The 72,089-nt window shown below is 32.8% G+C and overlaps 5 protein-coding genes across 6 annotated transcripts; 4 read left to right on the top strand and 1 right to left on the bottom strand.

The window, feature by feature from the left end:
* The first annotated feature begins 33,441 nt into the window (after positions 1–33,441).
* On the top strand, positions 33,442–35,351 carry LOC120144659 (NHP2-like protein 1). The gene is made up of 5 exons (XM_039158687.1): positions 33,442–33,544; positions 33,625–33,745; positions 33,824–33,927; positions 34,852–34,983; positions 35,088–35,351. The coding sequence occupies exons 1-5, from the start codon at positions 33,542–33,544 to the stop codon at positions 35,112–35,114; spliced, it is 387 nt and encodes a 128-aa protein (XP_039014618.1). The 5' UTR covers positions 33,442–33,541; the 3' UTR covers positions 35,115–35,351.
* Positions 35,352–37,228: 1,877 nt separating this feature from the next.
* On the top strand, positions 37,229–37,868 carry LOC120144660 (histone H3.2). Its single transcript, XM_039158688.1, has one exon. It carries the CDS (start codon positions 37,324–37,326, stop codon positions 37,732–37,734), a length of 411 nt encoding a protein of 136 aa, XP_039014619.1. The 5' UTR covers positions 37,229–37,323; the 3' UTR covers positions 37,735–37,868.
* Positions 37,869–49,907: 12,039 nt separating this feature from the next.
* On the top strand, positions 49,908–53,230 carry LOC120144658 (EIN3-binding F-box protein 1-like). Of its 2 annotated transcripts, XR_005518056.1 has the most exons (3): positions 49,908–50,150; positions 50,602–52,608; positions 52,712–53,230. XR_005518056.1 is itself a non-coding variant. In XM_039158686.1 (2 exons), exons 1-2 carry the CDS (start codon positions 50,126–50,128, stop codon positions 52,509–52,511), a joined length of 1,935 nt encoding a protein of 644 aa, XP_039014617.1. In that variant the 5' UTR covers positions 49,908–50,125; the 3' UTR covers positions 52,512–53,230. The 2 variants fall into 2 exon arrangements, 1 of the variants encoding a protein (XP_039014617.1); XM_039158686.1 differs by having other exon boundaries at positions 50,602–53,230.
* Positions 53,231–54,813: 1,583 nt separating this feature from the next.
* LOC120144537 (WD repeat-containing protein 11-like) lies at positions 54,814–64,584 on the top strand. Its single transcript, XM_039158580.1, is given in 21 exon segments — positions 54,814–55,838; positions 57,132–57,597; positions 57,701–57,730; positions 57,733–57,790; positions 57,889–58,070; positions 58,188–58,324; positions 58,613–58,679; positions 59,249–59,417; positions 59,510–59,618; positions 59,974–60,049; positions 60,150–60,332; positions 60,538–60,698; positions 61,170–61,275; positions 61,735–61,939; positions 62,020–62,303; positions 62,433–62,554; positions 63,082–63,226; positions 63,345–63,437; positions 63,595–63,668; positions 63,915–63,968; positions 64,041–64,584. Coding segments are annotated over 21 exon segments (4,035 nt in total). The 5' UTR covers positions 54,814–54,828; the 3' UTR covers positions 64,345–64,584.
* Positions 64,585–65,005: 421 nt separating this feature from the next.
* On the bottom strand, positions 65,006–65,854 carry LOC120144718 (transcription factor MYB82-like). The gene is made up of 2 exons (XM_039158717.1): positions 65,844–65,854; positions 65,006–65,531 (listed from the first exon to the last, which is right to left on the bottom strand). Exons 1-2 carry the CDS (start codon positions 65,852–65,854, stop codon positions 65,006–65,008), a joined length of 537 nt encoding a protein of 178 aa, XP_039014648.1.
* Between the last annotated feature and the right edge of the window lie 6,235 nt (positions 65,855–72,089).

The raw sequence follows: 72,089 nt of genomic DNA, 5'->3' as shown, positions 1-72,089 counted from the left end.
AGTATACCGATAGAATGTCAAAATTTAGAATCACTATTGGAAGAGTTCATTAACTGACGGAATCATCAGTTATTCAGAATCCTCTACATCTGAGTTACTTATGTTTTCATATATGACCAGAGTGATTTTAGCTAATAAGGGAGATCGAAGATTCAGGACCTTTACAATCTATGTCGATTGATCGGATTATCGAACAACTCGAGATGAACAGCTCCCAGAACTAATGCTTGTCGACTAGTCAATTCATTATTCTTTTAGGGTATTTACTCTTTAAAACCAAAAATGTTTGTTCGTAGATCATCTTCAGAATCATTGCTGAATAGATCTACCAATGATCTTTATTTAATTTCCATGTTTCAACAATGTCAGGAGCTGACGTACTTGTTTAGTGGTCCATGACACATAAAGACAGCACATCATTTAAGTTCATTAGCTTTCTCAGACTCATTCAAATCACTTATTAAATCCTCAGTCATTGAGCTTACTTAGTTCACTTAGTAGTCAAGTCTATCCCAGTTACTTCAGAGTTTTCCAGAGTAATTCGGACGTTTTTGAATTTCAATACGTATTGTATTTCTGTTCAATTCAATTTGATATTCATGGTTGATTTTTCTAACGAATATCCACTTCTTAGTATCGAATGCGCTTTAGAGTTGAGCTGAGCTGAGTACTTCCAGAATTAATATCGATCCAAACTTGAGGAGACGAACAAGGATTCAAGTGGTATCTATGCTATTCAGGTACTGACATAACATTAGGGTTGATCGACCCACTTAAGTTGTATTCCATAACTTTTAAGGGTAGTACATCACCCATGTTTATTTGGATTCCTTAATTAATCCAAGACATTTACTTATTCTAGGTCATAAGGGTATTTTGGTTATTTTGGGGCCCAATATTAATTCAGTCATTTTTGAGCTTGAGGATATTCAATCATTCCTGAGTTTGGGGATATTCTTGAATCATTTCCATTCTAGGGATATTTTGATCATTTTACAGATCCAAGGTATTTCAATTCGTTCCTTCAGTCTGATCTTAATATTTAATTCAAACTTATCATCTATTCCAGTCATTTCGAACATTTCTGACAAAAGAGCACCACTGATAAATTATTCTTCAAGTATTTACTCATAACTCAAAGATTTTTTGGTCAAACGCCTTCTTAGATGTTACGAACGAATTATCAAGAATTTTCTATATCAAAGTAGGATCTTAATAATTAAATCAGTAATTTATCGGTTTAGGTACAAATTCTCATTCAGAGTCAACTCGAACTATTTTTACCGTTCAAGGGAATTTTAATAATTTCTTAATAAGGTAATTTTGGTATTAGAACTCTTAACAAGGATAAAAAGAATTTAGAGATCCTAGAGTTAAGTGCTTTTCCAAATAATCTCTGAATTTGAAATTATTCCTTATCAAACTTCTAATTTCTTGTACAAGCCATCAGAGTTTATTTTGTTACCAACTTTTTACCGCATTCGTATCTAGTGTAGGAATTACCTAACTACACAGATGAGATCAAACATTTTCTTATTCATGCATTTACCAATACCAACATATTTCATAAAGCGTGAAAAGGTAGTAATGTATTACCTCGATTTTCATGCCATATCGATCGAACATTTAAATTCCATTCGAACACCCTCGATCTTTAATTCAACTTCCAATAATTCCTCAAATACATAACAACATAAATTTCATCAAAAAAAGAGCTTAATTGCGAAAAACGAATCGAATCAGGTGATTAATCATTAAAAAACAACTTACCAGGTTTGAATTTGGCGAAACGGACTTTGAAATAGGACTCAAGATGTTAAAAAACATAAAATATGACTTTTTGAAAATTTTGACTTTTTTGGTCAAAGTCAACGGTCAACAGTTGGTCAACGGTTAACAGTCAACGAGTCAGATCTGGTCAAACCGAGTAAGGTTAAGTCGGACCAGGTCAGGTCGGGTCAGCCGATTAAGACCGGTCTGGCCGGTCAACATATTCTCTGGCTGGCCAGACAACTCCCACTCTCAGGGGTCGACGAGTGCGGCATCCTAGGAGGTCGGAAAAATTCCACAAAATTTTCTAAAATTATTTTAAGGGATTTTGAGACACTTACCAAGCTCGTTTCACAAATTTGAATAGCAAAGCGTTCGATTTTAAAACGTCAAAAACTTTAGCTTCCTCACCCTCTCATGCTTAGGCGACAGCGAAGACAAAAAGGACATTGGTGAACTCGGAACGATGCAAGGAACACGATGGTGCGGGAGGTGTCGAAAACGGAGCAACGATGAATCGACAATTTTCACGGTGGTGGAGTTTAAAAACTTCCAAACTTTGAGTCAAATTTTACGGCGAACGATGTCGATTCACAACGAGAGGTTTGAGGGGTTTTGTTTACCGGTCGACAACGAAGACGATGGTGGTTTCGAATCGACAAACGGTGGCCGGACGGTGGAGAAATTGGAGCTCAAAGGAGGGTTGACAAAGGAGAAATTTTGGTTTGGTTTCTGATTTGAATACCAGAAACCAAACGTACTTTATTTATTTTTTTGCCTGCCGACACAAAATGGTCAAATTTATAACTAGGTCCCTGAATTTCCTGCACTTCATAAATGGTCTACTAACTTTGCGATTTTATACTTTAATCCTTAATTTCTTCCAAAATACCACTTTAATTTAACACTTTATAATTTCTAAAACTTAGCCCCTAAATTGGAGTGTGACAAAAGAAGTTAAAGATATTCAAACCCATATCAATCTTGAACCATTGGAGAAGAATCATTTGCCTGACGAATAAGATTTAAATAGCAAGGCTAGGTCGTATCTACAATTGAACTATTAGGGATTTTTCTTTTAAATGAGAGTTGTTTTATGATGGGATATTATTTGGATTAGTGCCTCTTCCTTGCATATCACGTTGCATTCATCTTATAAATGCATTGCATTAATTTTATTTATCTATTTTTTCACTATAACATATATACATATTAAAATGATAAATTAATAATAAACCAAAGGTTATGTAATAGAAAAGATATGGGTCGATACTTCTACACATTCTTACAACACCCATTTTCAAGCAAGGAAAATGGAAGCCAGATTGAAGGAAATTGAGAATAACTTCGCTAAATTGCAACAATACCTGAAAAAGAAATTGAACGAGAACCTCAAAACTACTATGGATTACATTACTAAGAACCAGAATGCTCTGATTGATCAGCTCATGGCGAAATTAACATGATTGAACCTCTCAAACATTTCAAGGATAGGAGGTTCTGAAGAAGTAGCGATGCCACCACCGTCGAAGTTGGTGATCACACCTGAGGATTTCCAGGGATACCAGGGAAATTTTTCTTCCTTAATGGGGAAAACGGCTATAACTAATCCTCGTGATAACCCCAAATACTGCAATGTCCTAAACTTTGACAAGGAGGATACGTCAAATTAAACTAAAACAGTTAGAAGACCAAATGAAAGTCATAAAATGAGAGGAAATTTTTTATGGGATCAAGGCCTCAGAGCTGAGTTTGGTCTTAGACTTAATACTTCCCTTAAGTTCAAAGTCGCTGACCTTGAAAATTTTGATGGGAATAGTTGTCCCACTGCTCATATCACAATATTCTTTCGAAAAATGATGAGAAACAATCAACTCCTTATTCACTACTTTCAAGAGAGTTTGACGGGTTCAACAATCATTAGTACAATCAGCTGAACCGAACCCAGATTAGGTCATATAAAAATCTTGCTAAGTCCTTCCTGGAATAATATAAGTATATGAACGAGATGAGGTAGGATTGAGTAGTGTTGCAAGGGATGGAAAAGAAGCCCAACGAGAGCTTCAGATAATATGCACAATGATGGAAGGATGTAGCCATGCAAGTCCATCCTTTATTAGATGAGAAGGAAACCAAAAAGCTCTTCGTACATACTCTCAAAACTCCCTTCTTCAGATACTTACTGGCAATCACTTTTGGAAGCTTCACCATCCACAAAGAATAAAGAAGAGAATGTCAACAATGTGAGTGCCTATGGTTCTGGAAAATGTGTCACTATTTCACAGCCAAAGCCAATAATTGTAGCATTATCAAATCCTCCAAGGCAATTTGAACCCATTATGATGACGTATCTGGAGCTATTCCAACAACTCTACGATACACATGTGGTATCTCCTTATCTAGTGGGTCCCCTAAAACTATCATACCTAAGTAGTATAATGAAAGTGTACATTGTGAGTATCATGGCGGTGTCCTAGGGCATTCCATTGAAAATTGTCTTGTATTTAATAAGATCGTCCAAAGACTGTAAGATAAAAACTGTTTTCACTTTAACGATTTGAAAAATACCAATGTTGCACAAGATCATAATCATGGGGGAAAAGGAGTTAATGCCTTAATTGAGGATGATACTAAATAAATTGATAGTTTTTGGGATCCGTCCATTACCACTAGAATTGTGCTTAACAATTAGACTACTGAAGAGCTACATGCAATTTCCAAGTCTTTTGTAGTAGTACTCAAACACCCCTATTTGCTCATACTTTGGGCAATAGGTGATCTTTTGTCAGGGTGAATAAATTACTTACATTTAGCTTCAATAAAATATGCATTCTGCATTTCCATTCGACAAACATTTTTTATTAATTTTCTTGATTCTTTGTGTGTATATACAAACACACACACACATATATATATATACACACACTATTTTTTCTACTATTTATGTGTGATAGTTTCTTTCACATGTATATATGTATATATATTTCCCCACTTTTCTTTAGGACTCTAGATATCAATGGTATGGAAAAAAAATGACTTTGATCCGAAGATTAATTTCAAGTAACCTAAGACAACTCTCTTATGGCACGCAACAAGAAAATATAGGATATCCCGCACCAAACTTATGAGAATAAGCTCAAACGATGGGCAAAAAATCAAATCAAAGAATCATCATGCATTAATGAAAAAATATCTCTATCCCTTGAGGATACCATTTTCACGAAGACCTTTATGTATGAAATGATGAATGACCATCTTTTATTATCTCTTCTCACAAGGATAAAGATATTATTATGGTCCCCATTAGAGCCTAACATATATCTTTCTTTGAATTTAACCCTAATCAATGATCACTCCCCATACTAGGAGGCAAAGTAAGGAAAAATCTGCTCACATAGATAAAAATGATCAACAACAACGCACAACCAGGTTGACCAAGATAAATATATGTTTGAAGATTCAAATCAAGATTATAAGATATGTTTTAAACACGAGTAACTTGTGCTCGAATCAAATTGAAGTTTAATTCAACAAATAAAGATGAAAAAACGGGGCACATGCAAAGACTCCCACGAGTGAAGCAATTTCAAACCAAAATGATGGCCAAATGAAACTGATTCAAAGATCAAGATTGCCAAAGGAGATGATCTCTAGGGCGAACACCCTTAAATGGGCAACCTAGAGGGATTCAAAAAGAGAAAGAGAAAACATGATGAAACAGATTCAAAAGACAAATGAACGCATTGATCCTTGGTTCAATCACCCTAAACACTTATTTGAGCCTATATATCCCTTTATTTCATAGCCGTAAGTCATAGCATGCATTACGTGCCTAAAAAGTCCATTCTAATCATACATGAATTTCTAAGTGAAAAAGAATATCTTCATATTTTATCCCGCACATCAAGGTTTATCTTTTATTTCCAAAAGTTTTTCTAAACCTTCAATGCATGATTTGGAAAAATAGAAGAAAAAATAAAAGAAGGTTAAATATGAAAAAAAAAACCCACAAAGGGAATCTTGAAACCAAATGAGGTCTCAAGTTAAACCTTAAAAGGGCAGTTTGAACAACAATTCAAGATTCATACACCGGAAGATTCTGAGTCCAGATAATGTCATCAAATTGAATTTAAATGCAATTATAGATCTAATTAAGTCATCTGAAATCCCAGAAGACTTGATGATTTCAAAAGAAATTTGCACACATTTACACACCTTCAAGGTCCCTGCCACAGAAGCTACACACAAGTCATTTAGTGACATCCATATCATTGACATCTAGGGCACCAATTGGCTCTTTATTGCTTTTTCCAAAGCATTTTCCATGTACTTTCTAAAGATCTCTTTCATCTCATATAAATAAGAAAAACCCTTTTCTTTGAAAGCCCAATTTTTTTCTTCACATCCTACACTGAAATTAAGTATAAGTAATTTATGCACCTTGAAGAATATTATTGTGTATTAATGTGCAAAATATTTTGGAAAATACATGTATTCTGAATTTTCCATGAGTTCGACATGAAATCCATATGAGCTCGAGGAATTAAGATACCAGCTTGTTTACCCCTCTGGTTAAATCCTTAGCACAAGATTGGGTATTAATGTGAAAAACTGACCCCCCTGACATTAAGAAGTACTCCCTTATTAAATGTTCGCGACCCATGATGGATTCCAAGTTGTGTTATTCATGAGAATCTACAAAGAAGGACGAAGAGTGAGACTCCTTCTAGGAAATGAAAAAAAAATCAAATCAAAACAAAATGGTATACTTTTTCATAAATCTTAGGCGTACCTAAGATAATTACATTCATCATGAATACATAATTTTTTCATCTTTAGAGTGAAGTTTTAACGTCATGGCAAAAGATACTTGATTCAAAAACTCATTTAAAATCGACTGCAATTTGGCTCAACTTAGCGGTGAAGAGCTATCTTCCAAAAAAGTTTCTAGAAACCAATATCAACTCCACAGCGGAGGATATTGGATTCAGAAGAGAAACCAAATTGAATACATTCTAGTTTAACTCGACAGCGAGGAACTAGTCTCAGATCAAGACTTGAGAACTTTAGTTTCTACTTCACGGCGAAGGATACTCAACTCGAGAGCATAGTGACCGCATCTTAGTGAGGAACTATCTTTTGATCAAGATTTTTTAAGTCAATTTCAACTCCACGATGAAAGATATTGGGTTTAAAAACTCATTCAGAAGCGACTGCAATCTAGCTAAACTCAACAGTGAGGAGTTATTTTCTAGTTATGATCTTTAAACCAGATTTCAACTCCACAACGAAGGATATTCGGTCCGAAGAATGTTTCACCTGGCTTAAACCCACGAAGGTAAGTCATCCGAAGAATGTTTCACCCGACTTAAACTCGCGAAGGGGATTCATCCTAATAACACTTTATCTAGCTTAAACCCACAAATAGGGTTATACAAAGAATATTTCACTTGTCTCAAACACATAAAAGGGGTTATCCGAAGAATATTTCACCTGGCCTAAACTCGTGAAAGGGAGTCAGCAAAGAATATTTCACCCAAATTAACCCGCGGAGGGGAGTCACCCAAAGTCTTATCCGGTTCTTGAAGAAAAGCTAAATGTTTCAACATCAAAGGGACAATCTTTCATGATATACCTATTTTGAAAACCATATGAAAATTTGTCCTTTTATATTTCTCCTATTGTCGTTGTAATCACCATTTTTTGCCATGCAACCACACCATACCCTGTACACCAACCCTACTACAGTAGCCTCTTACCCTGCATCCCTTACCCTGCCACCTACTGTTGCAGCAGTAAAGCAACACCATGTCCTTCCATATACCAAACCGACCATTCACTACCCCTAACAACAACCATAAAACCCCTCACAACCAAGTATAAAAAAGGAAAAAGAGCTCAACATTACTCGGCCATTGGTGTTTCCCAACGACCGGAGCTTCCATTCCAACATTCGAACGGTGCAAAGCTGCAAATTGACGAGGAGACCAACATACTTCGGAATGACAATGATCTGATAGTATGATAGTGAGATCGGAGGTAAGGAAGTTGAGAAGTCTTGACCTCGATTCACTAATGTTAGGGCAATTTTCGAAGAAACTTAAGCCATAACCGCGTTCTAAAGGCCGAGACGAGTTTCATGGTCAATTTTGGAGTTCAAAGGCCACCGATGACGATGGACGGTGACTGGCAACGAGGCCTTTCATCGATTTCTGAAAATATAGAGAAAAGGGAAAGAGTTTTTTTACAAAAGAGAGAAGTCAAAATAAAAAATATATATAGGGCTTTATATTCCAAACGAAATGACACCATTTTGAGGATATTCTCTCACCAGGTACTTCGCAGTTTGTAAGCCTTCCATTTTGTCCATTAAATGAAACTTTATCCTCTTTATTTCGACTCATATTTACTTTACATATTATTTTCATAATTGTTTCTTGATAATATATTTATGTATATATTTATGACTTGGACATTTTGCTTCTATTCATTTATGCTTTGGTAGTGTATATTTTTGTTAGTTCATTTTAGTCTCTCATTCTTGTCTTAGAAGATGAATGCTTAGTTTATACTTTAGACCTTATGATTCAGATTTTGTTCAATTTAGTTACTGCCTGTGATTTAGTATTTAAGGTTTAATAGTTTTATTGCATATTCCAATCTTAATATTTTGTTTCTTTTATGGTTAAATCTCTGTATAATGTGGTTCTTATTTCCTCTCATTTTAACTATGTAAAAATATTAAGGTGTATGTATTTTTATTTCTATTGTTATTTATATATGTGCATTTTATACATATGTATATTTTTAAAAACTCTCATGAAATGCTATTGTTGTTTGCTATTTTTATAAATATTTTTACTCATATATTTTGAGAACATATATCGTAGAATGGGCGTGAAAAGTAAACTTGAAATAAATCGAATATATTTTTAGTAAAAATTGTATATTCGTATATTCTTTTGATGATTTTTTTTTCAAACTTACTTTAAATAAAATAAATGTATTTTTTTTAATTTTTCCTACTTTCTTTAATTAAACAGATAGTGCAAATTTCTTAGGGTGTTCAAATAAGTTGGTAAATTATTATTCCTTTTTAGTTTATATAATGGCAATAGATATGATGTATTTTCTTTAATAACATGTTTGATTATTTTATTTGACATTTTATCGCACGAATATTTGACTTATGTATTCTTGTTACCATGAATAAAGAGAGGGCACTCTTTTATAGAGAAAAATCGATGAGATAGCATTCCTAGTAGTTAGAGTGAAAATCTCTTGATTTCCTTTCAAGATTAAGGAGTGTATTATTCGAAATAAGTTAATTAATATTCAATAAAAGGATCACACTTTAAATATTGATTCAATTTTTTTAATTTCCACCACGACAACATACAAGAGATTAGGTACCAATTTTTGGGTGTTGTGGGGTGCTAACCTTTCCCCACGCGTAATCGACTTCCGAATCTTTCAAAATGAATCTTTGATAACGTATACCAATTTTTGTCTTAAAAACTTTTTTTAAAATTGATTTAAAAGGCGTTTTTAGGTATTCGGCCTACCTAGCCCAAGGGTCGATGGCGACTCCCAAATCAATTTAATAAAAATAAACAAAAAATTCAATTTTTCCAAATAAGTCATATATTCGAGGTTTTTATCGAAAATTTATTCGTTCGTCAAAAAAGACGTTATGATAGTTTGGCGACTCCGCTGGGGAAAAATTTAGTGAGTCAGACTGTAAATCGCTTATACATTGTATTAGTGGTTGAAATTATGAGTTCGAGTCTATAGTTAGCTTATGATTCTTTCGTTGAATTTTATTATTATTACACATTCTTTATGTAAATAGTTGTACTAATGTTTAAATTCATGTTTTCAACTTCACTAAAATTTCTCTCGAGAGTTTTTCTTTTATTTTTACTATTTTATTTGGTCGAAAGTTTGTGTGTTTCTTCTCACACACCTCACGTGCATTTGCATGACATAAGCTCTATACCCTAGCTTCGTCCCAAGTAAATAGGGTGAACGCTTTGCTCTCGTAGGAATTTATTCTTCGTATAAGCTTTAGCAAATAACCTCTGAGATACACATACATTATACCTTTGTAGGGATTTATTCCTCGTATGGGTATAGGGAAGTGAATCCCCTCGAATTGAACTTGATCCGTTTAGGCCTATGATGGGTGAGGATTGAGGGTTTACCAGCCCAAGGGGGCACCAATAACAAGTATAATTCGAGTATCTTTCCCTCTTAGAGATGAAACCATACATATAGTGAACCATAGAATGGTCACCATAAGCAGAGCCATACAGAACCTCTATCAGTTAGTAGGCATCGAAAGAAGTGTACACGAAAGGGAACAACTCTAAACCTTTACATTTTGCTTTAAATTCACAGAATTTATTTCTTTTAAAAAACTTTGAACTAGATACCATGTGGATCGGATTAATTTCTTGAAATAAATCAATTTTGGTAGAAAGCATATCCGGGTAGGAATGTTATTTAATAAAAGCATGTTTGAGTAGATATCATGATTGGGTAGGTGTTATATTTATCTTTAAGTAGCATTTTTTAACTATATTGATTATCTTGCTTGTACTAATCCATTTATTCTCATTTTTTGTATCATTTATTGCCTTTTTGTATTGCATTGTCATGACATAATGGAAATGTGTTGATCCACAATTGACTATCGAATATAAATGTTTCATAAAAGGGAGAAAAAAGTTTTAATCAAATAATTGCATACACGGGCGTGCACTGATGGCTAAAGGAAGTCTAGATAGAACAAAGATAAAGCATCAACCTACTTTAGACTAAGCGAGAGCATTCTGTAAAGATGGACTATGTTGTAATAGTGAATACTTTTGTCTCTGATGAAACTTGTTTTATGATATTCATCTTTAGGACAGGACCAACACTTTTTGCATTCGAATTTGCATTTTTGCATTCTACATGGCATTTATTTAGGCATTTTTACATGCATTACTCATGGATATATGGATTTATTTCGTGAAGGACTCTGAGGAGGCATTTCTAACTGCGCAACTTCATTCACACAGTACTAGGAATGGAAGCAAAATTTGAGAAACTAAAGAAAGAACTAGAAGAGAACTTGCAAAGGATGCAAACATATTGGGAAGATAAAATGGAGCAAGCGCAAAAGGCCACTGTTGATCGCATATTGCAAAACCAAGACAACTTGGTTGATCAAATTGTAGCGAAATTGACTAGGCTCAACCAAGAAAGAGGAAAAGAGAAGATTTCCTTGAACATTGAAACCTCTGAGTGTGTGATGGCACGGGCTAATCCACAACTACTCATTTTTACCCGAGAGGCTTCCAAGCCACCAAGTAGGCTTCTGCGCTACTAAGACTCAAGCAATTGTGTTAGATCTTTAGGATAAACCTACTGATCACAACAAGTCTGATCCTAATGAGATGGAAAAAGCCAAGAATGAGTTCCATGATAACTTAAAATATTGGTGCAGAGAGACATTCAAAGGAATGAGAGGACAAAGCTCTAATAATGAAACGGATACAAATGAACTAGTCTTGGTTCCTGACTTGGTGCTCCCGCCCAAATTCAAAATGCCCGATTTTGAAAAGTACAATGGAACCAGTTGCCCTACTTCCCATCTCATGATGTTTATTCGAAGGATGACTAGATACACCAACAATGATCAGATATTGATACAATGCTTTCAAGACAGTTTGACTGGACCCGTTTCTAAGTGATATAATCAACTGAGTTGTATTCAAATCCACTCATGGAAGGATTTGGCTCATGTTTTTTTGGGTCAATGCAAGCACATGACTAATATGTCCCCTAATCGAACAAAGCTGGAAAATATGAAAATGAAGCGTAATGAGGGCTTTCGACAATATGCACAATGATGGAGGGATATTACATCTCTAGTGCATCCACCAATGATTGAAAGGGAGCTCATCACTTTATTCATCGATACATTAAAATCTCCATATATTAACCACATATTAGGGGATTCCATTAAGAGTTTCTCTAATTTCATCATATGTGGAGAAATGATTGAAAGATCTGTCAAGAATGGAAACATAAGAGGCACTAGCAATACTAATATTGAGAAAAGAGCTGAGATTAACATAGTGGGATCTTATCTAGCTAATCAGGGGACCAAACCTCATAAGGTATTCCGTGAAAAGACTCATCAATCCAATTCCAATGACATATGAGGAATTGCTCCCAATGCTAGTTGAGAAGAACCTTGTGACTCTAGTTCAATCCAAACTAAAAAAAGGCCCAATATCCTGAAGGTCATGATGTTAACTCCATATGTAGCTACCATATTGAGAGCTTAAGGCACACCACTGAGAATTATGGGTCATTGAAGTATAAGGTCTAAAATATGATTGATTTAGGGGCATGGACATTCGGTGTGTAATGGGACATTCGGTGTGTAATGGGGCATTCTGATCAGGAGTGGGTTACGACATCTATCAGGAATTTTTGTTGCACTTACATCAAAAGCTACTCATCTTGTTTGAACTTGTTTTTATTTTTTTTTTTCTTCTTATGTTTAAATGTTTGTAAGTCATTTGACATTCGAACATTTTAAATAAAATGTTACCTTCTGAGGTTATGAGCAATGAGCAAGTTTTAATCTTGAAATTATTTGAATATCAACTCAATTAAAAGCTCTTTAATAATTGAGGTTATAAATCTTTGACAAATGACAAGATTGAACCTCTGCAAAACAATGACCCTTGATCCTAATATAAAAGCTACACCTGAATATCATACACTTCTCTTGCTAGGACCAAGATAACCATCTACTAATATGAAGAGACAATCAAAGGGCTTGGCATTCAGATAGTGTTAGGAGAGAACAAAATAGGGAATCTCATATGTATGATCTTGCAAAGTTGATTAGATTATACTTTTGTGGATGACGTTCGATGATGATCATGATCTTCACAGATGGAATAGTATAGTATATGAATTTAGTTTAGGTTAGTTGCTAGGAAATTGAACTCTAAAGATGGAATTATCTTACTTTTAACGACACCCAAACTATAATAGATTATTCTCAACGAGCTTAAGAAATCTTGAATCTTGATACCCATAAAATTAATGAAATATTCTTATATGGTTAATGTAATAAATCTAGAGTTATTCTGCTAAAGCAATTGGTTAGAGAGATAACTCAAAAGCTATGGCTTTATGAATAGATTATATTCAAATTGTGACATTGATTGGATACCTGATAGTTCGATGTTTGCTCCACTGTGGCTGTCAAGTCAAAGAATTTGTGACAAGATGAATCCCTCAACTATTAAAAAATAATGACAAACTAAATCAAAGCAATAAAATTCAAGAAAACGAAAAAAGTTCAAGGTTCGAATTAATAAGGAGTGTTTGTGGATGATGGACTAAGGGAGTTGAGAAACATCTATTATAGTCAACTTCACACAAGCATACAGGAATTATGTTTTATACCAATATTTTTGCACTGCCTTTACTAAAGGAGTCTATGAATCTTGAACAAATGGAAGATTTCAGAGAACCGAAAGACAAATATTCTAAAAAGTCTAGCAATTGACTATGCTAGTTGTGTCATTTTGTCCGCATCCGATTAAAATGCCAAGCCAAGAAAGAGGGGCATGTTATAATGTTCGCAAGGACCAAGAAAAAAGGATGAATCGATGAAACAAACCTCAAAATTTAGGTAGTTAACCTCATAACCAACCTGTCGATCCTGACATTTATCAAAGATTTATAACTATGAAATATTAAAAGAGCAGTTGATTCTTTTGATATTCAATGAACTCATGTTTTGTGATCTAATTCAATTGTGAGCCCAAAAGATGGGGCATTATTTTAGTTTCTTCAGCAATAAAAATTCACATATTTTTAAAATTTCTTCATCGAATTTTTTTCAAATGAATAAAAACATTTTCAAACAAGATAATCTCTTTGGAAGTATATCTTGGAATTCAACATCTCAAGTTTTCGGTGAAACTAAGGCCAGAACCATGTTCTGAAGGCCGAGACGAGCGTCATGGTCTGTTTTGGAGTTCAAATTACACCGACGGCGGCTGACGGTGAGGCCTTTCATTGGTTTTTGGAAAATATAGAGAAAAGGGAAAGAGGTTTTTTTACAAAAGATAGTAATGAAAATTAAAAAAAAATATAGGGCTTTATGATCTAAGCAAAACATCACTGTTTTGAGGCCCTATACCTGCGTGTTCTGGTAGCTAGGGGATATTCACGCACCAGGTCCTTCACAGTTTGTATGCCTTCCATTTTGGTCATTAAATGAAACTTTGTCCTCTTTATTTCGAGCCTCATATGTACTTTACATGTTATTTTCATCACTGTTTCTTTGATAATATATTTATGTATATATTTATGACTTGGTCATTTTACTTCAATTCATTTATACTTTGGTAGTGTATATTTTTATTAGTTCATTTTAGTCCCTCATTCTTGTCTTAGAAGATGAATTATTAGTTTATACTTTAGACCTTAAGATTCGGATTTTGTTCGATTTAGTCACTGTCTATGATTTAATATTTGAGGTTTAATGGTTTTATTGCATATTCTATCCTTAATATTTTGTTTCTTTTATGGTTTATTCTCTGTATAATGTGGTTCTTGTTTCCTCTCATTTTTACTATATATATATAATATGGTGTATGTATTTTTTTTATCTCTATTGTTATTTATTTATGTTCATTTTATGCATATGTATATTTTTAAAAATTCTCATGAAATGCTATTGTTGTTTGCTATTTTTATAATGGTTTTCTCATATATTTTCGAGAACATCTATCGTACAATGGGCGTGAAAAACGTTACTTTATAGAAGTAGTATGTTTCGATACAACATTCGAATGAAAAGCGAATAAATAAATCAAGTCTATTCTGAGTAAAAATTGTATATTCGTATATTCTTTTGATGATTGTGTTTTTTTCAAACTTACTTTAAATAAAATAAATGTATTTTTTTATTTTCCTACTTTCTTTAATTAAACCCGATAGTGCAAATTTCTTAGGGTGTTCGAATAAGTTGGTAAGTTATTATTCCTTTTTTAGTTTATATAATGGCAATATATATGATTTATTTTCTTTAATAACATGTTTCATTATTTTATTCGAAATTTTATCACACGAATATCCAACTTATGTATTCTTGTTACCATGAATAAATAGTGGGCACTCTTTTATAGAGAAGCAATCGATGAGATAGCATTCCTAGTAGTTGAAGTGCAAATCCCATGATTTCTTTTCAAGATTAAGGAGTGTTCCCTAATAATTAATTCGAAATAAGTTAATTAATATTCAATAAAAGGATCACATTTTAAATATTGATTTGAATTTTTTAATTTCCACCACGACAACATACAAGCGATTAGGTACCAATTTTTGGGGGTTGTGGGGGTGCTAACCTTTCCCCACGCGTAATCAACTCTTGAATATTTCAAAATGAATCGTTGATAATGCATACCAATTTTTGTCTTAAAAATGATTTTTCTTAAAATTGTTTTAAAAGGCGTTTTTAGGTATTCGGCCTAACTAGCCCAAGGGTCGATGGCGACTCCTAAATCAATTTAATTAAAATAAACATAAAAATTTAATTTTTTCAAATAAGTCATAAATTTGAGGTTTTCATCAAAAATTTATTCGTTCGTTCAAAAATACGTTACGACAATCGTTACACGAAAATGGACAATGAGTGGCAGCTGTAGTCACCTATTTTCGTCCGGCCTACTTTTTTATTCCAAGGCCTAAACATTTTATTGAATTTGGTTTTGAAGTTCAGGAAATCAATCAACTTGCAATAAATTTTCAAGAAAAATCTTAATCTTTCCAGGGCATGATGTGTTCTTGAGTTATTATCTTCTTTTAACTATATTTCCAACATATTTTGAAACGCCTCAATCGGACATTGAAAACTCAAGATATGCTTATTTTAGCGAAGATAACGCGTGCAGAAAATTGGATATGGGCCCAACACAGGAATTTTAATTCATTACTAATTTTCAATATATTTTTATTAAATATTTGTAATTAAATTCAGCAAACTAAAAACATATAAATGCTTCTAATTATCATCTAGATTTTAGATTTTAAAGAAGAACCCTATTCTTCCATAATAAAACTTTCATCGTTACTTCAAAGGTGCACCAGCCAAAATCGATCTCGGGTTTGTATCATGACAGGGTACAATTCTTCCACGAGACCACTGGAGGTTTTTGTCATCACATAAATAAATTACTATATATTTTTTTATTAATATAAATAAAATAATAAAAATAAAAAATAAATTCTAGGAAATACAGTTGCATTGGGTTTTATGAATAGATAGAAGGAAATGCATTTGTAATTTAAAAGTGAGTGTTAAATATATGTACGTATTTAATACGGTTATAGTTATTACCTTTTGTAGTGGTCGTCTTTCGGGTGGGCCCGAAATCGGGCTTCGACTTGAATGAAATGGTTAGAGTCGCCACTGATTATTTATTTTAAGAAAAAAATGGGTTGATCGAATACTTCGATTTCTTACCTGATCTACGTCTTGCCAGAAATATGTAGGATTAGGGAGTCGATTACAGCCAAGGAATGATTACCACCCTTGAACTGCCCTTTCGGTACCATTTTATTTTGTCGGTTGTCTTAATCGCGAAAATTTAAATTAAAATTTAAATTTAAATACTCGATTTGAATTGCTTACCTTTTATCGATTAAAAAATTCCCCTAAAAAGTCAAAAATGTTATATAAGAAATATTAAATAAATCAAAGGAAAAAAATTAAATTAAATTAAAATTTTAAAAGTAATGAAATAAACGAAATAAAAAAGGAACCTGTGAAAAGACAAAACTGTTAGTGAAAATGGAATAAAAATTAAATAAAAATATTAAATCAAATCATAAATGAAAATAAATTAGGGGTTAGATTGACAATAATCAAAGTTAAACATCAAAATTAAATTACAAAGAAATGAACTATATAATGTAGTGCATCAAAGATAGGGAGACCAGAAGAATAATTTAACCATAATATCTTAATGGCTATGGATGAATTTACCCATAATAGTTGAAGGACCATATGAAGAATTTACCTAAGGTTCAAAAACATGTGGGTCTATTTTATTTTCACGCCAGAAGCCTATGAGTTGGCTTTTCCATTCATTTGCATTCTCGCCTAAAAACAGATTGTTTCTCCCTTCTCCTTTCCATACAGTCAAGCGTTTTAACACCGATGATCTTCGTCGGTCGGTCGTCAGTCTCCATCAACGATGGTTGTTAGAGCCCAAATTACACGGAAAAGCTCGTCTCGGTCTCTTGAGTCTGAATATGGGGTTAATTTTTTTCGAAGGTACTCGGATTGCCACGAAAAAGATCAAAAACCGTTCAACTTTCTTTTCTTCGATCTGACGATGTCCACCGTTGGATCGCTCCCATTTCGAGATATGTTGCTCATCGGCATCTCCTCTTTCTCAATAAGAATCGGATTTGCAAACAAACCCTCCGATCACCGAAAAAGGGCTTCGGCTGAGAGGTTAGCACCCCTCTCTTTTGTTTCACTTTCTTATTTATTTCTCTTCTCACTTAATCTCTTTTTTATATATTATTCTCTAAAAAACGATGAATGCAAATGGAGTAAAAAAACTTTTTTTATTTCACTGTTTCGATCAATTCCAGGATTATTTTTTCCTCGATCCCCCTGTTAAACATTACTTATATAAGGTACAAGTATAGACGTTGGAAGGTTGCAGCTTCCTGGTATTCAAGGATTCTAGCCAGATTTTCGAAGGTGGTTGAAATGGTTGAGATACGTGGGGGAGAGGTTGGATGGGTTTGACTCGGTTTTTTTACCAGATCTATATTTTAGGGGTGAATGGGTCTTGGTTTCCAAGTTTAGGTTCGGATCCAGCTCTAACAATTAGGCCCAGACAAAAAGGGTGTCTACAGCTGCCCCTTTTTGCACATTTTTGTGTTACAAGAATAGGGCAAAGATGAAAAAGACCACAAGTTTTTGTTTGATTCTCTTTGGTGTGAGACTTGATAGTGTTTGTTGTTGGGGGACGATACAGCTCATACGTGATGAAGAGTTCTGATCGTCTAAGGGTGGCACGGTTGCTGTGACACTAAGTCGATCCATTGGGCACGATATCCTTCTTCATGAAGTTGGAATCGTGGGTGACTCATTTGTGAAGTTGAGTGGAACTGTAAAATCCTGAGCATGATATCCTTCGTCGTGAAGTTGAAATCGTAGACCTATTGAGCGTGATAACCCTCGTTGTGCAGTTGAAACCAAGCTCAAATTATTGGAAAGTAGCTCCTGGATCATCTTTTAGCCCAATATACTTTGTCGTGAATCTGAAATTTGACCTGAAGACTTTGGTATGAAACTAGTTTTTCATTATTGTGTTACAGATGACTCTTTCTTCGTGAAGTTGGGTCAATCCTTTGGGTACGATATCCTTCATTGTGAAGTTAAAATCGTAGGTAAATTAGAAAGTGGCTTTTTGTTGATAATCTTAGTCAACATTGGTTTTTTCCTCGATTTAAAGACCTTAGTTTGAAAATTTGAATGGAAAGTAATTTCTCGACACTACCATGTGGTTGATAGGCCCTCGAGCTGAATGAGATCGAACTTGAAAGTTTTCATTGACAGATAACCCTTCTCGCCTTGAGCTATGCTGTAAATTTATTATGCCCTTGAGCTGAATGGAATCGAACTCAAAGGTTTTTATTGATAGATAACCCTTCTCCCCTTGAGTTATGTTGTAAATTTGATATGTCCTTGAGCTGAATGTTATCAAACTCGAAGATTTTGGTTGACAGATAACCCTTCTTGCCTTGAGTTATGCTGTAAATTTGATATGTCCTTAAGCTAAATGTAATCGAACTCGAAGGTTTTGTTGACAGATAGCCCTTCTCACCTTGAGCTATACTGTAATAGGATGGGAGATAACCCCCTATTGATACAGATAACTAATTTAGTGTGAAACTAAGTTAATCCACTTGGGCACAATATCCTTCATCATGAATTTGAAATCGTGGATAGCTCCTTTGCTATGAAGTTGAGCTTTGAATTGGATGTTCTTCGTTGTGAAGTTGAAATCCAAAATTGTATTGCTTTCGAGTTCAATATCCTTCGCTGTGAAGTTAAATTAACTCTGAATAAAAACTTGAAAGTTGTTTGTCGATAGACAACTTTTCTCGGCTTAAGTTGTGTTGTAAAATTTCTTTAAAAGAAGGATGGCCCCCCTTCGCGGGTCTAAGCCGATCATAGTTCTTCAGATGATTCCCCTTCACGGAAAAGCCAAGTGGTAAATTTTGTCAACTGGATATCATCCGTCGTGGAGTTAAAGTCTGGCTTAAAGACGTTAACTGAAAGCTAGCCACTCGTCGTTGAGTTAAGCTGATCTGGATCCATTCTGAATAGGTTCTCGAAAACGTCTGAATTTGATTCCAAGATCTGTCGATCTTTCAATAGGTCAAATTGGTTAAGGTGTAGCTCCTTACTGTTGAGTTAAGCAACCATCATCAATTTTTGAAAGTGCTTTTGAATCGAGTATCTTTCGTCTTGAAGTTGAAACATGACTCTAAAGCTGTAAAAATTATGTATGCAAAAAAATGATCAATGTGATGCTCTTAAGTATGTCTAATATGTATGCACAATGAATTAGTTCTTGTTTTATCTCTTAGATGGAGCCTCATTCTTTGTCTACCTATTCCTGCATGTGGAGGAACGGCCTTCAAAAGATCTGAAAATTCACATCAGGATATTGAATCCCCAAAGATGTCCCAACATTCGATGTTGAATCTTCAAAGATGCCCCCATTGTTCCTCATTTCTTGCTTCAGCATTGATTCTAAGCGTTCCAAGATCCAATCTAGAGAGATTGACTTGTTTGAAAATAGTTTTTCTTTCTATTTTATTTTCAAAGTTCTGAAAATATCAATTAAAAGAGTTTCGAAAAACGTTTAATCAAAAGTTTTGAAAATATTACCCCTTTCTCAATTTTACAATTGAGATGAATCATAAAACTAGAGTTCATTGGATATAAAAGAATTAATTACATTGTTAATCCTTCAGTAAATTATAGCTATTTGACAAGTGTCAAGATTAAAGCTATCTTTGGGAAATGGTTAAGTAAGGAAAGGATAAAAAGTCTCAGGTTATTGTGTTTGGTCAAAGGTTTGGCATTTTTGTTTATTTGATGCTATATGGTTTGATTGGGTAGCTTGTATGCTCCTCTACTGGAAGTGTTATCCGACTCCTAGCTTTCATAGTCATACTCGGATTGTGTGATGCCTTATCAAGGAATTTGTGTGATCGCCTCAGCTGCATAATTTTTATATTTGAGCCACCTCTTCAGGTTTTTCAACTCGATAACTCCTTTGGTTTCAAGACGTCACTCAGAATTTACGTCTTGAACCCCCCTTTGTTATTTTTTCTATCATGCATTAAAGATTTTAGAAAACCTATTGCAAATAAAGATTAATGCTGATGAGTGGGATGAAATCTGAAGATAGTCTCTTCTGTTCAAAAATCCATGTATTATTAGAAAGGACTTTTAAGGCACGTAATGTAGGCTATGGTTCATGGTTATGAAATAAAGGGATAAAAGGCCCAAACAAGTGTTTAAGGGTGATTGAACCAAGGATTAATTCATTCTGATATCTTCAATCATGTCTTGCTCAATTTGAATCTGCTCGTATGTGTGTCTCTCATGATACTCTATGATCTTTGAGTAAAATGGTTCTAGAATAATAGTGCTCGATCAATCTCATAATTTGAAGCTTGATGCGCCATTTGACTCGAGGGAATCTTTACATGGGCTTCTTGTCCCTTTTTCTTTGTTTATTTTTTCATTGCATCATTTCTTTTTTATTTTTGTTATTTGCTTTTATTTCTGCTTTGATTTGATCTTTCCACTTGGCATTTGGTTCACCTCTCAGTATCTCCTCTGATTTGATGTCTTCACTCATGCGAGCAAATTTCCTCAACCTTGCCCCCAGTGTGGAAGGTGATCCTTGGTTAGGGTTGAATAAGAGGAAAAAATATTATAGGCTCAAAAGGGGACAACAAGGGATATATATATATATATATATGGATAAGTAAAACAAAGTCGTTCATCATCGCATACACAAAAGTCCTCACAAAAGAGGTATCCCAGGGGGTAGATTTTCAGGATTAATTTTATTCACATGAAAACAATGTAATTAATGCATGATATAATTATTTCGAATAAATTCTTCTTTCTGCTTTTTGCTCCCAACATGTCTCAATGTTCAGGCTCCCTGCGAAATGCCCCAAGTTGTGTCTTAGAAGAATGCTCATGTTCAAATGAACAACTCAATGCCTTATGTTTTAATGGTATAAAAATGTCAATTTTGAGTCTAAAAAGACAAAGGTGTGACTTTATTGACTCAAAGAAAGGTATGGGTATGACTCTTTGTGTATCTAAAAGATAAAGGCAATATTCAAAAGTTTCAAAGGGTGGTAATGTTAAAATATGGTCTTTGGGTAATGACCATGAGTTATTTTGGGTAAAGAATCAAGGTATTTTATTTTTGGAGTTTGATACAGGATAAGGAAGATCTAATCTTGCCATATGTCAAAAATCTATAATTCTTGAAGAATTAAAAGAATCCTTAATTCATTTAATATTCAAAGAACTAAAGATTAAAATTTGTTCAATTATTCCACTTTAGAAGGTAACATAAATTCAATCGTTTAAAAGATTAAGTAAACATGAAAGATCAAAGATGTGTTCAAACAAAATAATGCTCTAAGTGCAAATGGTAAATGCAATGCCCCATTCTTCGATTGTCCATGCCCCTGAATCCATCAGGTTTTGAATCGTGCACTTCAGTGCCTTACAGTTCTCAGAGGAATATCTGGAGCTTCCTATGTGGTAATTGCATACAGCTTCAACATCATAAACCTCAGGGAATGAGAACTCTTCTCTTAGATCATCCTAGAAGGCTCAATCCTACAACTTGCTTAACAAACTTCCACCGTACTGATTTCAGTTTTTTCTTTAATTGTTCAAATCTTGCTTCCATGTGATGTCACGTGATTAGGATCACTTCATCGAATCCTCTATGACTTAATTTCATGTTTATGAAAATGCTTAAACATGAAATGTAGATGCAAAATGCAAAAATGTATGAAATGTTCAAAGTATTGATCCGAAAACATGTCTGTTATTATAAATAATTTTTATTGGGAAAAAAGTGTTATTTCTTAAGAGACAAAAACATCCCAACAACTTCTGACAGGTTAACTAGTCTTCAGTCTATCACCGGTTGAATACCCTGTCGAATCGCTCCGGCTTCTCTGACTAAACCGTACTAGTGATGAGCTACTTTTTTGTACTTGTTCCCAGAAGTATCGAATGGTTGCATCTCTGGTTTTCACTCTCTGTTGAGTTTATTCCCTAACAGAAACACCATTGGAGCCCTCAATCGATAGGAACTATCCGAAGTTTATCTGCTTGTTTCTTGAATTCGTCAGCAATGGCCTCCAATTTCAGCTATCGCTTTGTCATCTCGTTCTTGTTGTCTTCGAAGGGACTCCCCAGGTTAGTAATCTTTTTCTCGTATTGCTCTGTAACTTTTGCCAATCCGATTTGGAAAAGTTGACTTTTGACATGCTTTGTGTAAACCTAGTCCATTCTGAGTCTTTTCTGACCATAGTCAGACTTCTGAGCTTTTCATCTCTTGTATTATAACCCCTTTGTCCAATAATGAAAATAAAAGGTCCTACCCCACATGCTTATTATGTTAGAGTATACCCAAAGACCAATCATATGATGATTGTAATAATAATTTTATTTACCGATTTTATTGAATAAAGGCACTACCACTATTATTTTCAGTTATATATATGTGTTTAACATAAACTGAAAGATAATAAAGTTCATATAATGACATAATTGTTATTATTAAAAGATCCCTAGTCAAGTATTATTATGGGCATGGACAATAATAATACGCTTAAGACTAATATGTTATTGATTGATGACAATGAGTTGTAATAATTTTATTTACCGATTTATTGAATAAAGCACTACCACTATTATTTCAGTTATATATATGTGTTTAACATAAACTGAAAGATAATAAGTTCATATAATGACATAATTGTTATTATTAAAAGATCCCAGTCAAGTATTATGGGCACAATAATAATACGCTTAAGACTATATTATTGATTGATGACAAGAGTTGTCATTGACATATAGATGTCAGAATTTATACTTGATTATATTGTTAGAGAACAATGTATTGGATTGACCCACCATGAGCATATATCTTGGATTATTATGTGACAGTCATAACATTGCTCATGGTTATGCAGCTAAACAAGCTTCATAACTAGTTGCTTTATAAAGGTTGTTATTGAATATATCTCAATATATGTAGTGGGTATGTATGATTAGGATAGGATTTGTCCTTCCTACATAATAGGAAATATATCACATGCCACTTGATTGAGTAAGACTAGAAACGCATGGCCACGCTCGAATAAGTTGATATGAGATATCATAAATTATTCGTTAATTAAAGCCTACTCAGATATCAAGAACAATATGGGCTATACAGTGTGACTATTCTAGATATAAGGGACATAAGGATGTAAACATAAAAGAGTTTACCACAAGATGACGTCGAATCATTTTCTTGTAACTTAGGTGACAATGACATATTGCTAGATGTCACTCATTGTATGTAATATTAGAATTGTTCTAATAATTACTTCTAACATTACAAGAACCTACAGGGTCACACCCTATTATTGAAACGAGCAAAGATGTACAATTTGTTGTACGTTACTAAAATATATCTACAGTTAATTAAATATATATTTTAATAATCCTGAATATTTAATTTCAATTAATTAAATATAGATTTAATTAATTTGAAATAATAAAATCCCTAATATGATAGGGTAACTTGGATATAAAAGGATTTTAATTCCAATTAATTAAATATAGATTTAATTAATTTGAAATAATAAAAACTCTAATATGATTAGGGTAACTTGGCTATAAAAGGGTGTGTTAGGTCTAGGAGCCATTGAAGAACACACACACAAAACCTTCAACCGTTTTTCTCTCAAAATGGTTTTGGGGGAGAAAATTATTGCTCTCAATCGGGTGAACTGAGTAGAGGTTGAGACGTGATTTCGTTGAGGGTTACGATTCGAACCGATCTACACCACCAGTATTCACTGTTGTCCTTGTTTTTTCAAGGAACCCGCTGTAAGTATTTGCATCCCTTCCTCCCGTTTTTAGTTTTTCGTACTTGGATCGCTGGTGAGACCGTCGAGTTTTGTTTCCGCTGCGCCATGGGGTGCGCCGACGGTCCTAACAGTGGCATCAGAGCCACTTGTACGATTTGAATTTGGGTTAAATTTTTTGTTGATGTGATATGTATGAGAATGCATGTTCTAGTTTTATCGATTTTGGTAAATATGCTGATATTTTTGTTCGAAACGATAACCACAACGATTATATGTTAATTTGTTAATATGTTTTTCAATCAATTTGTTGTTGGATGATCTGTGGGAGTGTGACAGCAGATCGCGTTTGGAAGTGGAACAATGGTTGTTCCGATGCAGAAAATCTTCGGGATTGAAAATCCCAAAAGAACGATTCTATTAATAATTGTTATCAAATCGTGAAGTTTTTCCATGGAAACAGAAGTATTGTTTTTCAAAAAAAAATCCCATCGGTCGTACCGCGCCGACGGTCCCAACATATTATTCCTACCCGGACATGATCTCTATCCCACGTGTTAATTTTGAACCAGTCCTAACCGCATAAATTTCTAGTTCACATGCTTTGAATAGAAAATAAAGCAGGAAATAATCTCAAAACAACCTAAGGTTTGAAATGAGGTTTTGGGGTGGGCTCTAATTCCCTGTAGTCTCCCAGTTTAGGTTCTAAATAAAGGTACCCGAGTTATCCAAACTGGTGCCCCCTTGGGCTTGCCAGACCCTTAGTCCTAAGCCCATTACAAGCTTATGTGAACTAAGTTAAATTCGACAGGATACATTACCTTATGCCCATACGGAGAATAAATTCACACGAAGACATAAGTTATGAATCTCGAAGGTTACTAGCTAGGCCCATACGAAAAATAAATTCTCACTAAAGCGTCACTTTCACCCCCATTTAAAAGGGTTCGGAGCTCGGGTATAGAGCCAGAGATGAAACCTTTTTCAAAAATATGAAATCATTGAAAAAAAACGTCAGTACAACTATTTACTTGAAAAATAATCAAAGGTAAATAATTAGAATCAAATAAATAAATTAAAATTAAAATTTATTATTTTCGCTTAAAAGGACAACCGAAAATTAATTCTGGCCTGACTCACTTACATGTCCTCAGTAGAGTCGCCAAGCTATTGCAGTCGTCTTTCGGTTGGGCCCGAAATCGGGCTTCGACTTGAATGAAATGGTTAGAGTCGCCACCGATCATTTATTTTAAGAAAAAATAGGTTGATCAGATACCTCGATTCCTTACCTGATCTACGTCTTGCCATAAATATGTCGAATTCGGGAGTCGGTTACAGTCAAGGAAAGATTACCACCCTTGAACTGCCCTTTTGGTACCATTTTAATTTGTCGGTTGTCTTAATCGCGAAAATTTAAATACTCGATTTGAATTGCTTATCTTTGATCGATTAAAAAATTCCCTAAAAAGTCAAAATGTTAGATAATAAATCAAAGGGAAAAATAAAATTAAATTAAATTAAAATTTTAAAAGTAATAAAATAAACGAAATAAAAAAAGGAACCTGCGAAAAGACAAAAAAGTTAGTGAAAATGGAATAATAATTAAATAAAAATATTAAATCAAATCATAAATGAAAATAAATTAGGAGTTAGATTGACAATAATCAAAGTTAAACATCAAAATTAAATTACAAAGAAATGTACTATATTATGTGGTGCATCAAAGATAGGGGAACCAGAAGAATAATTTAACCACAATATCTGAATGGCTATGGAGGAATTTACCCATAATAGTTGAAGGACCATATGGAGAATTTACCCAAGGTTCAAAACCATGTGGGTCTATTTTGTTTTCACGCCAGAAGCCTATGAGTTGGCTTTTCCATTCATTTGCATTCTCGCCTAAAAACAGATTGCTTCCGCCTTCTCCTTTCCACACAGTTAAGCGTTTTAACGCTGATGATCTTCGTCAGTCGGTCGTCAGTCTCCGTCAACGGTGGTTGTTAGAGCCCAAATTACACGGTAAAGCTCATCTCGGTCTCCTGAGTCTGAATCCGGGGTCAATTTTTTTTTGAAGGTACTCAGATTGCAACGAAAGGGTCAAAAATCGTTCAACTTTCTTTCCTTCGATCTAACGCTGTCCACCGTTGGATCTCTCCCATTTCGAGATATGTTGCTCATCGATCTCTCCTCTTTCTTAATAAGAGTCGGATTTGCGAACGGACCTTCCGGTCGCCGGAAAAGGCTCCGGCCGAGAGGTTAGCACCCCTCTCTCTTTTGTTTCACTTTCTTATTTATTTTTCTTCTCACTTAATCTCTTTTTTATATATTATTCTCTAAAAAACGATGGATGCAAATGGAGTAAAAAAAAGCTTTTTTTATTTCACTGTTTCGATCAATTCCAGGATTATTTTTTCCTTGATCCCCCTGTTGAACATTGCTTATATAAGGTACAAGTATAGACGTTGGAAGGTTGCAGCTGCCAGATATTCAAGGATTCTAGTCGGATTTTTGAGGGTGACTGAAATGGTTGAGATACGTGGGGGAGAGGTTGGACGGGTTTGACTCGGTTTTTTTACCATATCCGAATTTTAGAGGTGAATGGGTCTTGGTTTCCAAGTTTAGGTTTGGATCCAGCTCTAACAATTAGGCCTAGACAAAAAAGGGTGTCTACACCTTTTATTTTAAATTCATGTGAAATAAATTTTTCAATAATATTGAAAATTTTGATAGTTCAAAATCACAGTAAATTATTATTTATAATAAACTCTTGATGGTTTTTGAAATTATGTAGAAAAATTTCTTTCATTTATTTATCATGAAATTTTATACCAAAGTTCAATGAACCAAAAAAGTTAAGTAAAGTTGAAACTCATAAACATTGTTGATTGTCAACTAGATTTTTAGATTTTCTAGAAGAACAGTATTCTTATATAATACAACAAACTTTCATCATTACTTCAAATATGCACCAGCCAAGAGTCGAACCTAGGTTTGTATCATGGTAGGATACTATTCTACCACTAAATCAATGGTGCTTGTTGTCATCATAGAAATAAATTACTATAGGTTTTTTTATTAATATAAATGAAATTAAGTGAAAAAAAAAAATTAGAATATGCACTTGCATTGAATTTTTCGAATAAATAAAAGAAAATAACTTAATATTTATACGTCTAAAACTAAAAGTGAATGTTAAATATAAGTACATATTCAATACGATTATAGTTATAGTTTTTTATTTTAAATTCATGTGAAATATGCTCTTCAATAACATTGAAAATTTTGATGGTCTAAAGTCAAATTAAATTATTATTCATAATAAACTTTTCTTGGTTTTTGAAATTAGGTAGAAAAATTGCAATGATTTGCTTTTTCATGAAACTTTATATCAAAGTCCAATGAACTAAAAAAAATAAGTAAACTTGAAACTCAAAAACGTTGTTGACCTAGATTTTAGATTTTCAAGGAGAACCTTATTCTTTATTGATAAAACTTTCATCACTGCTTTAAAGGTTCACTGGTCGAAAATCGATTCCAGGTTTGTGTCGTAACAGAGTACAATTCTATCACTAACCGCTAGTGCTTGTTGTCATCACAAAAGTAAATTACTATAGGTTTCTTTACTAATACAAATAAAAGTAAAACCAAAAGAAAATCCACTTTCATTGGATTTTTTGAATAGATAGAAGGAAATAACGTAATATTCCTATGACTTAAATTGAAAAGTTAATGTTAAATATTAATACATATTTAATACGATTATATTTATATTTTTTATTCATGTGAAATATCTCTTTCAATAATATTAAAAATTTTGATGGTCCAAAGCCATAATAAATTATAATTTATACTTTTGAAATTAGGCAAAAAAAATTACATTGATTTGTTTTTCATGAAACTTTACATCGAAGTTCAATGAACTAAAAAAATTTAAGTAAACTTAAAACTCAGAAATTTTGTTGATTGTTATCTATATATTAGATTTTCAAGAAGAATATGATTCTTCAATAAAATAACTTTCATTATTTCTTCAAAGGTGCACTAGCCAGAAATCAATCCCAGTTCTCTACTGCGGCAGAATACTACTCTACAACTAGACCATTGGTGTTAGTTGTCATCATAGAAATAAATTATTATAGGTTTTTTAATTAATATAAATAAAATTAAAAAAAAATAGGAAATAAATTAGCATTGGATTTTTGGAATACATAGAAGAAAATAACTTAATATTCATATAATATAAATTTAAAAGGGAGTGTTAAATATAAGTAAATATTTAATAGGATTATAATTATAATTTTTTATTTTAAATTCATGTTAAATATCTTTTTCAATAATATAAAAAAATTGATAGTCCAAAGTCACAATATATTATTAATTAAGTAAAGTTGAATCTTGGAAAAGTTTTTTCTTGTCATTTAGATTTTATATTTTTCAGGAAAACCCCTATTTTACTATAATACAATTTTCATCGTTGCTTTAAAGGTGCACCCACCAGGAATTAAACATAAGTATGAACTGTGATAGGGAACTATTCTATACAAGATCAGTGTTTCTTGTTGTCGTCATAGAAATAAATTACTACAGGGCTTTTTAGTAATATAAATAAAATTAAAATAAAAAATCTAGAAAATACACTTGCATTGAATTTTTCAAATAGATAGAAGGAAATAACTTAATATTCATATGACTTAAATTTAAAGGTGAGTGGTAAATATAAGTACATATATAATACTTGTAGACACTAGTTTTAGTCCGGGATTTTAATCATACCATTTTTTAATTTCTAACTTTCTTAATCTTGTTTGATTGTTAGTCAACTTCCTTTAACTAATTTTATTATAAGTACATATCTTTTTAGTTACACAATATCATATTAATTATTAATATTATTAATGTATTATGTAAAGTTAGTTACGTATTTAAATATTATATTAGGAAAATTTGGTTATGATAATTATATTAATTACTAAATATGTTAAGTTTGATAATGTTAAATAACAAACAATTACTAATACTTATGTTTATTTTACATTTTACAGATCCATAAACAAAAGGCCCAGACCACATTACAACTCAGTTTACAACAGACCCATGTCTGTTAAGCCAAACACAAGTAGACCAACTGATGAGATCGAACCGAAGCCCAAGACATCAACCCATTAGAGTCAAGGCCTGATTGACGCAACATTTTGGTTAGGGTTACCTGTCATAACCTAATTTTGTCCGGCCAATCAAATTGGACTGAGAACATTCGAATGGTGATTTGAAAGTTGCTTGTGCGTGAGAGTCGAATCGACTTGAACAACACAATGTGACTGGAAACAGTTCAAGGGCTTCTTGCATTTGGATTTAACGGCCATACTTGTTCATTTATATCAAAACCCTTTTAAATCACAAATCAATTGCTCATAAAATGTCTTTCAATATAACCAAATCCACTTTTAAATTAAAGCCAAATTCCCATATACATTCCCTTCAAATCTTTTTTTTACCCAATTATTAACCATCAACCCAAACAATAACCCATTACACTTTAAACTCATCTCATTGAAACCCAAACCTCAAACCCGACTAAAACTCAACAAACCCAAAATTTTGGGATTACACGAGGAACCCTAGGGTCCTTTGCTGCTACCGTCGCCGATTGCAATTTCCAGAAGCTCCATCTCGTTCCACTCCACGCCAGCTAGCATAGGCCACCTCCCTCAACTGAATGGTCCAGCAAGATGTTTTGCCTCATCATCAGCATGCACAAAAAGAAGAAAAAAACCAAAAGGAAAATGTAATTTCTTTCTTTCTTTAGGGTATGACTGAAAAAAAAGGGTGAATATAAACCCACAAAGCAATGTAAAGATCTTCTTCACCACCCATTTTAGAAGCAATAAAAGAAAGAGAACGAAAACAAAGCATTTTCTCATTCTTTTATTGGTATTTCGAGAGAAACCAAGCAAGATATACAAAGGAAAAAGGTTTCTACCTTATATATTTTTTATTATTTTCAAAAGAATTAAAAAAAATAGAAAATGTAGTTAGGAGATAGGAGATAGGTTCGATGTGGCCATCCGGAGCATCCTTCCAATGATCCATACGGTGAGGAGAAGCGTATGGAGGAGGGGAACGGTTGCCGAAAGAGATCAGAGCATTGAAAGTCGAAGCGTTCTCGGCCATTTTTGTGGAGATTGAGGCTGTTTCTCGTGAAACCGAGCTTGGATCTGCATTCCTAGCGTCAAAATGAGTCGATCAATGTGAGTTGGACCCTAACGGCCACCGTTGCGACGGTGTCCGATGCGACAAGGCGGCGGAGCTTTCCGACTGTTTCTGGCGAATTTAGATGAAAAATATGAAAAATGGAGGAGCTTTATGGTTGAACTGGACGACGTCGTTTTGCCCATACTTGTGCGTTTAGGACTCAGAGGGTCCAATTCTTTCCGTGGTCATTGTATTTGTTACCAGTTTGCATTTTGGTCATCAGGATGTGTTATTTTCATCTCATTTTAAATTAAATGTCCTTATTTTGATATTTTTCATTTTTATGTTTTCATATTAAAATTTGGGGTTATTTTCTTTAAGGTCCTCAAACCTTTTTTCGTATTTTTACAGTTCAATCACTAGACCTCGTCCTTTAATTTCTTTCCATTGTAGTCTTCTAATTCTCATTATTTTTTATTTTGGTTATTTTTAGCAATTTTATTTCTTTAATATTATATATTAAATTTTAAATTTCATCTTATTTTTTATCATTTCATTTATTTATTGTTCATTTTAATTTATTTTTTTCGTATTTTACAGTTCAATCACTAGACCTCGTCCTTTAATTTCTTTCCATTGTAGTCTTCTAATTCTCATATTTTTTATTTTGGTTATTTTAGCAATTTTATTTCTTTAATATTATATATTAAATTTTAAATTTCATCTTATTTTTTATCATTTCATTTATTTATTGTTCATTTTAATTTATTTTATTCTTAATTGTTATTTCATTTAAATCTAACTTCTCAATTTTTATTTTTTCATGTTATTCAAATTAGGATTTTTAATTTTGTATTCCTTTAATTTAATGTTTTGAAATTTTTATTTATTCTATTCTTTTTTAATTTAATTATTCTTTTTATTTATTTCTTTTTATTGATATATTTTAATTAGTACTTTAATACTATACCTTTTTTATTTTTATTTTTAGGTATATTCTTATGCTGTTTTTGATTTAATTTTAATCTCAGCATGTTAACATCGTTAGATTTAGTTTTCATCAATTTAGTCCTTAATCAAAACATAGATTTTAGCCTTTTCTTTAATTTAGGCCCTCCCCTAGATTTAGATATCTCATACTTTAGTCCTTTAATTTAGGGGAGTAATTTGAATTGGCTCTCGTATTAAAATACTTGAGGGATCATTTCGATTACTCGATTCAATAATTGATAAATAATTAAGTTAATAATTAGAGCCTTAATTTTTGACTTTCACTATCTAGTCCTTGAACTCTTTAATTAGATATTCATTTTACAAAAACAAATTAATTATGTTATTAATCAGAGCCTCCATTTTAGGATATATTTCACTTTAGTCCTTCAATCTAGGGATTAATCTAAATTGGCTTATGCATTTAACATGCCCCAATGACCATTTCGTTTAATCGATTTAATAATTTGTCAAAATAAACTATAGTTGATATTAGAGACTATATTTTCAAGTTTAGTCCTTTAGGTTCTTTAATTTTATAATTTGATACTCTATGTTAAGGAAAGTCGTAATTAACCCGCCTAGTTAAATTAGGTACATAAGATAATTGTATGATTGCATTATAATTTTTTAAATTACTAGGCAATGTTCATTTATCAAGGAGTTAATTGTGTATCCTCCACATTATGCTGAGGGGGTGATCATTGATAATTCTCGAAGTAATTCAACATCCTTTTCAAAACCAATACTATGATTTCTCAAACTTTAAGGCAATGTTAGGTTACCTTTAGCAATGACAAAACTTTAGCATTAACATGCTCGAAGGTGGTCATTATTGGTCTTAGTAAACTAAGATCTTTTTTCAAACTTTGCATCTATAGTGAATCTTAGAATAAATAAAGTTTCGAACTCAAAATTTACAAATTTTAATATAAGGTAATCAATTAGGTATCAATTTTTGGGTGTTGTGGAGGTGTTAATCATTCCCCACGCGTAACTGACTCCCGAACCTGATTTATGGTTTTCGTAGACACAAATTTGGTAACTTTGATAAAATAAAATATTTTATTAAAATTACTCGATTTTTAGTGTTCCAATCACACCTTAAAAATGATTAGTGACAACTCTAAACATTTCATTTCAAAACATTTTTCAAAAACCCCCATCATTACAACTAGTTGTTGGATCTATTCATATCAACGGTCTAGATTAAACAATATCATACCACAAGATTAGGGTTTCTAAACCTTAAATGTTATCCAAGGCCTGTGTCGCCACCAACAGCAATGGAATCGTCGCCCCTGTCAAGCTTCCAAAAACGTCCTCAGCTGCCTCCACACTCGCACCAACAAAGCAACTGGTCTCACTTTCCCATTCCAAGGCTCCAGAAGGCTCAAAACGATGCTCTTCAACACAATGCAAGAGAAAAACAAAATGGAATAAGTTGTAGATTTTTTTATTTATTTACTATGGTGATTCGATTGTAAATAAAAAAGGGGTTTCTATTAAAACCAAATAGAAAATGTAAATCGGGATCTTCTCCCATTCGATTCCCCCCCCCCTTTTTTTAAAAAAAATCACAAGCGATACAAAAATCGTAGGTAACAAATATCTCTCTTCACCATTCGAAAAATGAATAAACAATTTTAACCAGAGTATTCCCTCATCATTTGAAAAAAAGAAGCAATTTGAAAATAAAAAACATAGATGATTATGTGCACCGGATAGGTCGCACCGGTCGTGCCGAAAATGCGGCCTGGCTACTACTTTCTTCAGTGACAGGAACCTATCTCTTGCAAATTCATTGACTGAATTAAGGACGGAATCAAACCGGGAAGTCCCAACTTGGTTAAGCCAACATGCTGAAGATATTGCATCTTCAAGCTTGCAATAATACTTGTGCTGTTCCTGCCATTGATGGTTATTATGCTGCTGCAAGTGCCAATGCTCCAAATTTCGTTAGCAGTGGTGACTTCTATGCCAAATCCAGTAATGAGAATTATTTGGTTGCAGGTGACAAAATTTTAGAATTTGAGAGTAATGAGAATGTAAGATCTAAATCCACACTTTAAACATAATACATGGACTATTGAGAGAATATGATCATTAAATTTGCTCGAATACTGTATGAGCCTGGTATTCTTGAGTTAAAGATGAGTCCAATTTAAATGGCCCATGGGGCATAGACAATAGGATCCGATCCGAGTTGAACATCCTATAAATCATCCGAGTAATCCTTGTGTTTCCTCTCTTAAACCCTAATTTTTATTTCCATAGCAAAAACCCTAGCCTCTCCTCTGTTTTTAATCTTCCTCTTTGCCAGCCGTCTCTCTTAACCAAAATGGTACTTCTCTTTCCATCTCTTCGTCTAATGTTTATTCTTTTTACTTTTACATTACAATTTACTCTGTTTTGGTTTTGCAGACGAGCGAACCAGTGAATCCCAAAGCATACCCATTAGCCGATGCTCAATTAACCACCACCATTATGGATCTTGTTCAACAAGCTGCCAACTACAAGCAGCTCAAAAAGGGAGCTAATGAAGGTTTGGGACATACCCATTTTTTAATTTTCAATATTTGAGATTTCTGATATGAGTTTTCTTCATTTTGTTGGGATTCAGCTACAAAGACCTTGAACAGAGGTATCTCGGAGTTTGTTGTCATGGCTGCCGATACTGAGCCCCTTGAGATTCTGTTGCATCTTCCTTTGCTCGCTGAAGATAAGGTAATTTGGTTTATGGAATTTCTTCATGATATTTTCGTTTGTTTTATTTGTATTTTCTTGTGCATGAACTGAAGTTTGTTTGTTTGTAATATGTTATGTCACTTGATAAAGTAAAGAAGGTAGCTAAAGGTTTGTGCTCTAAACATACATTGCAAATAAAAATATATGTCAACAACGATTATCCTTAAAAATTTCAAATTCTCGTATAATTTTAAGTATCTTCTTTGTATTATACTTTCATAATTTGTTTTATGAGTTCGTCCCCCTTTGAAATTTTATCAATTTGCCCCTCAGAATAAAATCCTGCATTCATCCATGTAAACAGAGTATTATGAGCATTTTGAAACCTTTTTCTGTCTTTTATATTAATTTATACACCACCTTTTCTTGTCCAGGTTTATGGTTGATATGCTGGTCCTTGTTTAACGTTTTGTTCTTCATAACATTGTGTTCTTTTGTTAAAATAAGCTGTTTGGGTCTTGCAAATATTTAGCCATGCAACAGTTTTTTTTTTTTTGACAAATGGTCGTGCTATTGTTGCACGTATATTTCATTGATTCATTTTTTTAAAATTCCTTGTTTAGTATGTCTTGGGATGTCGTATCGTAACTCTATCTAGATATCCAATCAACATGACAATGATCTTTAAAGAACTGTTAGAACAACATAGGATTGTATGTAAGATTATGGTACTTTCTGTTGTATACGACATGTTTTTCCACACTTCAGCTTTGAATTCTTGATGGTTCATGGCTCAATGTAAAGTTTATCATGGAAAAAAATGTCAACTACCACTCCTTAGCATCTTTCCAAGGAGCGAAAATGTCAGGGATTGGCAGCTAAAATTTTCTATTGCCCATGGTCGTTGAAAGATTACAATTTGCGACAGCACACTAACAATCTCTAAATTTAAACTTTTTGTAGAATGTGCCATATGTATTTGTTCCTTCAAAGCAAGCACTTGGGCGAGCATGTGGAGTGACAAGACCTGTAATCGCATGCTCTGTCACGACAAATGAAGGAAGCCAATTGAAATCGCAAATACAACAGCTCAAGGTATACTTTACTTTCTGAAAGAATATGTTACATTGTGCGGCTCATTTTTTTTCATATGTTTTTTTTTTGCGTATTTGCTTATGCTGTTCGTCTGTGAAATGCAGGATGCCATTGAGAAGCTCCTAATCTAAAGATATTATGCAATTCGTATTCGGTGTGATGGGCCTCTTGGAATGTGGTGGTTGCTCCTTTAGAGGCTTTGACTGATGAAGTGGTGCCACTATTGAGCAGGGCATTTAGTGTTTGAACTTGAAAAAATGTCATTGTTGTGTCTCATTATGTTTTCTTATGAACTGAGAGAAAGGGTAATCTTGAATTTGATGTTTAGCTCAATTTAGTATGAATCATGTTATGAATTAATGTTTGCCTGAACTTGTTAAATATGTTCCATTTCTGCTGATCTTGATTTACAATTATGTGACCGGTTTCTCGGGGTTCAGACATATCCATGCTTACATTTTTATCAGTTAAGAAAGAAAGGCACATTATGAGTGACTCAGACAAAAATAAAGAATTAACAGAGAAATAAATAATAAAACAAAAAAAATGCCGAACTTACTCTCTTCATCTCCATCCTTTGTGTAGTGAATAGAATGTCTCCTATTCAGGAGTCAAGATTTAAAGTGGAGAAAGTTTAGAGATTAGGTGTAGGATAGAAGCGTAATTTTACGTTAGAAGTGTAAATTTATAATATCTTGAACGATATATACTTATAAAATATAAAAAAATAATAAAAATATTTTTTTAATAAAAAATACAAAAAAAATCTAAAGCATATAAAAATTTAATTTTGTGAAGTGACGATTTTCCTCATTTGTCTTTATCAAAGATGAATTAAAATAATCAGTCTCAATATTCTTGTGTCGTCTTCTTCTCTTCCTTTGTTTCTTGTTTAATAATCTTAATATTGGTTGTCGACCGCCGGTGATTATAATTTTTCTTTTTTTTCATATTATGTATTTTTTAGTTTTTTTTAATTTTTAAATAAGAATATTTGTCCTTATGACACATTTTTTTATGTTCTTGTGGCACGTTTTTTATCTGCTCTTGTGACACGTTCCTTATGGTTTTCGATAAGTTTTTCGCATACTTCTGCGGTCACATTGGTGCTTCCACAAATATCCTCACAACATTTGTTTTCTGATTGGCTTGTCGGTGGTCAAGTATGTCAGATCCCCTCTTTTGTAAATGGTCGTTTCTCGATTTAATCAGAATTGTATAGTGAAGTAGTCTGCTAAATTATCTGGTTCACTCACCACTCTTTTATCACATTGTAAACATCTCGTTCGACATAGACGTTTTATGAAGGTTACTGGATTTTTTTATGTTTGGAAGATTTCAATCTCTTCGTAGTTTTTGGTTTAATATTTTTTATTTTATATATGAGTTTTTGGTGACTATTGTCTCCAACTTTCTCTTTAGATGTATTATAATTTTGATTCTTTCATTTTTATTAATGAAATTCAATTGTCATTGTTAAAAAAAGTTGTAAAGATGAAAAATGGAAGTTGAAGGCAAGCCTAAAATGACTTAAAAATTGAATGGTTTACCAAAAGAAAATGTCTTTCTTATGTTGATGTGTGAAATACTCTCTATGTACCATCAAATTCTGTTTACTATTTGACTTTTTTAATCAATATTTCATCTTTAACACATAAAATTTATAATTGATAAAATATAAAAAAATATTTTAAAAACTTTAAATCAAATAATTTTTAAATATATATTTTATAAATTATAATTATTTAAAATATCTATGATCAAATTTTAAAAATTTTAATTTTTAAAAAGTCAATAAGTGAACATAATTAGTAAAATTCATGCACTAGAGGCTATAATAGGATGAATGAGTGTTAATTGACAAATAATCAAGAATATTTAAAACATATATCACTTGTAATCATTTTATCTCAATAAAAAAAATTTAAAAAATAATTATATGAAAGATGGTGGGTGAATCCCATTGGTTGAATGGATAATCCACGGATTGGCATCTATGATGCAGTTAGTAGACGGCCGATGTCGTATCTTGCGGTCCTCAACAATAAAATTGAAAAGCCGCTTAAAAGAACGAATCTTATTGGTCATTTCCCATCGCCCACGGATCCTGTATTTGATAAAAACTCAGCCGTCCATAATATACGGTTCAGATTTACTCATTTAAAACATTTAGTTAAAAGAACAAAATTTAAAAGTTCACTTCTTCCCGCTGCTTCCCAATTACCCCCTATATATATATCCCAAAATCTATTCACTTCCGCCACCAAAACTTTCTCTTCAAATTTATCTTACTTTCTTGCAAACCAAACACGATTTATTCATCTTCAAATCGTCCTAGCAATGGCTCGTACCAAGCAAACAGCTAGAAAATCAACCGGCGGAAAAGCCCCAAGGAAGCAGCTTGCCACAAAAGCCGCTCGGAAGTCGGCTCCGGCAACCGGCGGAGTTAAGAAGCCTCATCGTTTCAGGCCAGGAACCGTGGCTTTGAGAGAAATCCGTAAGTATCAGAAGAGTACGGAATTGTTGATCAGGAAGCTTCCTTTCCAGAGGCTGGTGAGGGAAATCGCTCAAGATTTCAAGACCGATTTGAGGTTCCAAAGCAGCGCCGTTGCTGCTCTTCAAGAAGCGGCTGAAGCTTATCTCGTTGGATTGTTTGAAGACACTAATCTGTGCGCTATCCATGCTAAAAGGGTTACAATCATGCCCAAGGATATCCAGCTTGCTAGGAGGATCAGAGGAGAAAGAGCTTAGATTACCTGTATCTAGTGTATTAATTATGGAATTAAGGGAAATCTAGGGTTTCTTTCCGTGTCGTGTAATTTGCTTTCTGTGCAAAATTTGGATGTAAGGTGGAATTATAATGAAGGTCCTATGTTTTTGTTGGTTCAAATGGGACTTAGCTTTATTACTTTAATCTTCATATTCATTCCTCGAAACCTTTTGGGTTTAAATACTTCCACTTATCTCTTCTAAACTACACCCGCTTTCGCAAACTCAAGGCGCTAACTTCTCCCAACACGGTTCCCTTATCTCTTCTAAACTTTTTGGCTTACCTTATCTCCGGGGATGCTGATGCTTGAATTGTCCGGTTTGAATCGTAAACTTATCTCTCGAAAAGATGGAAACTAATCGTTTAGTCTTTTTAGTTAATATAATGGTAAGTCATTTTGCCGTCCCAAAACTTTATAATTAATTTTTGAACCCAAAATAATTTGGGCCTCCTTTGTAATCTCGGCTTACTTTTAGAGCTATAAATTAGTTGAGTTGAATTTAAATAGTTTTTTTTTTAGTTTAATTCGACTCGAAAATTTGTGAATTTAAAGTTTTTAAACTTCACTTGAAATAAAAAATTAAAATTCAACTTGAACATAAATTTTAATTATATGAAAATCTTATATTGTATTTAAAAAATGACATATAAATGATAATATTATTAATAATTTAATTTAAAAATATATTATTTTTTCAAATAACTCACAAGCTTGTCAAATTGATTATCAACTAACTTACTTCAATTTGAATGTTAACAAACTTTGATCGAATTAATTTCAAATAATTCGTGATTTATCTTTTCTCATTTAGAACCCTTAGCCTTATCCTACGAGCAGTGTTTTGAAAACCGGACTAAATCGGTCGGTTCAACTGGGAACCGCTGTTTGGTCAGGTTCATTTTACACCGTTTAAACCATTACTAGTGAACCGGAAGGATCTGTTCGAACTGGATCAGACCGTGAACCAATTGAAAACCGGTTTTGTTTTGTTTTTTCTAAAAAAATTAAATCAAACGACGTTGTTTGTTAAACGAGCCGAGTCGAATTCAAGTATTGCTGAGCTCGACACAAACTCGAAAACTTTAAAAGTAAGCTCAACTCAACTCAAGAACTCACGAGCTAAAAATTATCAAATTTAACTCGAACTTGAAATATAATATTAAAACTTGAACTCAAAAAAGCTCGAGCTCAAAAAAATTTTAAAAGCTCGATTGAAGCCTGAAATTAGAGCTCGATTGAAGCAAAAGAATAGTTCGCTCTGTGCTCACCAAAAGGCTCCATGATTTTGAATGTCAAATTACATCTATTATTTATAGAAGTCAGTTGGGATGCTCTTATATGTTTCATAGCCATGTGGGATTGTTTTGTTTTCATATTTTTACTCTTTAGACTTTTGTGATGCTCTTCTATGTTTCTTAGTCATGTGAGATTTTTTTAAAAAAAAAATTAAACTAAACGACATCGTTTGTTATGATTTTTTGAGCCTCAAATTTATTTTTTGATTATAGTTATATAATTATATTTATTATTTAATATGTTTTACCTTAAATATTATGTTGTAGTTTATTTGAATCATTTTGTTTCACTTGATTTTATGGTTTTTAACTTATATATGTTATAACTTACTTTGAATATGACTTGTGATATAAAAAAACAGTTTTTTATTAAATGTTTTTATATTTTTATTTAATTTTTTAAATAATTAATTAATTATGACATCGTCCGGTTCTTTAGACCGGTCTGACCGATTCAATCGGTTGAACCAGTGAACCGATAGCATGGCCGGTTCACTGACCGATCTGATTCTGAAAATCATGCCTACGAGAGATAGTGTTTGGAATTGGCATAAGGGAAACTATATGGATACGGTCTAAAAGAGATTGTAATTAAAATATGATGTAAATAATAAAAAATTGATTTGAAATTAATTAAAATTTATGTAAAGTAAAATATTATTGTATTAAAATTTATATAAACATAAACAAGAAATAAAAATCAAAGATTGAATAAGTATTGCTTATGAGAGAAGTAGTATTCAAACTTGTAAAAATATTATATTCTTTTCATCTTTGGTTCACATTTATTTCGCTTGGCCCATAAGTCAAAAAAAGCAAAGAAAAATAATTATTTTTGTCCCCTCTAATTAATAAGGAAGTTCCCAATCAGTAAAACAAACATCGTGCGGTGCTTCTTTGACATAATTTAGCTTTCATTTCATCGTCACGTCAACCCACAATTATGAAATATATCATTATTTTTTATTTATCAAAATGAAAATTAGTTTCATGCGTGAAATGAAGAACTGAAAATGGATGTTGAGAATAACTACTCATTATATTTTTTTCAATTTATCATCTCAATGTTTGATGATAGATTTAATTGTTTGAGTTAAAGGATTTAATTATAAGTAAAATAATAGATAATTAGTAGTGAGAAAATTTATGTATATATTATTTTTAAAATAATAGATTTATGTACATATTATTAAATATGTCAATAATGTGATAAATATATCAAAATAATGATATAATTAAGGTTTAATATAAAAATAAGTACCAAAATTATATATATATTTTATTTAGATGTCTAAATTATTTTTTAGTAAATTCAACTTCTAATATTACAAACGTTACTATTTTAAGTATCTCAACCGTAATAAAAATTTAATATTTTCGTTAAATAACATGCATCATATTTATATAATTTTAAAAAATAAAATTATATAAATTTTTAATAAAGCACAAAAATTTCTCAAATCTTAAAAAACCCAAAATTTTAAAAACTCTAATTTCAATTCCTATATCCATGTCGGTTGTCGTTGTTTATCGTTGTTGCAATTGATCGAACCTCCACCATAATCTCCCCTTAACAACAAGTTGAATTGATGACCAAGAATCTAGAAATCTAACGTCCCCAACGAAGAAAACAATGAACCTAGACACTAAGCAATGAACTCAAACCCTCAAAATTGTGACACTCAGGTAGAGATGTCAAACGAGTATAATTTCGTGGATTTCACACCGCACTCATTTCAATTGGGGCGAAGATGGGTATAAGTTTAGTGGGTAGTGGGCGAGTGTGGATGTAAAAAGTCATATCCGTCGTGGGTAGCGGGTAGGTGTTGGGTTTGAGATCTTACCCACCTCGTATCTGCCCACCCAACATTTGTGAACTACCCATCATATAAATTTTGGACCATTATAAATTTAGGTATACTTTTAGAGATTATTATGTAAATCTTAAGATTTTATAGGATATGCCTTGCAGTTTAACCAAATATTTTGATATAAATATTTTTAGAATTGAGATCATCGCTTATATAATCCGTGAGATTTATGTTAGGCGGGTATGAATGGGTGCAAATGAGTACGAGATGGGTGGTGGGTAATCAGTTAGATTATGAGTATGAGGATGGATTTGAGAATATACATACATGGGCGGGTGTGGATTTAAAACTTTTATCGAGATGGGTAGATGGTGGATACAGAAATAAAGTAGGTATGGAGATGTGAGTAAGGGTATCCATATCCACCCCGTCCGTTAGTCATCTCTACACCTAGACGATCTGACGACACATATGACAGAAAAATGATGACGATGATAATGGAGACGTCAAGAGTAGTAGAGGCGTCGATGAACGACGATAAATAATGATATATTTAATAATATTTCAACAATATTAGTAAAATTGTCAGTTTATTAAAAGGATATCAGATAATAATTCTATACATGTATAGTCGTGCTGATAAATTTTTTTTTCTTTGAAATAGATTTTCATAAAGGCTAAAAAGAGAATATAACAAATAAAATGTCAAAAATAAGATAAAGGTGCATGAACACAATAGGTAAACATCACAGAAGCAATGACGTCTTATCCAACCGCACCGCACCTCAGCTTGCACAGTACTTGCAAAGGACAAAGGGCAACAGAAATCACAAAACCAACTTTTTGGTCAATGTGAAAAGATGCTAAACTTAAACCATACATCCACCTCCATCACTTTCTTTTACGTAATTATTTACTTTCATTTCTTTTATTCTCCTAAATGCTGTACATATTAATTAAATCGTCCAGACAAATTTTGAATTTTGATCTCACAATATCTTTTCAAATAGTATAACGCAAAAAATATTATTTGATTAAATAATTATTTTAATTTCTATTTCTATTTTGATTTTAATATTTTATTTTTTATAACTTAGTGTTTATTTAATAATTATTTTAACTCGTATTTTCTTCAATATTTAGCTCTAATTTTCATTTTAAGATTTTCAGCGTTAATAATTTGTTGACTAACGATTTCCGATTATAAATAAATATTTTTGTTCTAAAATAAAATATTATAGACCAAAATACTCTAAAATATAGGAACCAAGATAAAATCAAACAATAAAAATATTTTTTAGTATTACACCTCTTAAAATTTAGGAGAAAGATAGGTACAATTACTTGAATTATACCACTTTTTAATTTTATTATAAAAATTATAGTATATTATTTATGTATATAATTATGATTAATATTATTTTCATGGTTTTTATTAACGTATGAAGTTGAAACAATTACTATAAATATTATTTTTTAATAAAAACATGTTTAGAAAATTTTAAGTAATTATTTTAAAATCTAAATTTATATAATTATTACACTTTCATAAACTATTATATGATTATCAAACCGAAAAATTTGAAGCCACGATGAAGATAGAGAAATGAGGAAAAATAAAACACATTCTGAGTACAAAGATTTTGTTATCTTTGACGAAATCAAGCCCTCCATCAATGCTTGCATTATATACGTAAATATATGCATGAATGTTGGACGAGTTTTAGTGTATATACAATGAATATTTCAAAAAATTAATTAAAAAATTATTGTTTATTTTAAAAAAACACATTCATTTGACCATATTCTCTTCATCTCACCCTTTTTTCTTTAAATTAATTAATTTGCAAGACCAATATTTTATTCAATAAACATTTGCCTGTTCTTAATTTTTTTAAGAGTATATGTTTTAATTTATTAAATTAATTATTTAAAATTTATGATCTCAATAATACAAATTGAATTTTAAGTACGATGCAACATGATAAATAAAATTTGATTTTGTAACAAAGAATTTAAATCTTTGAACTTTATCACGCATCCATAAAATGTTATAATTTTGAATGTTCATGCTTAAAAAGGTACAATATATTTGGACAAAGTTAACTCATACACTCATAGTAATGTTTGAACTTAAGATATGTTTAAATATAATAATTATATGCGATGAGACACGGATATGAATGCTCAAAGATTTCATCAGTGAACTCATCAAGTGATAAAAAATAATGTTGATCTTCATAAATATCTTAAGGTCAAGTAGTAGTGTTTACAAGGCGTGTGTACGTTGTTAATAGAATATGAAAAATCTAAACATATATTATCTTATAATTATCACATACTGTTAGAGAATATTTTATTAGTCAAATTATTATTTATTATTTTTTGATAAATCTAGATGAATACAATGTAGTCTCTTTTCAAAAACTTAATCCTTTAATAATAAATGTATATATTTCTTACATACGATATAGTTGTATCTGAGACCTGAACATATTAACCGTAATTTCACACTTCCAGACCCTTCGGTTCAATGATTCTAACCTATCTCTTTAAACAACACCCAATTTGTCAAAATACCATCTTAGTCTCTGGCTATATATTGGACCCACATCAAATAAATTCACCAAAAGGACCCCCTAATCAGAAGAAGAAGAAAGCTACTCAAATTCAGTGCACATAATTTTTCAAAAGAAAAATCTCATAAAACTTAAATTATATTTTATAATTATTAGTATTTATTCTTTTATCAATTAATTTCATATGATCTTACTTAAAAAATTTAGTATATCATCTCACTAAATTAATTAATAATTAGGATATAAAATTTAAATTATTATTGGTATATATATATATATTTTTAATTTTAATTAAAATATACTAACACAAATATTTTTAATAATTTAATTTTTATAAATAATTTGAAATAAAACTAAATTTCAATTCAAATTTAATTCATAAAAATGAAAATTCAAACAAGAAATTGTAAGTGGTAGACTGGTCGGATATTATTTTCTTGCTTGATGAGCTTCAACATATTTGACCGTCGCCAAAATAAGCCGGAAAGGGTCAGCACAATTTGGCTTTGTGTTATGCAATTTTAAGGCAACTTTGTCAAAGTTCAATTTACACGTTGAACGCTCATACCCCTGATATTTTCGGTACTTGAAATCGGATATCAATAAATAACAACAATTTCTTTACCACTGAAATCACTTGATTCATGCACAACCAATTTAACTGAATACTTTATGTTATAAAATTAGTATTTGAGCACCTCATGAATAAGGTAAATGTAGTACATTGTCTTGATGTACTTTATATTACTAAATATTTATTTTCTAAACTTGGAGAGTTTTGATGTTGAAACCCAATATAAATGTAATTGAGAATTTGTTGAGAGAAAAATCAAATGGGAGGGTTTGTTTGTGATGAACGAAAATGAAGTGTGGATTTAGAAATTAAAATATCATTTCTTATTTCGAATCAGTGGTTAACCTGCTCCTTATCATCTTATCAATTTAATTCATTGAACTGTATCATTTTAAGTCAATTATTGGTATCATATTTTTTCCCTAATGTAATAACTTTGTTAAGGATCCAATATTTGAAAGTAGCGAATAGCGGTTACTAACAAATGGTTAGCGTCAGTGGTGATATACTTCTTACTCAAAAGTTAATTTAAAGACCATTCTGACTCGAAATTAAGTGACTTCGCATAAATTAAATGGTTATTTTATATTCACTCTAAATTAATAAAAAAATATCATCATGACCTCAACAAATCACAAGATCAATCATTACGGTCAAAAAATAATAATTAAGGATGATAATTTAATCCTGATTTACGATGAAAATACTCAACCTATAATAACATTACAATAATCTCTCATATATTTAAAGATAATTAAAATAATATCCTCTATTATATTATTTTTTCAATTAACTCCTTATTTTATTTAATAAACAAAAATTTTTATATATACCTGTATTTAGGTTAAGTCGGATACATATATTAATCTAAAAGTAGATTCGGATTTTAAATTGGGTGAGACCCTCTTAAACACCCAATAAGATTATATACGAGTAAATAATTTTAATTTTTTAATTAAATTCGAATGGAGTAATAATGTGAACTAATCCAACTCATTGACATCCCTACTAATAATAGGCTTATAGAAAAAAAAACATTGATTAAGGTATAATTTAATATTTTTATATAATATTTTTTATAAATATATAATACAATTTATGTTTATTATATATATTTTAAAAAGAAAAAGTTTAGGGAATATGAAGAAAATAAGGTTGAAGTTGCCTGGAAGGAAATGATGGAAAGAATTATTCTACTTTGACAATATTCTGCAGTTCATATATTAAATGCATTAAAATAATTAATTTAAGAGGCACCGTACTCCTTTTTAATTAATTAAATTAATGCAAAAAAAAAAGGAAAAATAAAATCCGTAATCTTTCTACTGACTTCATTCTCTTGTACCAAATGATACTCCAACTTTCAAATATAATTATTTCGATAACTCTTAATTATTTGATATTTAACATTTATATTTCTAAAATTTAAAGTATTTAAATTCTATGTTTCAAAAATTAGCAACAATTTTTTTATCACTAAGATCATTTGATTTATGTTTAATCTTTATGTTTTTATTTGATATTATTAGTATGTTAAATTAATAATATGATTTTTTAGTTCTTATAATAAAGATGATCTAAATAAACTTTCTTATAGAAAAAATTAACGTCATTAATTTAATGACTGTTTCCAATTTAAATAAATTAATAAAATTAAAAATATTCAAATCATGTCAAATTAAAATTTTTGCATAAAAGATTAAGTTTAAATTTCAACCTAATAGATGAAGTATTCTTCTAATCAATCTGAACCGTCAAACAATTTTTAAATCAAATTGAACCCCGAAATATCTAGTATAGTTGAATTAAAAAAAAAACTCGGGGGGTTTGATTGACATAATATTAGTTTAATGGGTAAAGCATGATTAGCATTTTGCAAAGATCAAGTTGGGTAATTATGAAATATAATTAGAAGGAAAGCAGGTGGATTTCAGAACTCCAAAGTTGGCTTAGCTGGAAACCTGGGAGAATGTATGAGTTGAGAGAGGCTAAATACAATTAATCACACATAATAAACACAACTTGCTCTTTCCCCATCACACTCTCATCTCCCTATATTTTCTTATTAACCAATTGTTTTTATTTTAATCATTCATCTTTGTTCTATGATTCATATAAGTTTGTAATTAATAACATCTTTAAAATATAGGGTAAAGTACACAAATGGCCCCTATTATAGGATATTAATTTGTTGATTCCCTCGATTATTAAAAGTTATAAAATGATCCCTTGACTATAAGATGTTGCTTGGTTGAGTCCCTCGACTATTAAAAGTTACAAAATGGCCACCCAACTATTCATTATATTCCAAACTCGTCTTTTTCATTAAAAAATTAATAACAGTTTGAGTTGGATGTTAATGCCTTGTCTGAATATGATAGTCTTTTGAGATTCCGATATCAGACTTTATCATATCTTAGAGAGTATATCAACATCCAGCTCAGACTGTCGTCAATTTTTTTTTTTACGAAAAATGGTGAATTTTAGAACATAATGAATTAGTTCGGTGTCCATTTTGCAACTTTTAATAGTCAAGAGACTAAAAAAATCTTATAGTTGGGGGATCATTTTATAATTTTTGATATTCGAGGGACTCAATAAAGTAATATCCTATAGTTGAGGGATCATTTGTATACTTTACCCTAAAATAAAAATAAATAAAAATAAATACATTAATTAATCCAACTAATAATTTAAAAAAAGGTACTATCGGTTTTGTTATTATTTTTTTAACAAAATCGGTAAAAAATTACCGGAAACATTATTATTTCTAAAAGATTTGTTATTATTGGACATTTTACCGGTTTTATTAATAAATCAGGTAAAACGCTACCGGTTTTGCTATTTTTCTACTGGTTTTGTTATTTTTAGGCACTTTACTGAAATTGTTAAAAAATATTAATATTTTAGGTAGAAATAATAATATTTTAGATAATTTTTTACCGATTTTTTAAAAAAATAATAACAAAATCGATAATATATTTTCTTAACTGATATTAAGGGTGCTGAACTGTAGAACTTCCCGATTTAGCTTGACATTATCATATTCATAAACCGCGAGAATATTGCATGCAATGTGCACTCTTTTCTATTCTATGCTACTTCAAATCAATACTACCGACTCCTTTTCAAAGACAAATTTGTTTAATGAATAGTATTCGAGTAATTCAACATCTTTTTAAATAATTAAATTTAATAAAAAATCAAATTTACTTTATATTAAATAATCTCGAATTGAAACTAAAATATATAAATTATAACGGTAACATTTACTAATCTAGTTTTGTCAAATGAGTTATTAAAGGATAACAAATTCCTGTTGAGAGACTTGTTTATCAAAATCAAATATGCGATGCGGTGTAGATCGATCTAAATTAATCAAAACGAAGTCTTAGAATCGAGAGAGAGAAAAAATAGATCTTTAGGTTATTCAATATTAGATTTTTTGTTTAGATCTATTTTGATTTTATCATGTATAAATTTTATAGAGAATTATTTTATTTTAGATAGTGATGAATTCTAATTATTTATAATTAATTTGGTTATAATTATACAATTATATTAAGAGTTAATTGCATTACGTCTCCTCAAAGTAGGATCATCCTTTCTAAAATGCTCCCTAAAATTTCATCCTTAAACTATGACTACCATTCTAAATTAGTCTTCAAACTTTTTGAACATTTCAACTTCATCCTCAAACTATGATTTTTATTTTAAATTAATCCCCAAACTTTTTGAAAATTCCAATTTCATCCCAAATCATACGCATATACTAATCACATCCCTTGTTAATAAATCGTTATACCAAGTTATATTATTACATGTTTGAAAAAATATGTTAAACTATGGTTGAAACCAAGTACATATTTGGATGAATTTGATGATGTAATTGGAATATTCAAAATTTTGGGGACTAATTTAGGAAAAGGGTTATAGTTTAGGGATGAAAATTAGAATGTTAAAAAGTTTAATGACTAATTTATAATGAGACTCATAGTTTGAGGATGAAATTGAAATATTCAAAAGTTTAAAGACTAATTTAAAAAGAGGGTTATAGTTTCGGGACATATGATGCGATTAACCTCTTATATTAGTTATAAGGGTAAAGTATATAAATGGTCACTAAACTTTTCAAATGCTTGCATCTAGGTCCCCTAACTTTTAAAACTTATAATACAATCACCAAACATTTAGTTCGTTTACAATATGATCCCGACGTAACGACCGTTTCATTGCCGTTAGGGTAAATTATATAAATGGTCACTGAACTTTTCAGGCGCTTGCATTTAGGCCCCCCAACTTTTAAAACTTACAACACAATCATCAATTACATTCTAAACCCCAAATTTCAAAATGTTTTAATTACATTCTAAACCTCAAATTCCAAAAATACATCAATTACATGCCCAACCCCAACCCCAACCCCAAATTCATAATACATTCTCAAAATCTGCCATAACAAATTGAACTTGAAATAACAACCCTAAACTAGTAAAACATAACCCTAAATGCTAAATTTCCCACCAATTAACCCAACATAATCAACAACATTTAGTTCATTTTGGGTCCATAACAATAAGTGATTATGTTGGGTTTAGGATTTAAAAGTTAGATTTAACCAATTATAAGTGAACAATACTCAATTCGATTCGAAAAAATATTTTTTGACTTGAATTGATTCAAAAAATTTGATACAAATTGACTTTGAGTTGTAATTTCATAAACTCAACTTAAAAAAATCAAGTTAAAATCAATTTGTAAAATACAACTCGAATATTTCAAAAATTTTAGTAATTAGTGGATTAATTTTTAAGTCTGAGTCAAGTCACTTGACTCTGTATGATATATGTATATCATATATGGAAAAATATGAAGAAAAATATGTATTGTATATCAGTATATGGTTAAAAAACTATTTAAATTAGAATCAAATAATATTATAGTATTATAAATATTTATAATTAAATTTAAACAGAAACTCGAAAATTCAATTCGACTTGATTTAAATTTTATAAACTCAAATCGAATTTTTTGAGTCAACTATTTTATAAACTGAACTAAATTAGAATCAAATAATATCATACTATGATAAATATTTATAATTAAATTTGAACAAAAACTCGAAAATTCAATTCAATTCGACTTAATTTAAATTTTATAAACTCAAATCAAAAAAAAAATTGAGCCAACTATTTTATAAACTGAATTAAGTATTTAGGTCCAATATAACCCTAAACCCTAAAGCTAACATAATCACTTATGTTCACTTATAGTTGGTTAAATTTTGGATTTTGGGTTTAGAATGTAATTGATGACTGTGTTGCAAGTTTTAAAAGTTGGAGGACTTAAATGCAAGCAACTGAAAATTTCAATGACCATTTATATAATTTACCCTAACGACAGTAAAACAGATGTTACGTCGGGGACCATATTGCAAACGAACTAAATATTTGGTGACTGTATTGTAAGTTTTACAAGTTGACAGACCTAAAGGCAAGTATCTAAAAAGTTCAGTGACCATTTTTATACTTTACCCTAGTTATATTCCTATTGTATATTATAATAATTGTATTGATATATTTTGTATAATTATCTTAAAAACTACATATTAAATATTAAATTTCAAATCCAAAGAATTTTCCCACAAGAGGCAAATGGGGTTAGCCGGTTGTTTGGTTGGACTAAAGAAAGTGGGAGAAAAGAAAAGAATAATCTGGTTATGTGGAAAGATACATTGCATGTACAGACGTTGTCAGTTAATGTATCTGAAACAAAATCATTAAAATTAAACTAATATTTTTTTAAAAATGGAAAATTCCACATCTTCCTTGTTTTCTCCAGTCTAATATATACAGGCTCTTATGTTCTGTTTCAGCTCAACAAAAACAAGTTCCTTCAATTTCTCCCCCCTTTTTCTCTTCTTTCCAATCTCTTTATTTTTGCCCTACGTTGTGGGGTTTAGGATTTTCCCCCCTTCTAAACAAAGTTCTCTGATGCACTCAATCTTTCAAAGGGTATACTTGATCTGCGTTTTCCTAACGTTTTGCATTGTTGGGTGTTGCGTTTTGGTATTTGAAGTTTCTTTGAGAAGTTTCTTCCTTGAGATTCAACCATGCCTGCTCTTGTTAATTTTGGCGGTAAGCTTTCTTCTCTTCTTTGTTTTTGATTTGCAGATCTGTTTAATTTTATTTGAATATATATGGAGATAATTTGTGTACAACGTGGGTTTCTGTTGTTGTCCTTTATGTGTTCGATATTATGTCGCACCCAAGAGTAATGATTTTGAGTTATGGGTTCTTATTGTTTTGGCCAGTCTTAGTTTTATAACAAGAAAATGGAGACAAAAGAATTTAGGAGTCTTTAGTTATGTGTCTTATGTGAATATATATAATCCGAGGAATGGATTGGATTGATGAAGATTTGCATCAATTTAGATAATAATTGGTGGATTTTGTGGAAAAAAAAGAAAGGAATGTGGTTTTATCTGTTTCTTAAAGCTAGGATTGTTCTTGGGAGTAACCAAAACGATCTTTACATTTATGATCTTTAGGTAGTTTTACCTTATTTTTTTCTCTATTGGAATTTCAGGTGATGATGATTTCTATTATGGGAGTTCTTTCTATACAAATTTCACGGATTTGGGTAGATTGTGTTCAATCAGTTCCCAAGTGGATGTCTATTACCCTCCTCGTAAAAGAGCTCGAGTTATTGCCCCGTTTATCTTTCAAGAAACTGTGTTTGAGCAGAAGAAGCAACCTTCCATTGATGTCCTTCCTGATGAATGCCTTTTTGAGATCTTCAAACGTCTTCCTGGGGGCCGGGAAAGGAGCTCATGTGCTTGTGTCTCAAAGCACTGGCTTATGCTTCTGATCAGTATTCGCAAGGGCGAATATGAGTCATCAAAGGCTGTCAAGGAGAATTCTGATTCAGTTTCTGATGATGCTGAGATGATCTCATCTGATGAAGACGAGGGGTATCTTACGAGGTGTTTGGAAGGGAAGAAAGTGACCGACATGAGGCTGGCTGCGGTTGCCGTTGGAACGAGTGGTCATGGTGGGTTGGGAAAGCTTTCTATTAGGGGAAGCAGCTCTTCACGTGGAGTAACCAACTTTGGGCTATCTGCCATAGCTCGTGGTTGCCCCTCTCTCAAGACGCTTTCATTGTGGAACTTGCCTCGTGTTGGGGATGAAGGTCTGTCCGAGATAGCTAAAGAATGCCATTTGTTGGAGAAGCTTGACCTTTGTCAGTGCCCTTCAGTTTCAAACAAGGGTTTGATTTCAATTGCAGAGAACTGTCCTAATTTGACCTCTTTGAGCATTGAATCTTGCCCCAAGATCGGTAACGAGGGCCTCCTAGCTATCGGAAATATTTGCTCTAAGCTGCAGTCAATCTCTATCAAGGACTGCCCTCTTGTTGGAGATCATGGAGTTTCAAGCCTGTTGTTATCAACATCTGCTGTCCTTTCAAAGGTTAAGTTTCAAGGTTTGAACATCACAGACTTCTCTCTTGCTGTGATTGGGCAATATGGAAAGTTGGTGACAAATCTAATGCTTAGCGGCCTACAAAACGTGAGTGAGAAGGGATTTTGGGTCATGGGGAATGCTCAAGGCTTGCAAAAATTGGTCTCTTTAACGATTACATCATGCCGGGGAGTAACAGATCTGAGTCTTGAAGCCATGGGAAAGGGGTGCACAAACCTGAAGCAGATGTACCTCCGCAAGTGTTGCTTTATTTCAGATGATGGACTGGTGGCTTTTGCCAAGTCCACAGGCTCTCTTGAGTGCCTACAATTGGAGGAGTGCAACAGGGTCACACAATCCGGGATTCTTGGTGTCCTCTCAGACTGTTTATTAAAATCTTTGACCATAGTAAAATGCATGGGAATTAAGGATATATCCTTGGAAGCTCCTTTATCCTCTTGTGATTCCCTTAAATCCTTGTCCGTAAGGAACTGCCCCGGGTTTGGAACAGCCAGCCTTGCTATATTGGGCAAATTGTGCCCTCAGCTTCAGCATTTAGATCTGAGTGGGCTTTGTGGGATCACAGATGTTGGTCTTCTGCCTCTTCTAGAGAGTTGTGAGGCCGGACTTGTGAAGGTGAATCTGAGTGGCTGCATAAAATTGACCGATGAAGTTGTTTTGGCCTTGACCAGGCTACATGGTGGAACCCTTGAGTTGCTCAATCTCGATGGTTGCAGGAGGATTACTGATGTGAGTTTAGTGGCAATTGCAGATAACTGTGTTTTCCTCAGCGATCTGGATGTGTCAAGGTCTGCAATCACTGATTCTGGTGTTGCTGCCTTATCTTATGCGGAGCAACTCAATTTGCAGGTCCTTTCATTTTTGGGTTGTTCCGGAGTATCAAACAAAAGCTTGCCTTTTCTGAAAAAATTGGGCAAGACCCTGTTGGGGTTAAATCTTCAGCTCTGCAATTCAATCAGCGTTCGAACTATTGAGCTGCTAGTAGAGACCTTGTGGAGATGTGACATCCTTTTCTAATCGAGGATACAAGTCTGTTAAGATCTCGAAACAAATACACTTGCAACGTTGAAGACGATAGAACCATCGAACTCATATGGTCAGCTCACATGGCTGGGTAGCAAACATTCAGCACAGCTTTTGGGTTCGACGAGGTAGTCATGCTAGGGATTTTGGCAGTTTACAGATGGCTTAACCCATCCTTTTTGTTTTTTTTGCAGGCTTTCTTGACAGGAGCTAGCCTGTTCTATAGCCATGGTTCCTGGTTTTAGGTTTCCACTAATGATGACCATATCCTTTTTCTTTTTCGTTCGGAACTTCGCTTGACGCCTCCCTTCCCTTCCCTTCCCTACCTGATGTTTTAGTTAAGCTTCGTCATGCATTGCTTGACTAAAGCTTTTCTTTTGTTTTCCAGTCATGAAAGTCTGTTGCTCTAGATGAATCCCATCTTTAGTTTTAAGCGTGTTTTTGTTTGTTTTTTCAAAGGGTATGTAGTTACTTTTATCTGTGTTCTGTAATGGTTGCTTTGGACGGTTATATGTTTGGGTGGTCGCAGATTGATGGGCTTTGGCTATGGTATGGAGGAGGTTTCACTCATCCCCCATTACTACGACCTTATTTTTTGGGGTTGTTTTTTTTGGTTTTTCCAAGTCATCGGTCTTGTAAGCCTCCCCTTGTATATGAACTGTACGACTGCAAACTTTTATCTAAGAAGCTTTAAACTTTACTCTCTTTGTATATTTCTCTTTCTATGCAAGGATTGGTCTAATGATTGTTGAACCCACTAATGAACGTATTTGGTTAAGTTCAAGAGATTAAAGTTGTCTTTCATTGAACGTATTCATATTCTCTTCATTAAAAGTATACATCTGTTAAGGTTTTAGTGAGAATAATCAATTACAATACATTGTTTAATCACATTATGTATATTAGAAATGACTTTCTTATTCAAATTTTTGCTAAAAACAATCACTTTTAAGATTTTCTCTCAGAGGTCTTCAACCACATTTGGGCATTGGAGCCTTGCTCAACTGATTCTCAACCTCAACAGTAATAACCTAGTGAAATTATGACGTGTTCGCCTTTCCCATTTTTCAATTATATGTTGATTAAAATTCGTAATTTTGAGTACATATGTACACAAGGATATTAAGTGATGAAATATGTTACCCGTATTAAAATGTCAAGAAAGTAAATTGTAGATATCGTGAGTTGTATTTATATTTTAATGACAGACATAATTATAAATATTTACTTATATTGTGTAAATTTTTTTTAGTTTTACGCCTTTTCAGTTTCATTGGATTGAGGGAAATCAAAAGTTGAGATTAACCCGTTGTTTTTTTCCTCCAGTGAATATCTTTTCATTTAACTACTAATCTCATTCTTTAATTTCTCTCATCTAATGGTTCTAGAAAGTGTATAAATGAACAATTTTATGCAGTGTATCGGATCATGCTTCTTTGAAGAAATGATTCAATATTTAATTATGTAAAGAGGTAGTGGTTCCCAAAAAATAAATTAAGTAGGATTCACATCAAGGTCTAGCTTTGTCAAAAACTTTTTAAGAATATCATGAGAAAATTTCTCAAAAGAGTTTTCTTTTCTTGGTAGATGATGAAATCAATACATGTAGGAATATATTTTAAACACAAATGTGGTTCTTATGAGTCTTATAATCCGAGTGTTAAAAAAATTGACTATGATAACTGTAACATCCGATATTAGGTCTCGAATGTCGACTGTCACAATTATCGTCAGAAAGACGTGAAAATAATTTTAAAAGCTTAAATTTAAACAGTAATGAAAGTCGTATGCAAAATCGTAAGAAACCATAAACATGCAAATAAATCAAGGAAAATAAAACAATAGATTTACAAACCATTACTAAAATCTGGTAAATAAAACAGTAGCAAAAGTTTAATACTTAAACATAACTGGAAACTGATTCTAGGTATGGAAGATCTTATATCTCAAATTATCTATAAAAAAGAAAGAATTTGAATTTAAGTCGAATCTATTTAATTAAAATATAACTGAATCGAATTTAAATAACTTGTGCATAACCATATTGTAGCAACACATGAGTGCTCCTCCTGAATTATGAAGAAATATGTGTATGAGATTTAATACAAATATTATTAAAGGAAGAAAAAAATAGTGAAAGCAGTTGAGCCAAATATATAGGAATGATTTGGGAAAAGAAAGCAACTTGTTTCTAAGAGGAGTATTTTCAGGCAAGCTTAACGGATCTTCCTTTTGTCTCAATGAAATTCATAACAATTAACAAACAAACCATTACAAAATTAGATTTTCAAAATTTTAGTTTCCCAAAAACATGTCCACCTCCATCCTTCATCCTTTGTCCAACGAGCCCTGGAACTGCATGCTCCCGGGCCCGCCCAGCCGCAATAACTTCGGCTCCGCCGATCTCAGCCCTTCCGGCCTCCTCGCCTTCGCCTCCGGCTCCTCCGTCTCTGTTGTCGATTCCCGTTCCCTCCAGCTCGTCACCACCGTCCCTCTCCCTTATGTCCCCTCCCCACCTTCCTCTTCTCCTCCTCCCAATTCCTCCGCTCCTGTCTCTACTTTCGTCACTTCCGTTCGTTGGACTCCACTCCCTCCCCGCCGCGACCTCCTCTCCACCGAGCCTTCCTCTTCCCACCTCATCATCGCCGCCGCAGACCGCTACGGCCGTATCTCTCTCGTCGATTTTCGCCTGCGTTCCATCGTCCTTTCCATCGATCCTCCCGATCATTCGTCTAAATGGGGTGTCCAGGACCTCTGTTGGGTTCAGGCGCGACCCGATTCTTTTCTCCTCGCTGCTCTATCGGGCCCTTCTCATGTCTCTTTCTTCAACACTTCTACTTACCGGTTCAGCTTCAAGTACGATGCTTCGCCGGAACATCTGTCGTGTATCCGCCGTGATCCTTTCGATTCCCGCCATTTGTGTATCCTCGGGCTCAAAGGATTCCTTCTTTCAATCAAAGTGTTGGGGGAAACAGAAGAAGATATTTCCCTCAAGGAGCTTTTGATTCGAACTGACTGTAAAGAGTTACTGAAGCTAGAAAGAGATGCTGCTGCGGCTGGAAATTCCACTTTCGCTCCCGCTTCTGCTGCTTTCCCGCTATATGCAGTGCGTTTGGCGTTTTCGCCTCACTGGAAACACGTGATTTACGTGACATTCCCGAGGGAATTGGTGGTTTTCGATTTGAAATATGAAACGACGCTGTTCTCGGCTGCATTGCCGCGCGGCTGCTCCAAGTTCCTTGATGTGTTGCCCGACCCCAATCAGGAGTTGCTTTATTGTGCCCATCTTGATGGCAAGCTCAGTATCTGGCGGAGGAAAGAGTAAGCACTTCACGTTTCCATATTATTCCTGCATTATCTGCTACCTCCCTCAAATTTAAACTTGACGTGGCTACTATCGATTTACGTTTAATTCTAGACTCACTCCCTATACTATGCTAGAATTTCATATGCCATTCCTCTGTTTTTAATTTAGGCATAATGACAAAAAATCTCCAAATATTTTTATTAAATAGTCACTTTGATTATTATCTTTTGAAACATTCAGTCCCTCAGTGTTTAATTTTTACGCATAAGGACCCCTTTGTAGATGAAAATTATTATTCAACAAACAATTAATGTTCCAAAACATGGGTATTTTGTCCTAATATAAAATGTTGTGGGCTAAAATACTAAAAACAATAGAGGCTATAATGACTATTTATTCAAACATTATGAGCTTTTTTTGCCTAAAATGAAATGTTAATAATGATCAAAGTGACTATTTATTAATATGCTAGGGATATTTTTTGACACTGTGCCTTTATTTTAACATAATTTAACCTTTCACTTCTATTTCCTAGCCCAGATACAATATCCATCTAAAGTGATGAAACTGATGAAATTGATTAAGTTTTATTGTAAGAAAAGTATCTATGATATTTTTATTGTAAAAAAAGTGAAAAACATCCACGTTATTACTTTAATAGCAGTAAGCAAGCAAGTAACAGTGTTACTAATTTGGACTTGCTAGTAATATTTTAAAAAGTTTGTGGATCAAATTATGTCGAATTAGAATAAAGGGATTAAATACCAAATTTTATTATCATAGAGAATTCTAATTAGATAAAAGTAGAAAAGAGTGCTCCAGGCCTAAAAGAATAAGAGGAACAAAGATTGGGTCAGTAAATTTACAATGGGCTGTAGCCTCAGCCTGTACGTTGGGTTGGTAAAGGAATTAGACAAATTTAAATAAATTAGGAAATGTGGCAACGAAGGTTTTAGTTTGACGAGAGGGACTGTGCGACGTAAAACTTTGAAATATCTTTCTGATTTATTTATGCTGGTAAATGAGAGATTCCTGCACAGAAATGAATGAATGTTATTTTAAATCTATTTCATTGGATGAACTTGATGAAAGAGTAAAAGGTTGTTGACACCCTTATTTTTGCAATTGAGAGTTGGTTTTGAACTTGATTTCTTTTTCCATATGATACTATCATTGCATGTTGGAGCTTCAATTGTTTTTTAAAGTTTTTAATGTCACATTATATCATCAATCCATAAATATTTTTGCTTTACTGAGGTTTTATTAATGATTTTAAAATCACAAAAATTTCTGCCCATATTTCACAGAGGAGAACAGGTACATATACTGCGCACAGTGGAAGACTTGATGCCATCATTTGGCTCATATGTCCCTTCACCATTTCTTCTTTCGGTCCTTATCAGCCAAGCGGACGCAACACTACAAAATATCGGCAAGCTTTATTCCGGTTCATTGAATGCTACATCGGATGTGGATTTTGATAACCCTTTCGATTTTTGCGATGATAATCTTCTTGTTTCCAAGACACATTTGATATCCATTTCTGACGATGGCAAACTATGGAGCTGGATCTTAACTGGTGAAGGGGTTGGAGACACACAGAATGATGTTACGAAAAATGCCGATGTAAACGCAGAGTCATCTAGTACAAACACCATTGTTTCTTCTATTGATGAATCCACTGTAGAAGGTACCACGCAGCAGCACAAATTAAATGGTAGCAGAAGTCAACTGCCAGGCTATATAGTTGACCACCCGGATGTTACATTTAAGGTTTGCAAATAAACTTTCCATTTTCCACTAGGTTTTTATTTTTGCCTCTTTACAAGTTCTTTTGCTTATTCGTGCATACTTGCATTCTAAATAACTTTTGCAGATCAGCTTAAATGGACAGCTTCAGCTTCTTTCTCTTCGACTGTGACCATGCTGGCAGTGCCATCCCCTTCCTTAACCGCTATCTTGGCTCGTTAGTTCCACCTCCTGCACTTCGATTTTTGTTAAACTTGTCAAACAATTGACCGTATAAGCTTTTACAAATTGATTAAAATATAATATTATGCAAAGGTGGTGGAAATAGTCCTGCAGTAGCTGTTCCACTAGTTGCTTTGGGAACTCAAAGTGGGACAATTGATGTCATCGATGTCTCCGCCAACGCTGTTGCCGCGGGTTTTTCGGTTCATAGTAGTAAAGTGAGGGGTCTAAAATGGCTTGGGAATTCAAGGCTGGTTTCTTTTTCTTATACAGAGGTAACGTATAAAGTTCCCAAGAGTGCTGTTTGTTCTGTGCATAAGAGGTAGTTCCTCCTCCCCAGGCAGACCTTTATGTCTCTTCAACATCATTGCTTTAATACTCTTATGATTCAGGTGAATGATAAAATTGGAGGCTACAATAACAGACTAGTTGTGACTTGTCTTAGAAGTGGGCTTAACAGAACTTTTCGGGCCTTGCAAAAGCCAGAACGTGCAGCTGTAAGAGCTTTGAGGGCATCATCTTCTGGAAGGTTTTCTCTTGATTACTCCTATATTTAGCAATTACCTCATAACATTGAACTTTGACGATAAGGATTAATGGAGTCCCTCTTTTGCTTGGGGGGAGTGGTTTAAGAATTCCTTCTAGATTGTCAATAATGCGACATTTATAGTGTTTTATATGTTTTCACTTTAGACTCATATGAATGACTAGTGGTGCTGATGTTTTTCAAATTCTGCCCCCTTTTCTGTATAACATGCTTTCTCTTTGACTTCACGAATATATATGGTAATATCTTCTCATTCCTTAACCTCTTTAGGTATCTTCTGATTATATTTCGAGATGCACCTGTTGAGGTTTGGGCAATGACAAAAAATCCTATCATGGTAAGTTTGATTGATACCTATGGCTTTCTCAATACGGCTTGTGACATTTCTGATAATTTAACCTTTTTGTTTTGTGGATTCTAGCCAGTGAGTTTTGTTTCACTAAATATCCTTCTGTAAAAAGTTTTTTTACTAGATTGCTGGCTTTTTGATACTATTTTGTGGTAAAGGGTTAAACGTGTTGTCATTTGAGGTTTACTGGCCTTCTACTATTTTTCCCATTTAGTATTTCATTAGGCTTCCCAAATTGCCTGTACTGAAGTAGCAAGAGTGAAGATGAAGGATTCTTACATTGAGAGAGAATCACCTTATGGTTTTACTTGTGTTTCTTCTTTTATGAGTTCCCACATACCCTAAAGATTTTTACCCCCTTGAATTTTATGTTGAATTATTTTGTACCTTCATAATTTATTAGTAGGTAATTCGTTGCTTTTTTCCATTGATTTTGTGTTTATTCTGATATTTTTGAACATGCACAAATTAACATGACCTATGGACCAAATTTCTTCTAAGTTTACATGTTTAAACTTCTAATTTAGATAATCATTATGCTCTATGCTTCCATGTAGCTTAGATCATTAGCTCTTCCATTCACGGTATTGGAATGGACTCTTCCAACAGTTCGCCGACTAGTTCAAAATGGTCCCTCTAAACAGTCACTATTTTCCTCTCAAGCTAATACAGCTGCGGCTCCAGAAGAGGCAGCCTCATCTGCAACGGCATCTTCATCAGATACCAGTAGGATTTTTTACTTGCCCTCATTTATTATTTGGACCTCTGTCTGGCAAAGTGATTACATAATAATTTCAACTTCTTTAATGCCGAGACAGAGAGCTCAGATGGCTCACATGAAGACAATTCTGAGAGTTTTGCTTTTGCATTGGTTAATGGTGCACTTGGAGTCTTTGAGGTTCAAGGCAGGAGGATCCGAGACTTTAGGTATAATTTGCCTTCATGCTTAGGGTTATGGAATTAAGCTGCATCCATATCCATATGTTATATTATTAGGACGTAAGTCGTTACTCTATTCAGTTTATAAGTTAGCTAGTCATAATGAAGTTTGTTTTACATCTATACTCCATGAAGTTGAGTCCCAGTAGCTAGCTTGTAGATTTAGCATTCAGTTTTAATGTGTTTTATGCACTGCACATTCGTTTATGTCAGCTTAATGATAAAATATTTGTAGTTGGACCAAAATAAATGGTTGTATTGGAACTTGGACAAATTTGTTTGTGCACTGCATAAGCTCTTCCTTTTAATCTTGCACTAAGAAGGATCCTTTGCATGTCTCCAGACCAAAATGGCCTACTTCCTCATTTGTTCCATCTGATGGATTGATTACTGCCATGGCCTACCGCTTGCCTCATGTTGTACGCATTGTATTCTAAATTATTTCATCCAATTGGAAGTTCATATTTTCTTGTTTCTTTGAAGATTTCTCTGTAGCCACCGACACCAATAATTTCTCAGGTTATGGGGGACAGGGCTGGTTATATCAGGTGGTGGGATGTAACTACTGGCCAATCTTCCTCATTCAACACTCATAGGGAAGGAATCCGAAGAATCAAGTTCTCACCTGTTGTTGCTGGGGACTGTAGTCGAGGGCGTGTTGCTGTACTATTTTATGACAATACATTTTCTGTATTTGAACTTGTAAGTGTGAAATTTCATTTGTCAATGCTTCTTCTCTTCCAACCATGTCTTCTTCAATTATCTTGCAATACATAGTAGTAAATACATATCATGTAAGATTACCGAAGTTATACCTTTTAGCTTTAACGATGCTTTTTGAGCAGAGAGGACCTTTCAAAGGGTATTTTTACATTTGAGCTTAGTGGTTAATGTTTGGGAGTTGCAGGATTCACCGGAACCATTGGCCAATTCTCTTTTACAACCTCAATGTCCTGGAACCCTTGTACTGGAATTGGATTGGTTGCCTTTGTGGAATGACAAGAATGATCCACTGGTTTTGTGTATTGCAGGAGCTGATAGTAGCTTCCGTCTTTATGAGGTTATCATGTATGTACCAGAATTTGTTTACAGTTCTTAAACTTCATTGTAGTTAGATCTAAATTACAGGGTGCAAAGACGACTTATATATTAGTAACCGAAGTCGACCTTGGGTTAGTGTTGGATACTTTTTTTTTGTCTGCTGGATGCTTTTCTTTTCTTTTTTGAGGAAATAGTGTTGGATACTTAAATTAAATGTGTCTAAGAGGGTCATATTTCCACAAAATGCCCGAATGTGTCTGACACAAGTGCTTAAAGAAAAATGAAGAGGTTTTGTTTTGTTTTTTTTTATTAAAGAAAAATGAAGAGTTAAATGAACATTGTTTGTTATTGTAAATTAGTGTACTCAGATTAGGTAAGTGATGAAACAATCAGTGGGTTAGCTTTGAGAACAAATGAATGATGCTATGCTGGTTAAGATATTATTTATGTGAAGTTTTCTGATTTTGTAGTTTAGTAACGTTACTCGTATTCCTACAGAAATGATAAAAGAAGGATCCCTGGGTTTCACCAACGAAGTATAAAAGAGAGATTCCGGCCGATGCCTTTATGTTGTCCCATATTGCTTCCTACACCTCATGCATTGGTAAGAATTATTCTGCCCTATTCATTTTTGTCTTAGTAATTGATATTACTAACTTCTTTTTTCACATTTGCATGGTGCTAAGTACCAAAGGGTTTTTATAACAGATGTTGCATTATTTTTTATTTAGCAGAGACATGTCCATCACTAAACCACCAGTTTCCTTTTGAATATTGGTTAAAATGCTTCACCAGTCTATATTCATGGATGATTTGAGCAATATCTTAGTTCTCAGTTTTCTAACAAACTCCATTCGATATGATTTGGATACTAAATCATTAAAATGCTAACTACTAGCCCTAATGGCTAACTAGCAACCGCATTACCTTTATTGCAAATATATATATATATGAACGGGAAGATTAAGCCATTATAAATTAAAGCTTCATGTTATCTGTGCATTGTTTCGAAGGTTAAATGAGAATTCAGGGAATGATCTATTTTCATGACATTTTTTTTCAGGCACTACGAATGATCTTACAATTGGGTGTAAAACCCTCTTGGTTTAATACTTTAGGTACAAGTGTAGATCAGAGGCTCCAAGCCGTTACAAGAAGTAGGTCATTCTCAGGGGATCTTCGCAGCTACATGATTGAATTACCACCTATCGGCGATTCTGTAGTACCAGAGTTACTCCTGAAAGCATTAGAACCTTATAGGAAGGAAGGCAGGTTTCAGTATACCTAATTCTTTCAATGAACATTTGATCAATTATTCTTATCCTTTTCCTTTGGTTCATTGCTCAAGGCTGCTTATTTGATGAGGAAAGGGCTAGATTGTATGCTACCATCGTCAATAAGGGTTGTGCTGCAAGGTTTGCCTTTGCAGCTGCTACGTTTGGCGAAGTCTCAGAAGCACTTTTCTGGTTGCAGTTGCCTCGTGCTATGAATCACTTGATGAATAAATTAGTAAAAAGGTCTCTGGAGAAGTCACCTATTTTACAAAATTCAGAGCTTGATGACACATCTCTACTTGGTAGAATAACATCAAAGGGGAAATCAACACCAGAAACTGGGTGGGGGGATGCATTGGTAAGTCTTTAGTGGTTTCCTAACTTTTCTATGCTCAAATAGTTTAATTGGTGAGTACCATGGCTTGCATATCTCTTGTATCTTGTTATTTATAAACTTTTGTTGCCATTACATGTTCTCTGGTAGCAGAGTCACTATCAGCTTAGGTTAATGGCTTTTGAGCAAGAAGACTTGTGGCAAAGTGCTAATGAGCGTATCCCTTGGCATGAGAAACTGGAGGGAGAAGAGGCAATTCAGAACCGTATACATGAGTGAGCTCACTATCTTTCTGTTATTTTATTGCCTATGTTAACTGTTGAACAGTGAAGTTGCTGCAATATCTTTGTGGAAGATGCAAGATGTTTAGAATTTATTTAATGTCTATTTAGAAGCTTGTTACCTTTTCTACTTCTTTTTGCTTCTAGAAGAAAGAAGCAAAGAAAAAACTGTTGTAATATGATGGGCATCAAGGAGCTGCATATTACAACAGTTGGTGGACTGTATAACTGTAAATTATTAGGTCTCCAGTTTGTTCAAATCTGTGTGTATAAGGGTTCAAGTTCACTCAGCTTGTACTGCGGTAAACTTTCTCATCTGTATTGATCTTTTTGTTTACAAGTCCAAATGCTTGTGGCTGTCACACCTTTTTTGTGGGGATGCATTTGGATAGGGACCCAACGTTAGGGGGCAGTTGAATCATGAACTTAATCCATTTACAGAGTAACATTCACCAGGTCAAGTCTTATGCTGTTCTTTGGCTGCCATACTGGTAATTGTAATGCCTATTTTTTCATGACAGTCTTGTCTCAGTAGGGAATTTGGAAAATGCTGTCAGTTTATTGCTTTCCACTTCACCAGAGAGCCCTTACTTCTATCCAAATGCTCTACGTGCCGTTGCTCTTTCATCTGCAGTGTCGAGGTCTCTTCTTGAACTTGCAGTTAAGGTGAGGGTTGTCTCTGAACTCATTTTTTAGATTAAAACATGCAAATTTCTAGGTTTTATAATTCTCTCACTGTCGTAATTTTTGACTGCTTTTTCACTGATGTATAACAATAATCTAGGTTGTAGCTGCTAACATGGTGAGAACCGACAGGTCACTGTCCGGCATTCATCTTCTATGTGCAGTTGGAAGGTATCAAGAAGCTTGTTCACAGGTTAGGTTCTGTTTGTTGAAACAATAAGACAATCGTCAAAACCGAACTCAATGCCTTTCTTTTTCTTGTTCTAAGGATGTAATAGAGTCGCTGGGATTCTTTCGTATTCACATTCCTAAAGGTATCTCGACTGATGGTTATTTTAACCCTTATGCAGCTACAAGATGCTGGATGCTGGACTGATGCTGCTACTTTAGCAGCAGCACATTTAAGGGGATCTGATTATGCAAGGTTTCTGTTTTCCCCCCCCTTGCATTAGCCTTAATTTTAGTTCCATTCATAAGCTGAACTTGCTCATTTGACGATTTAACGATGCACCTTTTATTCCTTCTAACATGATCATCTACCATTTTTACAGTTTCAATGATAACTTGATCCAAAATCAATCATTATTTTTATCCTTTAAGATGCTTCAACAGAGGCTTTGCTTTCGGTCAATTGTTACGATACCTTCATTTCCTATTATTCTTTTTGCAGGGTTTTACAAAGGTGGGCTGAGCATGTCCTTTCTGCAGAACACAACATTTGGAGGTACAAGTAAATTTTGTATTGTACTTATTGTGGAATGATCAATTTTCTTAATCTTACAATGGCTGGATGCAGGGCTCTTATATTATTTGTAGCGGCGGGGGCAATGCAGGACGCATTAGCAGCGCTTCGAAAAGCAAAGCAACCGGACACGGCTTCCATGTTCATAATGGCTTGCCGTGAAATTCATGCAGAAATTATAGCTAATGTGATAGGTTCAGATGACGAGTCAGGTTCATCATCAGTGAAGGATACACAGGTTGAATTGCCTGGTTTAAACCCAGAGAATGAGGATGTAATTGCAGTCTGTGAATATTTTGGGCAATATCAAAGGAAATTGGTGCACCTCTGCATGGACTCTCAACCTTTTTTGGAATGATCGTGCTACCGGTAAAGTCACTCGATCGCATTCTTTGACTTGCAATGAAGTAATGCAGAGACGAGGCGAGACTCATCTCAGCCTACACAACCAACATTATGTCTTCGACCGGAGATTGTTGCCGATTTAGACAGCTAAGCTGGCTGTTCGTACAACTCGTTAATTATAATGTCAAATATATAGTAGCTTGATGCACCGATTTTTGCATCCTATTAACTTTAATCCCACAAAACTTTTGGTGTTTAGTAGGTGCCGTTACAAGGCCTTCTTTGAGCCCTGTTCTTCATGTAAACCGTTAAATTTGCGGATATTGAGATTTAGATTCGGGCCCTAAATGTAACCTATGACGTTAAAGAAAATAGAACAGGAATCATCTAATTTTGAATGCCTATACAGTAACAAAATGGCAACGTGTAAGTAGGGGTGAATAAAAGTACTCAATTCTTGTTTTCAAAAAGAAAAAGGCCAAAGAAGTAACAGAGAGGATAGATGGTAGTAGGAGACATGGTCATGTACATATATTTAAACAAAATGAATACATTAAGCTAAAAATTTCATAAAACTAACTCTTAAAAGATTACTTTTTAAAACAAACAGAAGTCCGGAAAAGAAAAGAATTACAACTTTTAACTTAATCATATTGGACCAAAGTCAGTAGTGGTTAAGTTAAAATTATAATCCCCACTTGCCCTTCTTCATGCGCTCCAAAGCAAGAAGGATTGGGTTCGGACCTCAGAATGCATCGAAAAGAATCGAGGCAAGGCGTGAAGGGCTCCTCATCGAACACCAAATCTGAAGAATTGAGGTTCATCATCATCATCATCATCATCGGAGCTTCCACCTGGGAGTAATCGTCATAGTTGAAGCACTCAACTGCTCCCTCCATCCACGCGTTATCCGTAAAGCCATGGATCATATCTTCTTCCTTCATCATCATCATCTTCTCATCATCCAAATCCATTGATCCTTCGTCAAAATCCGTCGTCGTTTTTGGACTCGAGATGATCGGCGGCTCAGAATTATTGCCCTCTTGATTCTCATCAATCGAACGATTGTTGTTGTTGTTGTGATGAATGGATTTTCTTTTGCCTAAAACACTGCAAATTTTCTTGTTCAAATGTGTATTCCAATAGTTCTTCACCTCGTTGTCAGTCCGACCAGGAAGACTCCCCGCAATTAGAGACCATCTGCAATTTATTAATCAAATTAACCATCCATTGTTAAAATAATCGCAACAAATGTTATTTATTTTTAATTAATCCCTCATTTCCAATTTATCAACCAAATTCAGGCCCAGTCTTGATACTTTATTAGCAAATATTAAAATTCGAATATAATATTTCATCCCATTAATCTAATTTATTCAACTTTGTTGGTTTCTTTATTCTTTATTATTAACCAATGTATACGTGGTGTAATCATGTAAAATGATAAAAAACTGCAGTTAAAACCATCAATTAATAAATGTTAAATTATGATTTTAGTCCCTTTACTACTACATTTGCACCATACTTTGGCACAATACGATCTCTGTTCTTATAATTACTGTTTATATACCACAAAATATATACCTGTTTTCACAAAATAGGATCGTGTAATTAATGGTTTATATATAATCATTGCTAACTACAAATTTAATATTTTATCACTGTCTAATTAATTACTTCCAGCATTTACCACATATTTCCACTTGATTATATTCAAACATATCGACATCTGGTTACTTGATTATATTCAAACATTTTATCAAATCGTTCTGGTTAGTAATACCATTAGCCTTTTACTTGAATATTTCCAATATTTACTCCAAATATAGAGGTCGTCAATAATCTCTTAAAATAGATTCACCCTATCAAAATTGATTAAGATTAGATTATTCAATTAGATATATTAGTTAATATTTAATGTAATGATAATGGTATTTAATTTTTTTTATATTATTAGTAACATTAGATTATATATCATTGTTTACTTCATGAAGTATACATATAATTTACCTATCATATTTATTAATGATTTTAAAATAATAATTGAATTTCATGTAGGTATAAAAAAGACTGATTGTAGATTTTCTTAGGGGTTTGATTCACGAAATATAAGATTATAATTGGGAATATGATTATAATGTTACCAGAATGTTGCATTACTTAATACATTACTGGAATATTGCATTATCTTGTTTGGAATGAATTTAAAATTACAGTGTTTGGTTGAAAGATTAAAAGATAAGAAAAATATATGTTTTACCAAATCATCATTGAGATATATTTTCTTTTTAGCAAGTTAAATTCTCAATATTAAAATTAAGTATTTACATGAAATTCCATAGAAAATATAATTTTCTATTATTTATAATTTATATATTTTTAATAATTTTATGCGCAAATAACTTGATATATATATTTTGTTATGAATATTTATTTATGTGGATATTTATATTTATGTATAAGATAGAATTTTGATTAGATCTCTAATATCTATTAGTATTAGAGTTCTATATTACATCTACTACTTATGGCTACAAAAAGAGAGGTTAGAGAAAGTATTAGACACAACTCATATTGAGATAATAATACAATTCTCTCTCTTTTTTCTTATATCTCTTCTCCTTGTTGTTCATGTTATTGAAATCAAGGATTGTCTCTGTCTAATTTGAGGTAAGCTTAAATCCTTAGAATTTTATTTTATTATTTTGTTAAACATTGAAAGAACTACATCACTAGCAAGATCCCACGCTTATTTTGTTTAACGCTTGAGGTTGAATTTATTCTCTTGTTTTGATTCTAATGTCTCTATTATTGACGTTTATTAGAAATTGTTCTCGTCCCGCTGAAACCTCTATCCTGTAATGTGTGAGATCTAAGTAAAAAGGTTGTGCATGCATATTGAAATCTTTAGTGAGTCATACTTTTAATACTGAAAGTTTTCTACTTAGAAGAAGATAGGTTAATCAAGAACAAGACTAAAGAAAACATATGTCCATAATAAAAGTTCAGTCTCAAAATAAATACAAGTAATTAAATTTTATCATCAACATATTATGTATATTGAAGGATTCTTGATATATATTCTACCTTTTTAATTTGATGTAGCCTTTTAATTGTTAAAATAATTGATAGGATATCCATATAGTGGTGATTTATATGAATTATAAAAGTCTATCGTCTTTTATTTCTTATACATATAATACGCATTCAATGATTAATACCACTGTACATTGAAGTATTTCAGTCAAAAGAAATTTTTTGATGCCTCTAGAGTTTCTACGATATTCTATAAAACGATTGAATATTTCATCTTGGTAATCTATTTTGCTCGTATTTATACCAGTGTTATATGCGCACATATATTGGAATAAGCTACATGTATTTTCGAATACTCAAAATACAAGATATTTATAATTTTTGGGTACCACAAAATTGGCTCATGTATCGATTTATTATATCCGGGTATCCGTAAGTCGAGTACTCTTAAAACTCATGTATTCATATTATTGGATCACGGGGACCCGGTTTATAGTTTTTTTATTTTTAAATTATATTATTTTTAAAAAGTATATAGAAAAATTCTAAAATTTAATATTTAAATGTCTATAATATATATAATTCATATATAAAATTAAAAAAAATAAATTACATAATTAAAAGAAAATTTATTAGAAGTTAAAATAAAAATATAATTAAATTTCAAATGTAAACTCATAAAATCATTTATGAATACAAAACAAAATTTATCCATATTTAAATAAAACAGATTTTCAGACTCGTATATAAAAATTCTAAAATTTAATATTTAAATGTCTATAATATATATAATCCATATATAAAATTAACAAAATAAATTACATAATTAAACGAAAATTTATTAGAAGTTAAAATAAAAATATAATTAAATTTCAAATGTAAACTCATAAAATCATTTATGAATACAAAATAAAATTTATCCATATTCAAATAAAACATATTTTCAGACTCATATATAAAACAAAATATAATTACATGCCCCCTAATCACATGTACCATACTCTACAACCAACGCCGGAAAAACACCCTTATTGATGTCGATAGTTGCACTGGTACAATTCTTTTAACCTGCAAATATGAGTAATAGAGTGAGCTTCGGAAAGCTCAGTAATACAGAACTACCAGGTGATGCTACATGACATGCAAATAAACGGAAAGCCATATAATTTCCTTATTGAATCAGGCATATACCGGTTTTCACCCCCAACCAAACTCCATTATGCAGTTCCCCAGAACTGCATCCGTAGGGCTTGCCCTCAGCACATAGCAAAAGGGGAGCCAACCTAAGGATATACCTTGGGGCCTATGGGCCTACCCAAGGACATCCTTAGATCCGTAGGGTTACCTGCACACAACAAAGGGAACCAACCTAAGGATATGCCTTGGGGCCTATGGGCCTACCCAAGGGTATCCTTAGATCCGTATGGTCTTATCAGCTGGATCAGAGCTATGCCTCCATACTTCAGAATCCTATCCATAATAAAAATCCAGTAGAAATCAGTTTAGCCGTAAATTGTAATACTTGGATCGTAATCTAGTAATATGTCACAATCGTGATAATGAAATAGATCATATAACCAATTTCCACCTGTACACCATAAGTAGTTAAATAATTAACCCGAGGGAATACCTTAGGGCATGAGAGCCTACCCAAGGATCACCTTAGGTCCATAAAAATAAATTTACAGCTTGATTAGAGCTGTACTTCAGTCTACCCATATAATATCCAATAAAACAGTTCTAGTATAACCAGTGAAACATAAACCATGGTTCATAAACCATTAGTTTCCATGATTCCATAAATCAGGAAAAGTTCATATTTTTTGATGAAAACCACAATTGGAGATCATATATCATGTTGCCATGGTTCATAAACCAGTAAACCAATACTTTCGTTAAATCTCATTTTAAAATATATAAAGCCACCTATGGAACACACTAGAGGATAGAAGTATTTTTCTCAGAGGCATTTTGTAGTTATCTGTATGGATAACATGAACTTGTGTAACTTGATCGGATTATAGGAACAATGTCTTATTAGAGACAATCGATTATTAATCGATCTAATCAGACATTTAAGGTTGATACTTTAGAATCCCACTATGTTTATATGTGCATCAGGAGAATGTTCAAGAATGTCCGGAGTAATTTGAGTTGATAAAGGAGAAATGAAGATTTAGGACATTTACAGTCCATGATGATTGATCGTGTTATCGAACAATTCGAACTGAACAACTCTCAAAACTATTGCATGTCGACCCATCAATTTGTTATCTTTCCAGGGTATTTACTCTTTAATACCAACAACTCTTGTTCATATATCATCTTCAAAATTACTGTCGAATAGGTCTTAAAGAGATGAACATATATTCCAATGGTCTTTACTTCATTACCACGTTTCAACTATATGAGGAAATACTGACGTACTTGATTAATGGTTCATGACCCATAAGGACAATTCATCATGTAAGTTCAACAATGTTTCCAGACTCATCCGAATCACTTATTTAATCCTCAATCATTGAGGTTACTTAGTTCATTTAGCAATCATGTCTATCCCAGTTACTTTAGAGTTTTCAAGAGTGTAGAACCCGTTTTTGTTCGGGTTTTAAAAAAAATATTATTATTATATATTATTAATATTATTGTTATTTTTATTAATATTATTTATTACTGTTGCAGGCCACCCAAAACGCTCCACTCCAGCAATCGAAGGCTTCTAGAATTGTCACCAACAAGCATCGTCATTTAGCAGCCCCAAATTCATCATCACTAAATACAAAAGTAAAAAACAAACCTTACCTACCCAATCAAAATCCCACCTAATCTTACCTAATCCACCATTAATCAATGATTCAATTATCCAATCATCTTGCATGTAAAGAAAAAAAAAGAAAGATTAAATGGAGGCATTCGAACCATTTCAGTAGAGGAGGCAAGCAAAAAACACGAATAGAGGGGGGGGGGGAAAGAAAAAACAGAGAGGAAGACTTCCCCTCTCTCTCGTTGATTATTCTCTAAAAAAAGGGACATTTTGTAATAGCTTTGTAACCGAGGCTCCCTCCAGATTTTCGAAATATATGCAATAAAAAAGGGGTTCATTGGAATATTTTCCTTTCTTTCGTTTTCTTTTATGTGTATGTGCTTCAAGAATAAAAACAGTAGAGGGAAATTGAGAGAAGAAACCGAGGCTCCCTCCAGATTTTCGAAATATATGCAATAAAAAAGGGTTCATTGGAATATTTTCCTTTCTTTCGTTTTCTTTTATGTGTATGTGCTTCAAGAATAAAAACAGTAGAGGGAAATTGAGAGAAGAATACATTTACCTTAAGAGTGACCCTCGCCGGAGGAGGTAGTCGCGTCTAAGGCCACGTCGTCGTTTATGGTGTCGGGTTTTAGTTTGATTTAGGGTATCGATTAGATTCCAAAGAATGAAAGGATGTTGTTGTGGGTTTGTTTTAGGAAGAGTGTTGGTCATTTAGACAACCATGGGTGGTGGCCGAGAGGAAGACCGTTGAGGAACCACGGTTGGCGTTATGGAGGGCTCGAGTTTGGCCGGCGATGGCTTGAGGTTCTTTGGATTCCACGGTTGAAGTTAGAAAATGAAAGAAATGGGTTTAATGTTTTTCTGGTTTTCACGTTTTTGGAGTGTTAAAAGGGGTGTCTTCATTTTAAGTTTTTTGGTAAATCACGTGTTAGGTCCTTGATTTTTGAAAACTTCATGTTTTGTTCACTTATTTTAGGAGTTAATCATTTAATGATCCCTTTTATTTTAGTACCCTTTTCGTTATGGTCACTAATTCGTGGTATAATCACCCCTAAGTCCCCATAGTCTAGCCGTGTTTTCATATTATTGTCACTAGGTGCATTTGTTTTATTTTGAACTCTATATTTTACTTAGGTTTAATTTAGTCCTTAAACTGTCATGTTTCTTATTTGAATATAATTACTGCTTTTTACATTTATTCTTTTTTAGTCACTGCTAGTGTTCTGTTAATTCTTGTTTTAAGTTTTTTTTAATTTTAGCACTTAATTGTGATAATTATTGTTTTAGGCCTTAATGTTATTTCATGGTTTATCAGCATTATTATTTAAAATTTCTGATTGTTACCTTAATTTTTGGTTTTACTATTTAGCTATTCAAATTAATGTTAATATTATTATATATTAAAGAAATTCCTATATACGAGTATTAACATGTTAATAAATAAGTTCATTTGAGTTTTCCATCTGTATGTATGTTTACTTATATGTATATCATTTCACCCTATATGTGTATTATTGTTTCATGTATTCTTTGTATGGTAGGTAGTTTATTTACCTATGTTTTAATATGATATATTTACCAAGTATTATTATGTTTTCATGAACAAGTATATATATATATATATATATATATATATTTATGTAAATAAGATAAATGTTAGTCATGTTAAATACATTATATTTTACTACGTGTATGTATACTTTGTTCATTAAATACATCTAAATTAATGTTTTAAAATACATACATACATACATATATATATATATAATATTTCTTTGTTCTTTAGTGTCAATCTTTCAAGAACATGTATTCGTAGAACGGGCGTGGAAAGTATCACTTGATCGAAGTGGTACAATCGGATACGACATTCGAACGAAATGGGACTTGAAATAAATCTATTTTATTTTATTAATTAAATATTTTATGTGAATAATTCAAGGTGTTTTTATTAATTT

The sequence above is a fragment of the Hibiscus syriacus genome, unplaced genomic scaffold (genome assembly GCF_006381635.1).
Source record: "Hibiscus syriacus cultivar Baekdansim isolate YM2019G1 unplaced genomic scaffold, ASM638163v2 tig00110890_pilon, whole genome shotgun sequence".
Lineage (NCBI taxonomy): Eukaryota > Viridiplantae > Streptophyta > Magnoliopsida > Malvales > Malvaceae > Hibiscus > Hibiscus syriacus.
This window is presented reverse-complemented; position numbering and strand designations above follow the sequence as displayed.

Coding starts and splice junctions, on each gene's coding strand:
- LOC120144659 (XM_039158687.1), top strand. Junction 33,746..33,823: donor CAAAAAGGGAGCTAATGAAG/GTTTGGGACATA, acceptor GTTGGGATTCAG/CTACAAAGACCTTGAACAGA. Junction 33,928..34,851: donor CTTTGCTCGCTGAAGATAAG/GTAATTTGGTTT, acceptor AACTTTTTGTAG/AATGTGCCATATGTATTTGT.
- LOC120144660 (XM_039158688.1), top strand. CDS start 37,324: ATGGCTCGTACCAAGCAAACAGCTAGAAAATCAACCGGCGGAAAAGCC.
- LOC120144658 (XM_039158686.1), top strand. CDS start 50,126: ATGCCTGCTCTTGTTAATTTTGGCG. Junction 50,151..50,601: donor TGCTCTTGTTAATTTTGGCG/GTAAGCTTTCTT, acceptor TTGGAATTTCAG/GTGATGATGATTTCTATTAT.